Source organism: Lemur catta, chromosome 13 (assembly GCF_020740605.2).
Source record: "Lemur catta isolate mLemCat1 chromosome 13, mLemCat1.pri, whole genome shotgun sequence".
NCBI lineage: Eukaryota > Metazoa > Chordata > Mammalia > Primates > Lemuridae > Lemur > Lemur catta.
This window is the reverse complement of record NC_059140.1, coordinates 78,027,875-78,090,890: the sequence shown is the minus strand read 5'-3', so window position 1 is coordinate 78,090,890 and position 63,016 is coordinate 78,027,875. Positions and strand designations below refer to the sequence as shown.

General features: G+C 45.5%; 1 protein-coding gene across 2 annotated transcripts; it reads left to right on the top strand.

The window, feature by feature from the left end:
• The first annotated feature begins 19,073 nt into the window (after nt 1-19,073).
• AMER2 (APC membrane recruitment protein 2) lies at nt 19,074-22,165 on the top strand. 2 transcript variants are annotated; one of them, XM_045566821.1, is made up of 3 exons: nt 19,074-19,330; nt 19,546-20,420; nt 20,808-22,165. In XM_045566821.1, exons 2-3 carry the CDS (start codon nt 19,586-19,588, stop codon nt 21,674-21,676), a joined length of 1,704 nt encoding a protein of 567 aa, XP_045422777.1. In that variant the 5' UTR covers nt 19,074-19,330; nt 19,546-19,585; the 3' UTR covers nt 21,677-22,165. The 2 variants fall into 2 exon arrangements, with proteins under 2 accessions (XP_045422777.1, XP_045422776.1); XM_045566820.1 differs by lacking the exon at nt 19,074-19,330 and having other exon boundaries at nt 19,646-21,713.
• Nucleotides 22,166-63,016: the final 40,851 nt, after the last annotated feature.

Here is a 63,016-nt window from a genome sequence, read left to right as displayed (position 1 = left end):
TCTGATATTGATGTCATGTTCCTACTGAGAGATTATAGGGAAATTAATTTCATGCTTGTTTTCATAACCGTTCCCACTTCAACCTCAAAATTAAAGTGGAAGTGAAAAACATTATTCTAGTGACACACTTAAACCGAGCTAACACAAATCTTAAATCAGCTTAGGTACTAATACGATTGGGGCATCTGCTGTCTCGAGGAGACCCTGCTATGTGCTAACTGCCCTGGAGCAAGCACGTGTTTGGGGCCCAGCAGCGGCTCTGTCTGCAGTGAAGAGCTGCGGCTGGCCCGGAACTCCAGCCCAGTTTGTCTCTCCAAGCTCAACGGCTCTCTCCTCTTCGCTCCCTGGAATCCCTCTATCGAGGATTTGAAACCTTGAGTGAGAAGCTCCCCATCTGGCCCATTGTGGGTTGTGGTGCACAGCGCACACTGCCTCCCTTTGTCACCGCTCAGCTGATGGCCTCCCTCCTCCACCGCCCGGGCTCTAGCAGCACATCTGCGGGTGACAATGAGGCTCGTTTCCCTCTTTGGCTCCGTCATAGGCTGCATCACGGGGACTGAATACATGACCAAAGGATCGTAAACAGGGGCCTGTTCAACAGCAAACATCAAAAACAAAACAAAACAAACAAAGGCGGTTTGTCTTTGCTCCTTCTGGGTCACTCCTGCACACGCCTTCCCGAAAGCCCTCTGGTTGTGTCCCCTATTGTCCTCCACCTTCAAGGGCTTCTCTGGAGGGAGACGGTGGTGAGTCTGTCTCCCCACTGAGGTTTGTCCAACTGCCCCAATGTGGGACAGCTTGGTACAAGGAGGGTCCCGAATGGCAGGGGAGGCTGAGAGGAGTCCCAGTAGGGCGGTGGTCCCTGTCTCCTGCTGTTGAAGGGGTCAAGGGTCATTGGGGACATCATGGGATGGTGGTGGAGAGTCCAGGGTGGGAGAGAGGAGAGGCTAACGGTGCTCCCAGGGGGCTCCTCCCGGAGCACTCCCACCCGTGTGGGCAGCTCTCTACATACTCTCTCCTGTTCCCACCCACGGTGCTCCAGAGGGTCTTCCTTGAGCCCGTCATGCCCGGAGTTCGTCCCTGTTCACCTGTGGGCCTTAGGAACGCCCAAAGCTCGAGCTGTGAGTCTAGAGCATGTTGTTTAACCAGATGACTCCCTCTGTCTCCGTGTTCACAGGACACACACAGAAAGGCCTGCAAGAGCCGGGCGTTTGCTCAGATAGAGGCCCCACAAACAGGCATGTGTGCACTGCGCTTTCTTTTCCAAATGCACAATGATATGACTTACTTTTCTAGTAATGCTCTTGCCAAGTCCTCCCTGTTTTCCAGGAACTTTCCTGATTTTAAAGCTGAAGTTCTATATCTTGGGAAACTCCTCAGTCTCAGCAAACTGGATGGTTGGTCACCGTGCCCATCAAGGAAATCGTAAAATCTCCGCGTGTTCTCTGAGGGTAGGAGGGTGGGGCCTGTGTTTTGCTGATCTTCCTATTCCCGGGATGGAGCAGCCAGCCTCACGCACGTTAGGTAGGTGCTTGACATCATCTTAAGAGATTTTCCCCCTTCACTAGTGGAGATGGAGTGTGCTAACCGTCTACACGCTTTTAGTGGTCGCTCTGAAATGAAAACCTTGCATTTAGTACTTAGCTGCATTGCAGGTATAATCAGAGGCTGGAGGACAGAGATTTTTCCTGCATAAAAGAATCTGACCTCTGCCTGTAGCTCTAGAGCCAAAGTCCCTGGGCTCAGAGCCTCCCCTGCTTGCAGCCGGGCACTCTGGGTCGGGGGGAGCTGGTCTGTGCCTTGATTTCCTCATTTCTTTTTTTCCTCCATCTGACCTCATGCTTGGATTTCCTCATCTCTAACACTGTCAATCTCTACCTCTTACAATGGTGGGAGGATTAAATGGTAACATATACAAGGCACTTGCATCATGCCTGACACATACATTGTAAGCACTCAGTCAGCATTGCTTATATCATTGTTGTTATTAGCCAACTAGGATTTTTGTAAGTGGTTCCTGTATTTTCTAATAATGTTGAGAAATTACATTACAAGGCAGGGGATGGGGAACACAGCCCTTCAAAGACTGGAAGAGATGACATTTGAAAGTACCCTAATATTTGGATAAATATATCAAAGAGTCAGTAAATGAATCAATAAACTCCAAGGAGGAGAAGAGTGACTTCATTTCAGTCATTTGAAAGGAAGGTAGAAATATTTCATAAAGAACAATCTTGATGGGCTGGAAGAGGGAAGGATTAAACAGAATGATCCCTTCAGTCTCTGGGTTTTACAGGATTTTCCAACGTTATGAGACGTATATGTCTCAGGGAAATAACCTGATATGGTTTAAAGGTTAATTAGTGAATTTTCTTAATTTATGGAATGCAAGGCCAGAGAAGAGAGGCAGGACTTGGTCTGTACTTGACCACCCTCAGTCTGTTTGAGGAGACATCTGTGTGGTAGCATTTATTATTCATAAGTGTTCTTGTTCTCTGAAAACAAGAAATATTTGAGGATCAAATAGGGTCTTTCAGGAATAGGGACTATTGGGCATGACTTGTTAACGGCAGTCGGTAAGAGCTTGTGAAATGGGAGCATGATCGTTTGATTTTAAAGGTGCTACAATTTTGCCTCATTTCAAACACTACATTTGGCTAAGGAGAATCAGTTTCTTTTCCAAGCTTTAAAAAAATTATAGAAAGATGTTGTGTGGCTTACATATCACCAATCAAAAAAAAAGCACACATATGCCACAAAGTCACAATTATCTATTTATTCCAGGATTAGACACAGGGCTGCACCAAGAACAGATTAAAATGATCTGACTTTATTAGTTTAATTAGGGAGCCCCAAATTAGATTTTTGCAGCTAAATTCTTCAGCTGATGAGGGTGAGCAGCTGTTGCCCAGACACGGGCCTCAAAGGTAGAGATCCCGGTGCTGCCCTCTGCCCAGCACCTGCCCCTCCCCCGCTGACCTCAGCCAGCCCCTGAGGGGAACCCCAGGGGGCCACACCCTGCAGTCTGGGCTTGTGCCGGCCTATAGAGCCACTTCAAACATTATTTCCTGGAGAGACCCCACTGACCTTTCCTGTTATTACTCACAGGCATGTTAAGCTCTGCAGCAGGACCAGCTGCATCATTTGTCAGGCCCAGTGCAAAATAAAAATGCAGGGCTCCTTGTCCAAAAAGTATCAAGAATTTCAAAACTCGCCAGCAGGGCATTAGCCCAGCACGGGCCCTGTCCACTGATGTCGCAGGCCACGAAGCCGGCCCTGCTTTGCAGTCTGAGCAGTAGTTACCGTCTAAGCTGTGGTTATTTCTGTCTGTCTGTCCTCCTCTGAGGTTTGACTGCACTCTTCCACACAGAAAGCTGCGGCTGATCCAGAGTACCTGCGTTCTCTGCACAATGCACACGTGGTCGGATTAGTAACCAGGTAAGGGCCTTTTTAGTTATCTTGATGTACATAAATATGCCACGACATATTCCCTTGAAGTGGCTATTCCTGAAAGGATATGCACTATCACCAATCCGAGAATACCAGCCTGGGATTCAAATATCATTGACTGTGTTTGAGACACTCAGCCAGGAAGACATGAATACTATTTATAGAGTTCTGGAAGACTCAAAATGCAGAACTGTGTTCTGATTTAAAAAAAAAAAAAAAACTTGAAGATTAACAAGCTCATAGACCTAATTCTATGACAGAAATTTTCTCAAAGATCTTGCTCAGCAATAGTAAACTCTGTTACTTGGGCATCATAGTGTCCAATGAAGGAGAGACAGAAAACCCAGACAAGCAAGCCAGGGGTCATTTGGAACATTAGCAAGCCAGGTACTATATCAGGGTGGCTTCAAGTTCCAAACAAGTTAAAGGTCTAAGAGCAGAGATGTCCACCAACCCTCTGCTGACTTCTCTGCTTAACCCTCTCCTTGCTCCATAACTGCAGGTTTTCTCCAAGATGAGTCCTTGTTTCCTTTTCCTTCCTTCTTCTCTGCCTTCACTATTCTCTCTTGGCAATTCCATGCACTCCCATTGCTTTGCCTGCTGTCTCCCAGGAGAGGCTCAGAGAGGAATCCCGGCCCTGGTCCTCCTGAGCATTAGCTCCACCTGCTTGCCAGGTAGCTGCTGTGCTAGATGCACCTGAAATTCAATTAGCAGCAAACAGCAACTCTCCTAGTCATTAACCTTCAGCACCCTTTGGTTCCCTCTTCTTTCTTCCCCTTCCCCTTCACCAGACAATGACTATGTGGCTTTGCACCTGCAATGTTTCTAGAATCTTCCTGTCTAGCACCAGACAGGCAACTGATCTCCATGTCCATGTCCCAGTTCGTCCCCTTCGATCCATCTGCATACAAATGATGGTAATTGCTCTTCAACTCCAATACTCTCCTGCCCCAAAATCTTCAATAGTTCCCTCTGCTCACTGAATACACCCTTTATTTTAGCATTATAGCCTTCGTTAAATTAATCTTAATCTCCTTCAAATGTTCCCTTCCAGTAATGACTCCTTGATGTGACTCTTCCCTCCAGCCCAATCACCACTCACACCTTTGGAGCACACTGTGTACTCTCCTGTCCCTACCCTACTCCTGTCCTGTCCCCCAGGCCTCTGCTGTGCTGAGAAAGCTTCCCATCCACACTCACTACTAAGACCCTACTCATCCTTCAATGTTCAACGCAGCAAAGCCTGAACCATCCCAGCCAGTGATCATTGCCCCCATGGGAGTGTCTGAATCCCTCCATGTCGCCTTTCAAATGGCACTTGTCCCATTTGCCCATTGTCATGGGCAAAATTTTCCATTCTAGACTTTGTAAGCTACTTAAGGATAGGACTTGTGTCTTATTTTGTTTTAGTGAGCTTTGAATATTAGTACTAGCTGCAGAAGTAGCCATCATAGATGTCACGTTTGGCTTTACAAGTGGCTCTATCAACTTCGTATTTAATGTTAACTTAGGCAGGATCATCACTAAGATGAAGTCTGATAACTCAGTCCATCAGTACATGTCACCACCTCTCACCGTCTCTGCTGCCGCCATCTTAGTCCAAACCAACACTAACCCTCCTTGGATCACTGAAACAGCCTCCCACCTAGCCTCCCCGTGTCTGCCTTGTCCCCCAAATCCAATCTCCACATGGCAGCCATGTGACATTCTTAAACTGTAAGTCAGTTCTCATCAGCCCCTGTTTAGAACCTTCTAGAATTTCCACAGAGGAAGGGCTCAAAAGTCCTAACCTGGTAGGAAAGAAAGACTAGAAAAATTGTTTTGATGCTGTATTTGCACACCAAGAACACTGCTTTTTTTAGAGTGTATAAAAAGTTTGTGTTGCTTTGAGATTGCTGAGGGAGAAGCTAGAGTATTCCCCAAACCACCCTGGGTGTGGGTACCTGGTTCCCAACTGGAGTGTGTTCATGTGGAAGGAATCAGGAAGGAGACCCCTGCACATCTGGGTCCTGTCTCGGTTTGGAATCTACCAGAGAGTGGGTTCCCTCTCTCTGGATTCTTCCCTCTCCTTCCTTGGCATGGATCCCCTGCAAACCCTCGGATCCTCTGGCCCCAGGGCCTTTCTCCTCCTTTCTCCCGGAGGGCTCAGTGGAGCCTTGGTCCCTTTCTTTCAGAGGAACTTTTGTCAGCCTCTGTAAGGACAGAGAATTCCTGCCTGGCTTCCTTGGGCTTTGTTCCTGCCTGCGAGCATAGAACAGGGAGAGACAGAAACATGCGCTGGGTGTCTGTTGACTCCAGCCATCTATGTGTAAGACGAGGGCACCGGAGGGGTTGTACTCAGCGTGAATGCAATGCTTCACACATGAATGAGAGCAAGTCCATTCAGTTGGAATGACAGAACAATATCGTTTTCACTGTGCTAGAAGAAATTCTTCTCAGCACACAGAGCACCGACCTCTTGCAGTGATTTGAAGAGATGAAAGAACAGTGTCTGCGTACACCACCTACAAGAAATTTCTTGCACAGTATTAACAGGGAATTCCTCTAGTGCTTCATGCTGTTGGAGGAAGGGAAGACAGAAGCTTATTTAAGTGCAACCCACCTACAAGCTGGCTGTCTGTCCTAAGACAAGCTGTGAATAGCTGTTGTGCTTCTGAGGCATCCGAAGCAGTAAGATTTGTGCATGACTCCACGACACGCCTGTGAAAATTCAGGCAAATCGCTTCAGACTGAAATATGAGTACCATTCCCCATCCTCATGAATTCAGGCCTGTCAGCTACAGACGGGCATGTTGTTTACATGCGCGGTGATGCTTTTCGGTTAGTCAGTGGCTACATGTTTGACAGAGGTAGCGAGGACAGGGCTTTCCCTGGTTAGCTCCCTGAGTTTTGCTAGGCTGAGGAAAGAAGGGAACCCATCTGTACCAGACAGCACATCCCGCAAGTACACGCTGCAGGTGAGTCACTGAGCGCGGTGCCCCAATCCTGCAGGTGCGCCCTGCGTGCGCATGCGCAAGCCAGAGGGGTCCCGCCCACCCTCTGGTGCCTTCTGTGTCCTTCTAGAAATCCTGCTGGTGTCGCAGAGGCAGTCTGGCAACGGGATGAGGAGAAGAAAACAAGATCTGCCTTTTAAGAACATTTGAACCGTCAAGCTTCTGCTTTGAGGTTGGTGGTATCAGCGCGAGGCAGGATGATCTATTGCAAATGCTGTCCGCGCCTGGTTCCCACACTGGCTCCCTGCTTCTTGATGTTTTTTTATTTTTCCAAATGGTAATACCACTGTCCAGGTACCTGGCCTCCAAACATTTGCATCATGTCTGGACATTGTTGAATATAGCGATGCACATACAGGAGAACAGAAACCACCCGGCAGCCTATTACCAGAGCACGCCACTGCTGCTAGTTAATAAAATCTCCACTGATGCATATTGTTTTACGCAGTTGAGACTATGTTGGGTATAGTTTTAAGATCGCCTCTTGCTTTTTTCCTGCTTAGCTCATGTTATCATAAGCATTTTCCCATGTCACGAAAAATTCTTCATACAATCATGTCAGGGGGAAATGTATATTATTAGCAACTGATACAAGAATTCCTTTTAGGGAAAAACTTGCCTTTTTTGAGAACAAAGCTCTGGGGAGAAGCAGGGGCAATAATTTGCCAGTCGCTCCCAGGAGTGGAAAGAGAGAGTAAGGGATGGGCAGACAGCACCACCCAGCCCCTTGTGGGGCCCCGACCGCAGTCGATCACCGAAGTCATAACATACTTGAGGGACACAGGGGCTGAATTGGGGCTGCCCGGGGCAGAGCATACCCCAGCAAAAAGCATTTGGAAGGAAGCTCTTGGTGATCTACAAATTAATGGGAAGGATTTGCATTTTCATAAATTGTGGAATGGAGAATGAGGGCATGTTAATTAGACATCTGAGGGACCACAGGAAGGGCCTTTCGGGTCCCTCGGCTGGTAGCAGGCTGATGTTCACAGCCTTTTGACAGTTGCTCTGTGTTCCATTAAACTGCGGTGTCATTTAAATAGCACTTTGAACCACTTTGTGTTTGGATTATTTACTTGAAATCTCCAGGTCAAATGGCACAAGCATTTGAAAGGAGTTTGTTACATTATCAATTGGTCTTCAAAAATGTCTGTGAATTTCTAGACCTGAATTTCTGTGAGAGCCATTTCCTTATATCCTCACCAGCACCCGCCTGCTATTTAGGCTCTACTCTGTGCGGCATTGCCTCCAGGAAGCCTTTTGTGAGCTGCCCACGTAGAAAGAATCTGTCTTATAAACACTCTAGTGTCTCACTTTCGTCCCCCTGCTCCACCCACCAAGGTGGTAATTATATTAATATTGTGTTTTATTGTACCACTGTTAGCGTGTATACCTTCTCCTAGCTGCACCGTGGGCAGCTTGAAGGTAGACTCTGCACCCTCTTAGGCTTGCTGTACCACAAGTAGGGAAGGGAGCAGAAGCCCGTGTTTCTTGAAAAGAGTGGGCAGCCTCTGCTGCTCTGATTTGACGTCTCCTGACCCAGATTCATAAAAGCATTAGGCTCTAAGAGGTGTTGTGACCGGGTGGCTGCACCACTGAAGTTATCTCTGGAGAACTTTGGAGAACAAAGTGCTGCCAATGGGTGAACAGCATTGAGGCAGGAGGTGCATGGGGTGGGGTGAGATCCCAGCATGGAGTGCCAGAGGAATGACTCGGGAAGGGGATGTTTGGTCCCCAGGAGTCAACAGGGGCTCAGCAAGAACATTTAGACTGACCTAATTGTTTTTGTATCCAGGAGCTTGGAGTGGCACCCAGGGAAATGCAGGGAGCAGGAAGGAATCTCTAGAACCTGAGCTCGGTACCGGTGATGGTTCTTGTGATGCTTCTGAGACAAGGTGTGGGTTGGATGCACAGACTGGTTGGTGAATCCAGAACTGTCTGAACAACCCGCTCTATCAGTTTCTGGACTGTCTGAGAGCTGGGTGGGCTGTGAAGGCAGTGGAAAGTGAAATCCTGGAAAAGGAGTGCTAGACCAAATGTCCTAAAGTGGAATTTAACTTGGGTCCCTCAAAACAATTGCACAAGTACAGGGTCGTGAGCATCAGAGTTTCAGGTGACAGAATTTCTATGTGACGGTAAAAAAATCCCTGTTGATTGAGTCTCTGCATCTAGAAGACAGGAGACGATGGGCCTTCTGTTCTGCACCAGCCCAGGCACACCCTGGAGTTTGACATTCAGTTCTGGGGTACATCAGAGGAGAAGCACAGTTGAAGGAAGAAGGCTAACCTGGAAAGCAAAAGACTCAGAGATACTTGAGAGTTAATTTCAAATACCTGGAGAGGTGTCATTTGGAAACGTGCATGAATTTATTTTCTAGAGAGGCAGCTTGGTGCTGTAGTTTCTGGTAAATGGAGTTTCTACATATGGCTGTAATAAATCTCCCATCGCACATGCTCTTTTTTGTTCTCCAATAAAGAGGTGGAATTTAGTTATCCTCCCCTTGAATCTAGGCTGGCCCTGTGACTTATTAATATTTTGCCCAATAGAATTTGGTGGATGTGATGTTGTATAGCTTCCGAGGCTGGGTCTTAACAGACATGCAGCGTTCCCCTTTGCTGACTGGCATGCTTGCTTTGCGGATCCAGCTGTCATGAAAAGAAGCCCAAACCAGTCCTTTGGCCAGAGCCCCATGGCACCTCCCAGCTGTCCTTGCTGTGGTTCAGATCTGTGAGTGAAGCCATGCTGGCCCTCCCACCTGTAGCTGCTATCATACTGCAGCCATGAGAGACCTTACTTGATACCTTGTGGAACAGAAAATCTGCTCAGCTGAACCCTGCCAAAATGTCTGGCCCACAGAATTATGAGCAATCCAGTAGTCATGGTGTTAAGCCACTGAGTTTTGGAGTGGGACGTTAGCAATAGATCATCAAACCAGCGACAGAGAAGGTCCACCGTGGAGCCAGACTGCTTTGCCATTTACCTGCTATCTGATCTCAAGCAAGTCACTTACCTTCTTTGTGCTGGTTTCCTGATCTGCAAAACTCATGTGAACACTGTGGGAATTAAATGAGTGCATTCATGAAAATCACCTGGAACAACTCCTGGCCCATTAAAAACGGATTAATACAGGGGTAGAACTAGGACTAAGGGAGAGAAGCTCTATTAAAAAAAGTCTCCAGTGGAATTATTGTCAGACGTGGAGAAAGCCGCGTCTTGAAGCGAGGGCCCTCCACTGGCAGCATTCCGATTATGAGTGGGTGGCTGCTCATAGGATTTGGGGACCGATGACCCTGCCAAGCTTGAGATTCTATGTTTCTGTGGTACTGGGACCCTGTCTTTCATGGAGTAGGTGCTCAGTGAGCTCTAATTGACTGAAGTTAGGCGTAATATATAGGAAAGAAGTCCTCACCCAGCTAAATCATTACAATCTCAAGATTACCCAGCGTATTTTATTTGGCATAATGTTTTTTCATCAGCCACTAATGTTCCTGAACACATCCTTATGAGGCCCTGAATGCATCCTCTATCTTACGGATAAAAGACTTGAAGTAGAACCGAGTAGCTTATTAATTATTGAGCAGACTGCTTATAGCACTTTTCTGCCTGGGAAGTCAAGGTTGGAACACGAGGCAAAGCCACTCAGCCTGCTTGCCCAGCAAGGTGACACAAAGACTGTCCCAGCCTCTCCTAACGCAGGGGTGAAAAGGCACAAAAACACAGGTCTCACTCCCTCTTCCGCAGCCTCTGAGAACACTTACAAAGAAGCTGCTCTGGTGCAGCCCCTGAACTGCAGAGGTTCAGGAGAGCAGGAGTGCCTATTTCTTCAATAGTTAACAAAGGAAAAGGAAGTCTGGAATTGAAACCTTCCTGTCTGTGATGGTCTCATAAAATGTCCCCAGTCCTGTTCCCAAGGGCCCTGGGAGACAACAGCCCTAAAGTCATTTGTAATTCAGCGGAACATTTCTTACAGGGACAATCTAGGACAGAGCTCGAGATAGGGACAGAGATTCAGAAGGGCAGAGCTTCTGGGCCAGACAGGGGCAGGGCCCCCGCCTGCTTCCTGCGCTATTCAGTTTCTCCACACATGGGCATCAAAGACACTGATCTTCGGGCTCTAAATGAGGACAGACTGACCCAAGAAACAGGGACAGGTGGTCACTTTGCTACTCACTCTGAAACCCCACATGGGGTATTTTAATAGTGTTCTCCATCTGTCCAACCTCAGGGGTTAATCCCTTCCTAATCTGAGCTGTAATAATTGGATAATCAGACAAGACACTCCAAAAAGCCCAGGCCATAGTTTTGCTGTTCTTTCTGGCTAGACTTTTCTTTTATTAGAGCAAGTATAGCTGACCTAGAAATTTCCTGTTTGTGCTTCAGTCTTCCACTAAACAAAAGCAGACACTCCTAAGAAGTGTGCATATTTAGAAAGCACAGCCCTGCTTCTTGGGGGTAATTTCAGTCACTGCTCACTGAACATACAGGCATGAGCACTGCTAGGAGCAGATCACATGATCCTGCTCTTTGCTACAAACTAAAAAAAAAAAAAAAGAAAGAAAGAAAGGGAAAAAAGACCCATAGTTAACTTGGGCTAATGAGCTCACTGGTGTGAGTCCAGGAAACATCCCAGAATGAATGCATCTGCTGAGATTTCAGTCTTTTGAAAAAAGTAACCTTGCTGTGGTGGCTGGCAAATGAAACATAAATGAAAGCCACATGAAACCGGATTGGGGACTTAACCTAAAGTCCACGAAGAAAACCGGTAGGTGGTTAGGATCTAGGACAGAAGCAAGCTTGACTATTTGAGGATTAACCCATCATGGTGGAAAACATGCATTTTTTTTTTTTAAATCAAAGGAGAAAAAACTAACACCCAAGCTGCTGTGGCTTGATCACACTGGCCTAGAACCCAGGAAGGAGCAAAGGTGTTGTCTGTCAGCCTAACAAGCAGGACAGTTTCACGTTGAACCAAGTCTCCTGTCACCATCCAGGGCGGGCATCATGTGTGTTCATGGCAGCACCCAGCACACAGTAAACACTCAATCAATGCTTATAAATTGAATGGACAACATGGAAGCCCTTCCTAAGGTGCTCTGGAGATGGCAATGACCATAGTCAGGTATTTAGTTTAGTCTGTTTCAAACACTTCCTAGAAATATTTGCTTTAACCAAAAATATTCTCTCCTAAGGAGAAGGCTAAGGGTATGAAGAGAGCAGGGAGTGGGCGACAGAGACTGGTACATGGAGGTTTGAGATCTACTACACCATCTTGTGGGAGGAGGAAGCCCGACGGAAAATGAGCCCCGGGAGATGCAATGCTTCCTCTCCCAGCGTAGCTGTTGAGTAGGTTGATTGTGACACATTCTGCCAGCTGTCTGCTCTAATCTATTCTCTCTTCTGTAGTAATAGCAGCATGGCCAGGCACATGGCTAGACCGTATTTCCCACTCTCTCTCATAGCCAGATGTGGCATGTGACTAGTTGTCACCAACAGAACATGAGAGGAAGTGATTGGCACCATGTCTGAGTCAAAGCTTTCAAGAAATGGGCATGTTTTTTGCAGATCTCCTTCCCCTCCACTAGCCAGATGCAGATGGCAGCAAGACCCTGGGAGACACAGAAGGGTAACGCCTGGGACCCTGAATGATCATGACAAAGGGACACCTCCCCCAACTTCAATACCTGCCCAGGACTTGCAGGGGAGTGCTGTGGTGTAAATGTTTGTGTCTTCCCAAAATTTGTATGTTGAATCCTTACCTCCAAGGTGATAGTATCAGGAGGCAGTGTTTTGGGGAGGTGATTAAGTAATGAAGATGGAGCCTCATGAATGAGATTGGTGCCCTTATAAAATAAGGCCGAGGGAGCTCATTCCCCCTCCACCATGGGAAGACGCAGGGAGAAGGCACCACCTGTGAACCATAAAGCAAACTCTCACCAGACAACTAAACTGTTGGTGCCTTGACCTTAAAAACTTGTCAGCCTCCAAAATGGTGAGAAACAAACTTCTATTCTCTGTAAGCCAGTCAGTCCATGGTGTGTGGTTATGACAGTCTCCATGGACCAAAACAGTGAGTAAGAAGTAGACGTCTGTTGGGTCGACTCATCATATTTTGGGGTCTATTTGGTACTGGAGCTAGCACAATCCTAAGGAGCGCATTAGATTACCAAGGGAAGCAATCCACACCCATGGGACTCAAATGGCCCCAGAAGATGAGTCGTCAGCCTGTGATTGAGATGCCTGAGCCACTCAATGGCAGCTTTGCTGGTTGGCTGCTGTGCCTGTCCCAGGGGTGAAGAACTACACTTCTCACTCTCCTCACAAACCCTCTTTCCCTAAAACTCAGAGTCAACTTGTGGGAAATGGGCTCTGGGGCACCATGGTGATCAACACTGTATAGAAAATGGCCCGACCATTGGTGACATATCATGGGAATGTGCTGGGCCTCTGAGAGGCTCAGAAGATCTGGGGTCCCCTCCATTGCATGGGGGATGCATAGGAATTCATTAGCTCCACAGATGGGGCAGTAGCATCCCAGGTGATAGCTGCTCACAAAAGCAGAAGGACAATGGCATATTCGGGGAATATGTTCAGAATTGTTGGAGCAGAGACCATGAGAGCAAGTATGTTTGTGTGTTGTGTGCAGGAGGTTAGAGATAGGGCAGGGCCAGGAAGTTAGGCTGGAATAGGTAGTCAAAAATGCAGGAAAAAAAAGATAAGACTCAGCCTTTGAACTTCACAATATACTTTTGAAGCCTAGGATAATATCTTTGGGGAAAAAAAGAGTCTTTTTGTTTGCAAAAGCTAGGGTCATTTGAACTTCAAGAGCGAAGATCTTGATCTAAGCAACAGTTTAAGCAAATATGTAATTGCTCTGAATGTGGTTTGCTCTGCTGTCCAGAGGAGTTATGACCCTAATGGGAGAAAAGAAGTTGTAGAGGAAGAAAGTGGAGCACAAGTCACTGGATGGCCTTGGAGACCCAGCTTGTCCCCCGCTTTCTTGCTTGTAGTTAAAAGAATAACTGTAGAATGTGCTGGGAACGCACAGTCTGAGATAAGGAGGAACTGGCTGGACCAGCCTCGGCTCTGTTCCCATCCCTCCTGCAACAGGATGTCTGCAAAGCTTTAGTCCAGCAAGTCAAGCTGCTCCTGGGTATGAAACCCAGGGCAGAGTGCACTTTCAGAGACAGGCAGCTGTGGGGGGATGTAGGGCACATGCAAATGAGACTCCGCCTGCCCTGGGCAACTATCCTGAGCCTTGGGGAACTGGCTTGTCATGAACCCTAGGCTTCTATTGTCCCTCCCTGCCTATCTGTGAGGATAAAGTTGCTTCACTTAACTTGCGTGTAAGTGTTCTGCCTCACTGCACTCATGCAAGTGGATTGAACTGGTGCGAGGTCACTGGTGAAATGTTAGAATCCTCTCCTGGGGTTGATACCCAGGCACAGTGAACTTGCTTCACAGAAAGGATGTGAGACCCTGCTGAGGGTCTTTAGGAAGGGGCTCTGCTCCTGCACCCTCCACTTATATTAGCTCCAAAGGAGTGGGGGTGAGACACCCCTTCCCCATGAGCTTGGGGGCCTGAGAGTAGAGAGGACCCTGCTCCTGTCTGGAACCCTCTGCATGTCCCCAGCACCGTCATGGCAGGGGCAGTGGAGGGGATCTTATGACAAGTGGCAGGGGGAGACCCTTGGTGGCATGAGAAACCAAGAGAACTTTCCTGAGTCTCCTTGGTGGAAGTGGAGGTAGCTGGGAAAGGGGTCCAGTGACCCAGAAGCGTCTCAGGTTGTGATGAGGGGATGCCAAGGGCGAAAGCAGCTTGCTCACATGGCTGGAGATGGGGAACGAGGCCCCGAGCAGAAGGCCTGCCTCAGCTGCACAGGCGGCTCCTGCGTGCTGCGTACTGCTGAGCGGCTGGACCAGTGCGATGCTGGCTCCACGTCAAGAGACAGATGCAGAGCAGAGTTTCTTTAAGATGAGCAAAAGTGTGCTCACGGGGCAGGTGCTTGGGCTTTGGCTGGATGTTCCCCTGTGGTGCAGACCGTTTCTGTAGCCTCTGCAGCCTCTCAGTTTCCAATCCACGAGCCTCATCTCCTGGCTGACAACTGTGGGCTGCGTCTTGGACTCTGGTTCTCCTTTGCACCCCGCTAGGATGATTCCTGTGGCTAGTTTGGCCGCATTCTAACGCTGCATCTATCCGTGCCCAAGGCCCTGGCATCCTGTCCATGCACCCTCTGCCATCTGACCCCATTCTGCCGTTTTTGGCTTCACTGCATCCACCTTGGTGCCCACAGCTAAAGAGACCCTGTGTTCTCTGCACTGTGAGATGGAATGTTTTCTAAGCATTGTTCTAGCTGAATGGCAGAGCTGGTAAAAGGGAAATTGTTGGGAGGAGCAAACCAGTGGTTATGGTGGGACATCTTTCTCCAGCTACTCTGGCTTCTGTGCAGGGAAAAGAACAGTAAGAGCCACAGTGTTTCTCTTGTTCCATCCTATCCACCTCGTGGGAACTCTGATACCTCTCTTAGGTTCCTCTTGGATAGTCCTGAGAAACCCCAGAGGCTCACATATGTGCACCAAGATCTACTCTTCTTGGTCAACTCTGTTTTTTTCTTGTTTACTCTGGCTGGCAGTAGTATTGTCCTCCACTCATGGCAACCCTAGAAGTGTCATCCATGGCCCTGAACTCTGCCAAGGGCCCATGTCTGCTGGAGTAGCCCTTGTCCAGTTTAAACATACCCATGCCTGAGTCCAGAGACGGTAGTGTCCCTGCTAAGGGCACTGGTGACTGTGTTGCAGGACGGCAGGTCAGGTGGATACTGTCACCATTGCTGGTGATAATGTTTGTTGTGGGTTGAATTGTGTCCTCCCCAAGATATGTCAAAGTGCTAATCCCTAGTCCCTGGGAGTGTGACCTTATTTGGAAGTAAGGTCCTCGCAAATGCAACTAAGATGTAAGTCAGGATGAGGCTGTACTGGAGTAGGGGGAGCACTTAATCCAATATGACCCCTGTCCTTCTAAGAAGAGAAGAGACATAGGTAGGCACCGGGGACAACACCACGTGAAGACCAAGGCAGAGACCGGAAAGGTGGGTCTTGAAGCCAGGGGATGCCAAGGATTGTGACCAGAAGCTAGGGGAGAGACACGGAGACTGCCCAAATGCCAGCACTGTCTGCTGCCCCACAGCCCGTGCCAGTTGGGGTCCACCAGCATTTCAGGGCATGCCCATTTTGCTTTTACTTGCTCCTTTCTTGTATGCCCTCGCCCTAGCATCCAGGTACAACCCCCCAGGGCACAGGTGGCATCTTATCACTCCCTGAGCTTCTCTGTCACTCCAGGGCCAACGTGGGATTCTCTCTTCTCCTGAGATGAGTTCTTTCCCCCAGAGCCTCAGCTGAGCACCAGGGTTAATGTGGAAAATCATGAGTTGTGCTGGGCATTTATGCTTGTATATTACTAATTAGAAATGAGTTTCTCCTCTCAATAAACATGTACCCTGAACAGCTATTAACCCACAGTGAAAGCTGATGTTCAGGAAAATAAGGACTCAAAATACCCTAAAGAAAACACAAGGACTTCAGTGTAGCTCGGGGCTTACTGCGCTCAGCCCTCTCTGGTCCTCGTACAGCCTACCTGGCCCGGAGCCCCATCTGCCCAGGCCAGGAGGGCACGGGAGGTGCCAGCAGCGTTGGACCCCTGGGCCGACTCCCTGCAAGGAGCACCCGGCACTTCACATGTGGTCTCAGCTTGTATGAGAGGCCCCCAGAGGGCAAGGACAGGCCGCAGGTACATGGACAGAGTGAACAACCAAGAGGATAAAGACCGGCGGAGCTGGGGCTTTTTCTCATTTTCTCATAACATAGACCTTGGGTTGGATGTTTGGGGGTCCCCACTGCATCACAGCTTCTAGATCCCACCTTGAGGGATAATCACAGGTGGGAATGGACCAGAGCAGGGACCTGACATTTCAGCCTGGGCTGGGTCCGGAGTGGGCCATGTGGGCTGCAGATGGGAGGTGTTGGTCTCAGCTCAGGTATCATTTCCAAACCCCATTGATCAAAGGTTACCCTCTCCAAGACCCAGGGGAGGTTTGAGGTAAAGCCAGCGGCCTCCTTAAATGGGAAGTGACACACGGGGAGTCCCCCAGCCGCAGCCACATGACAGCCCACACAGCAGCTCGGCAGCCGGCCCTCTGGCACCCTGTTCTGAGTGGTTCACCTGAGACAAGGGGCCACGTGGTGAGCTTGGGGTGAGGACAGGGGCCAGGCTGGTTTAAAGACACCTGAGAAAGGAAATGACGACGACAACGATGATGATGATGATGATGTGTTTCTCTTATCTTTTTTTCTTATTCTGAGGATACTCCTCCAGAGAAGCTCGCTACCCAGAGAGGAGAGCCCTGATGAAATGACAGACGTCACCTGCTGTGCGAAAAGAAAAGCTCACGAGTGCCTTCACGTGTGCAAAGCATCCTATTGCTTTGGGATAGCTTTTTCCTGAGACTTTTCCCCTCAGTCCTGTTCCCCGTTCCTTTCTACTGCAATTTTCTGTTCATTTTCTAAATTGGGGCACCGTGGAGGGAAATAATGAAAAAAGAAACCATAAACAAAAACAGGGTCACAGTCATGATCTGATCTGGTTTTCAGGGAAAAAGTCACCATTCTGTTCAAATGCAGTCTTTGCTTCCCCTGCTCTTGACTGTGAGGAGCAGTTTTAGGCACAGATCGATCTTTGCAATGGTTCATAACAATGGTCTTTGACCTCAATCTGCCACTGACTGGGACTCCAACATCAAACCACCCCACTCCTCCCCCTGCCCCTGCAGGCTCCCTCCACACCTGTCTGGTTCCTCTGGGGAGTTCCTTGTCAGCTGGGCTGGCCACACCCTCCTTTCTCTGACAGTCTCCATAACAAGGACCTTGGGTAGGAGGACGTTGCAGGGTCCTCACTCACGCCACAGCTTCTAAAGCTCGCCCACTGGATGCCTTCAATGGTTCCAGGAGGCCTTGCCGCCTTCTACCTCAGGGCCAAGGACCCCACCACCAGGGCACCTTCCCAGACTGAGGACAGCTTTGTCCCTTTCTCTTTGTTTGAGTGTCAGTGTCCCAAGGGAATGACATCCATCCCAAAGTCCCCTGCCAGATTTCTCCCAGGGGCCCAAGGATTCTTATGTAAAGTAAAGTCCCATTTGGCCTGTCCTGGTACGGGAATAAGCAACCACCTTCTCCCAACTCTCAGCCTCCAGGATGGGGAAGGGGAGAATTTTTTATAGATGACTTCATTTTTCCCTGATCCCACCCCTAAACTCTTTTAGACTGACACAGTTAAATAGTAACTCACAAATCTGAGCAACTGCATGGAGTGTGTGTGTGTGTGTGTGTTTGTATGTGTGAGAAAAAGAGAGAGAAAAAGAATTTAGAAAGACTTTCAATTGTCCTCCAAAAGGTTGTAAAGAAATAACAAATAGGTTTCTCTTTATAGCTCCTCACACCTGGTTTCTCCAGAAGGTAGAGAGGACTCTGATTCATCATGTCAAGCGGTCGGCTGGAACCAGGAAAAGGCTCTCTCTGGTCTCAGCTTCACTTCCTGTATAGTGAGGGACGCGTGTTACTGGTGGGAGGGAGCTGATAGGATCAGAATTCTGGGAATGAAAACCTCTCCTGAACCTGAACTCACTGATTTCTTAGTTTTACCAAACAATGTTCTTGATAAAAAAAAATAAATAAATGAAAAAGAACAATAATACAGCTAATGACCCTAGGGTCTAAATTTAAACCAACTGTATTTCATGAGTACAGAAGCTACAATGGCCGACATATGTTATTAATAAAACTCCAGCTTAAATGCATGGGGATTGGGATTCTTTGGCATAATGCAAGTAACACATAAAAAATGAGTAGGAAGAAGACTGATATTTGTGTATATATGCAAATGTTACATATATTATTAAATGATATTTAATAAATAATAAATAAAATTAAATAATATATAACACATACACATTATATGTATGTATGTGCTCCAAATTTCTTCTTCTTCTTTTTTTTTTTTTGCTAATAAGCCCCCAACAGGGATCATGAAATCAGAAGCCAAGGTTACAATATTAGCAGTCATCTTTTAAGTCAGAGTGCAGAAGATTCCCAGTCTGAGCTGTTTCTTGGGACAAGGTGTTCCTTTTTCCCAAGACCAGGTGTGTCAGAGAAGCTGCAGAGACCTCTGGGCACTTAGGGATCCCTGCCAGGCTTTTCCTACCCTCTATATAGGGGCAGGGAGCCACAGGTCAGCCCTGGAAGGGTTGCGGGTGGTGGCGACAGGAATATAACACCAGTGTCCTGCTGAATAGAAAAGGAGAGGGCAGAGCCTGGGACTCCAAGGCCCACCTGAGGAGCCGACCTGAGATTCCCAGGCTGTGTTCTCTGTCAGCTGGCCTCCTGTGATCAAATGTGGGCTGGGCAATGCCTTCTGTGACTTCAACTCCTGTTTGCCGGAGTCTGGGATAAAAGCCATGGCTGTCCCAAAGGACCAACCTCCACCCTCACTAACTGTTGTGCTTTCACTGCTGAGAGTTGCTAACTGACTGATGGCCGGTCCTTCTGTAACAAAGATCATAACCACAGTGATAAAGATGCAGCCTTGACCTAGCAATTGTGCTCAGCGCTGGACAAGACACCCATATAGGTGGGCAGACAAGCTTCATGCGCGCTGGGCGTAGCACCCAAATGTTAAGGGCAGACATGAAGGGCTTGGGAAAGGCATGAAGATGAAGCCTAGGATAGATGATAAGAGAAATAAACATTTTGTGTCGGGTTGAATTGCTTTATCCTCTTTGGAGGCATTTCATGGTCCATGATTGGGCTCTGGGAAAGAACACGTCTAGAGGAGGCATCTGAAGGTGGGTGAGATTTGATGGCATTTGAATTCCATAATTATGACTCTAATTTCTGCAATCAGCTCGAGGCTGTGTTGCCTGCTCTTGCCACCAAAAAAAAAAAAAAATACTATGCAGCGCCAAGTCGCATGGAAGTGGGTTAGGGTATTATATAAGCCGTTCGCGGGAGGGGAGATGGTCTTTTATGTGCGTTCCTTTTGCAGCAGCAGCAACAGCAGCAGCGGCGTTGCGAGCGGCTCAGGTTGATTTAGAACACGGATGACAGTGGCCTGGCGCGAGCCCACTGCTGACGAAAGCTGCTTATCCCGCTCGGTTTCCATGGCGACGGGCCGGAGCCGCGGCGGCGGCGGCGGCGAGGCTGTCAGCGAGCGCGGCGGAGCTCGCGCGTCCGCGGGGGTCTGCAGGAGGCAGGAGGAGGCCCGGGCCGGGGCCCTCGCGGCAGACATGGACTTGCACTGTGACTGTGCCGCCGAGACGCCGGCCGCCGAGCAGCCGTCGGGGAAGATTAATAAAGCCGCTTTCAAATTATTCAAGAAGAGGAAATCGGGTGGCACCATGCCCAGCATTTTCGGGGTCAAAAACAAAGGGGATGGGAAAAGCTCAGGTCCGACGGGGATGGTGAGGAGCAGGACCCACGACGGCTTGGCCGAGGTGCTGGTGCTGGAGGGCGGCAGGAAGGAGGAGCCGCGCGGCGGGGGCGACGGCGGCGGGGGGCGGCCGATCCCCGGGCCCCCCCGGGCCGCGGGCCCCGGCGTGGGCCCCCTGGCCAGCAGCTCCGTGGCCAAGTCGCACAGCTTCTTCTCCCTTCTGAAGAAGAACGGGCGGGCGGAGAACGGCAAGGGAGACCCCGCGGACGCGAGCAAGGCCGGCGGCAAACAAAAGAGAGGGCTGAAGGGGCTCTTCAGCAGCATGCGCTGGCACAAGAAGGACAAGCGGGGCCGCGACGAGGAGAAGCGGGCGCGCGCGGCCGGCCCGGGCAGCCTCATCCTGCCCGGCTCGCTCACCGCCAGCCTGGAGTGCGTCAAGGAGGAAACGCCCCGAGCCGCGCGCGAGCCGGAGCGCCCCGGCGAGGACGCCCCGCGAGGCCCAGCAGGTGAGCTCGGAGGGGGAGAGGAGGTGCCCGCCTCCGCCGGCCGCGCCCCAGCGCGGAGCTGCCGAGAGGCCGGGAGCCCCGGGGATCCCGGCGACAAAGCCGCCGGGGCCGAGGACGCCGCCGCGGCGCATCCGCGCGCCGAGAAGCCCCGCGCACCCCCCGAGCCGGGGGCCGGCGAGGCCCGCGCGGCCGCCGAGGACGCTTCCGGGACAGGTGACGTTCCGATAAAGACTGTCCCCCTTGTCGACTCCGAACGTGGCAGCGGCCGGGCGCCCGCCCTCCCTGACCCTTCTTCCTCTGTTGATCCGCCCTCAGACCCATCGGCAGATCGTATTTGTTTGATGTTTTCTGACGTGACTTCACTGAAAAGCTTTGACTCTCTTACAGGCTGTGGAGATATTATTGCAGACCAGGAGGAAGAGGCAGGTCCCAGCTGTGACAAGCATGCCCCCGGGCCAGGCAAGCCAGTTCTCTCTAAAAAGAACCCCAGCGTGGTGGCCTACCAAGGAGGAGGCGAGGAGATGGCCAGCCCGGACGAGGTGGACGACACCTATCTCCAGGAGTTCTGGGACATGCTCTCCCAGACTGAGGGTCAAGGACAAGCGCCCCAGGAGGTAGCGGCCAAGGCAGCCCCTGCGCTGGAGACCAAGGGGCTGCCCGAGACCCCCAAAGACGTCAGGTGTGTGGAAGCGGCCAAGGACGTGTCCTCGGTCAAGCGCAGGAGGCTCAACCGGATTCCCATTGAGCCCCCTCCGAAGGAGGAGCCCAAGCACGTGGAGAAGGAGCAGCAGGAAGGCGTCCCCAACAGTGACGAGGGGTACTGGGATTCGACCACTCCAGGCCCAGAGGAAGACAGCACAGGTGGTGGTAAAAAGCCGAGCATCCCCCGGGACAGCTACAGCGGAGATGCGCTCTACGACCTCTACGCCGACCCGGACGGAAGCCCAGCAGTCCTTCCTGCCAGCGAGGAGACGCCCTGCCTGTCCCGGTTAAAGCCTGTGTCTCCAGGCACCATCACCTGTCCACTGCGAACACCAGGCAGTTTGCTGAAGGACTCTAAAATACCTATCAGCATCAAGCATCTCGCGAACCTTCCATCCAGCCACCCTGTTGTGCACCAGCAACCAGCCAGGAGTGAGATGCCCAGAACAAAAATCCCCGTTTCCAAAGTGCTGGTCCGCAGAGTGAGCAGCCGGGGCTTGGCTGGGACCACCATCAGGGCAGCAGCGTGCCACGACAGTGCCAAAAAGTTGTGAGATCTCCCAGGCCAAGGTGCATGAGCCACATGTCAAGGAATACAACTTTTCCCTGGAAACCACTAAAATTAAGTTTTGCTTCCCCTAAAGAAAGTTTTTTAGGCCCACCCCTGCTGCAGAGCCTCGACGGGGAGGTCTTTGTGCTGTGAGCAGAGGCAGAGTACACCAGAGAGAGGGATGCTACACTTGGGATTCTCCTCTCCAAGATAAGTCCCTGAGAATTATTTTCAAGCACTTTTTTCTTTTTTACCTTTTTAAAAATCTTTTTTTTTTTTTTTCCAATTTTTCCTTTAATGCACTGAACACTTGGAAGTCACCTTTACTTGCCTTTGCAGAAAACAGGACTTAACCAAACCTAAGTGAGAGTCATTCCAGGACATCAGGCCATGCCAGTGTCCAGAAGCCCTGGAGGAACCACTGCAGAACCAGAGCAGCTCCCCTCTTCCGGGACACGTTTCCTTCCTTCTTTCCTTTCCTTTTCTTTTCCAGAAAAAAAAAAAGACCCTTTGCTGTATCACTGTGTGGAAAACACCTACAAAGCTGAAAGCACCAGGTATTTACCTGATGAGCAGAGGGGACCCTTGATTGGCAGAAAACTTCCCTGTGTTCAGTTGCTAGGTATGCAAATAGGTAAATATCTACCATTAGGAAAATAAAGGAGAATTTTGGTTGGTTTAGATTATTTGTTTGGGGAGAAATAAAAGGCTCAGCAAAGCAGATTTTTGCCTTTTTTTTTTACCCCCACCCAGTGAAGAAATCAGGATCAGGGAAAGATTCCACTAAATGCCAGTAGATAGTCTTTTATAAACTGAAACCTTCTAATGTGAAAATAATGCATATTTTACAGTTTATCCAGCTGTTAACATTTTATAATCTGTCAATAACCTAGAATATAAAATCTGGTCTTATAGCTAGATATGATGACTGTCCCCAAACCATTGGTGTTCTTTTATGTACTGTAATGGGAAGCAATTCTGGTTTTGTTTTACATGGGGTGTCCAATTCTCAAAAACAAACAAACAAACAAACAAAAAAGCTATTGTTTTGATGTCCCAGAGGAATGACTCTGCCTTGTCTTGGATGAGAGTCTGTTTTTCCTTCCAAACCCTAGTTTTCAGAGATTTTTACCTTGGTTATAAAATTTTGGATCCAACCATTCTCAAATATGCTGAGTCCAAAATGAGGAACACATAAAGAAAAACAATAGAAAGATATAGTTTTTCATATCATTTGACTTTTGCTTTATAGACTTATGACTGAGACAAGTATGTTCAGAGTATGACATTGGCAAGCTTATGTATTGTGAACACTGTATGCCAAGATTTTTTTTGAAAAGTGGCTTGCTTATATGTATGTTTTCTAATATTTCAGATGAAACATTTATTTCAGAAAGGGTTATTCTATGCCTAGATAGTTTGAATGAGAAATTGAAGCAGTTCCTAGAATGCTATTATTGTCTAATGATTAAATTAATATCGTTTTTGAAATGCACTTCGGTGTATTTAATCAAAAGACCAGAGCTTCTACTAGGAGCTGATTCATCGTATCAGGAAGATTATACGTATTCAAGTGAAACTACACATATGTAAATGACATGAACACTTCTGTATAACTCTCATTTTCCAGAGAGATTGCCTAAGTGATGAACTGTTATGATATGCTTTTTAAGTTTGTTTTCTGTTTTGTAAAGGAAAGAAGAAGGCTAGTTAAATATATGAAAACCTATTTTAATAATATGAAGACAGTAACAAAATAAACGGGCATCAAAGGAAAACAAATTTGAGCCAGTAGCAGAAAACAGGCCATTCCCATTTTAAATTTGCAATGATTCAATTAGAAGAGGTGGCAGAGGTTTGCTGAATTTCTTTATTAGTCAGAAGACTGGCTTTTATTGCATTGTCTCAGATCCTTAATGTTATTTCAAAGTAATGTTTTAATACTTGATTTCCTTATGTGTATAGATGAAGCCCTATATGCAGACATAGCCTTAAGCATTCTGAACACACCACCAGGAATTCATATGAGCATCTCATACTCACACGTGCTCATGCACTCAACTGTGTGCAAACTAACAGACAAAAGACAGCTCCTGTAGATTTGGAAATATTTTAGAGATTATTTCTGTCTTGAGAAAAGGATTTAAATTCGATTTCATTCTCATATTACTATTTAGACTCAAAATACATTCATTCTCCGCCAGTGAATGGAGAGAGAATAAATTTTATTCCTAGCTGTAAAACAAAGGATCTTTATTTCCTTCTTGTGCATTTTCCTGCAAGGGTTATGTGCTCCTTTGCATGAATCCACGGTTCCTCCAGGCCAAGTTATGCTTGTTCATTTGTTCAGTTGTACAGGAAAGTTAAGAGTACCTGAAAAACTGATGAGAATAGTTTGTAAAAGGAAAGGCAATCTACTTCTTAAGCACTAGAAGAAACTATCTTTGCTTTCACAATTTTAGGACTTATTTCTGCACTTACACCATTATGCTGTGTCTTTTCTTTATAAGTAAAGGAAAATGTTAGCAAAGTTTACCTAAATTTCCCCTGACCTACCTGTCAATTAACAAGTTATGAAAAAATTAAAAATACTTTTTAAAATTCTTTTCCCCATATTTTCCATTTTTTAAAACCCTATATCTTTATCAGTTGCACCCACACCAGTCAAATGACAGATTTGAACAATGAAATAAATAACCTCAATCTCTTGGTGGGAAATCACTGGCAGGAAGAGTGGATTGTCAACCTTTTCCAACTGTGAAAAAGGGATCTTGGTTGCTTTCTTGTGCCAAGGGCTACTTTCTCTCATTTGTGTTCATGGAGATTGTTTTTTAGAATTTTGCTAGATTTACATTCTAATTTTTAGCAATGCATTACCTAACGACCTTGTGGGGATTATACAGGCCCATATTTGCTGACTTTTTAGGGGAAGGATTGGATGCGGGCTAATGACATCTTTCCTGTGTATGTATGATTCTAAGATACATAGTTGACTGAGTTTCTTTGATCAAAAAGCTGCCCAAATTAGAGAGGAAAAAGCCAAATCAATTGTTGGACCAGAATTTATCAGTCAGTTTAATAGCTCTGCACAAAGACAGCGTGACTTTAATACCTACATTACTCGCAACGTTACTTGAAACCCTCTGCTTTAGTACTCATGGTGGTTGATGCCTTTACTCTCCCATTAGCACCAGCCGGGAGAAATTTTACTGCAGCATCCTAAATAATCACAAGAGGACATAGATTTTTATTATTTTACCTAATAACAACAATGGAATATAGAACATTAAGGACTTCCTTTAAATACATTTTCCACAAACTATCTGCCTATTTAAATAAAGTCTTTAACATCTGTGATAACCTTAAGGTTATGACTTACTGAGTTTAAAGGCTTTATTTATTAATCTCAGAGGTAGTATTCAGGTATTTGCATTTAAACGAATATGCAAATAGCGCTTTGCTTACACAGTTATCAAAGTAAAAAGACGATATCAGGTGTCAAGATTTCTTTGATCTAAGAGTCCTCATTGTTTACATCTCTGTCAGATTAATTTTCAAAGGAGACTCTTTCCTGTTAGCTTGTGTGAAGAGGTTGATTCATGCAGCTCATCATGTTTGCCAGGTGCCCTCAGACAGCAGTGACGGGGCCCTTCACATGGTGTTAGCATGTTTTGCCCATCTGCATGGTAGAAGCCATTCTCTGCTTTTAGTTATTCTGAATTTCTGTCCTAAATTACAAATATATGGACTTGGCTACTCTGTGCTTGGCTTCTACTGAGAGATGTTCCAGTACACGCACATATGCTTTGCTCCCCTTACTGTTACAAAATTAATTCAAGTATTTCATGCTATTAAACATGAGGAAAAAAGCATCACAATTGCCTCTTCTTGCCACTGAGGATGGCCAGTTACAAGTATCTGGATGAAATAACGAGACAGCCAAATACCTCAGCTAACCCAGTTTCCCTCGCCCCTTCTCTAGGTAGATCCAGAAATAAACAACACAGTTCTTATTTGTGTAAACTCAGCCTTAGAAATTTCCAATTTATTCCACAAAACTATTTATAAAAGAGTTTGGAACCAAAGGGTTAGTATGGCAGGCCAGTACCTTACACAGCCTGGGCGAGGAAGCAGAAAATAAGTGTGTTCTCCGTAAAAGGAAGCAAGCCGTAGCATGGCCAGTGTAACTAACGTGTGAGTGCGGGTCCTCCTCGCGGGCAGCCAGCGACTGCGCCACCTCGTCTGGCTCTGAAGACTTCCTGATGGCTGTCGTGGATTCCTGCTCAAAGAGCCTTTCACTGTGATAGCGGTTTAAAGGAGACAGTTTGTTGCAACAATAGCCACTTAAAAGGAATGTTGATATCTCACTGCAGATAATGTTTTTAAGAGGTGATTCAGAAAGATACTTTCATGATTATGGAAAGGAGTTCCTTCTCAAACTGCAAAACGAAAGATGAAAATAGTCACGAAGCCTCTAGAACTGAAATTGGGTACCTTTAATGATTGATATTTACTTTAATCCAACGCAACACATATTTATGGGGCATATACTGTATCTGATACTAAATAAAAACCATTCAGTTTGGAGCTCACCTATAGCTGTGCTGTAATTGGATTTTCTTAATATTCATTAAAAAACACCTTTATTTTATTTTATCTTTCTTTGTATTTGTATTTGTTGCTCATAGTTTGTGGGGGGGAGCAGAGTGGTGTGAGGTTGAAGGAGGATGGTACGAATTAAACCACATAAATGCCTCTAAAAAATAGTAATTATAACCATAGTTAACATTTGTTGAATACTTACTGTGTGCCAGGTGCTGCTAGGAGCTTTACAAATAATTAGTCCTCTTAACAGCCGTATGGGGTGGGTAATATTGTCTCCCTAGTACGACATCTTCCATTCATTCTTTTTGTTTGTTTTTATCCCTTTCCAGCTCTCTTTCTCCCCTCCCCCTAGTCTCTGGGACAGGGATATAAAGTCTTTAGTGACTTTCAGTAATACAGGAGCTAAGAACCACTTAACGTCATTACCAGCTCACTTTCCATAGAAAGAGCTAACTCATGTCCATGCAGCCGAAAATTATTTTGTGTCTGAGATGATGGTGCTCACAGTCACACGCAGGGAAACCTGCCACTGTTCTGCAGTTAGTAGGCAAACAGTTGGCCTTCCCTCTGAAGTATCCTCTCCTTCCCAGGATTAACATGGAAAGTACAGAAATCTCTTCTGTTGTCATGGTAATACTGCTTCCCTGACAGGATTTCAGTCATTCCAAGCACGTTTGTTTCATTTGTTGTTTTCCTACCTTAAGCCCAGTCTAGGCATGTTGTGGGCGTTCTTTAAATTGTAGTAAGAACACTTAATATGTTCTTAACAAATTTAAAGGTCTACCCTCGTAACAGATTTTTAAGTGTGCAATACAGTGTTGTTAACTATAGGCACGGTGTTGCACAGCAGCTCTCTCGAGCTTATTCATCGCGCACAACTGAAACTTTATGCTTGTTGACAAGCAACTCCCCATTTCCTCACCCCAGGCCCCAGGCAACCACCATTCCACTCTGCTTCTATGAGTTTGACTATTTTAGATGCCTCACATAAGTGGAATATCACGCAGTATCTGTCCTTCTGTAACTGGCTTATTCTGTAACTGAGCATAATGTCCTCCAGGTTCATCCATGTTGTTGCATATCGTAGGATTTTCTTCTTTTTTAAAAGCTGTACATATATACCACATTGTATGTGTATATATATATATATATATATGTGTGTGTGTATATATATATATATATATATATACACTACATTTTTTTATCCATTCATCTGTTGACAGACATTTAGGTTTTTTCCATATCTTGGCTATTATGAATAATGCTACAGTGAACACGGGAGTAAAAATAGCTCTTCAAGATCCTGATTTCAATTCTTCTAAATAAATACCCAAAAGTAGAATTGCTGGGTTATATGGTAATTCTATTTTTAATGTTTTGAGGAACCTCCATACTGTTTTCCAAGTGGTTGCACAATTTTACGTTCTTACCAATGGTGCAGAAGCGTTCCAGTTTCTTCACATCTTCACCAACCCTTGTCATCTGTGTTGTTTATTTAAATGGTAGCTATGTGAGTTATCCTTTGCCTTAATACAGTCCTGAACGCCAGAAATAAGCACATCACTCTTTCAAAAGTAGCTCATCTTATGTTGTGTCTACAGCCATTGAATCTTAGCCTATATTTTCTGATTCATTAATTCATTCAGTAGTTATTGAACACCTTCAATAAGCCAGTCACCATGAATATGAGTATTTTATATTTAATTCTAATAACTAACATATCCTGTATGTTTACTATGGTGCCAGAGACGATGCTCTGTGCTTTATTTTACGTTGTTATCTTTACTGTTCACAAGAACCATGTAAGGTAGGTATTCGTAAACTGGAATAATGTTTGGAAATTATTCAATAATTGGATAGAGTAACCTTATGCTCTGTGTGAAGAGATACATTTTAAATAAAATATAGTCTAGGTTCCTGGTTATTTGAGATGTATTAAATTTTATCAGACACTCTTACACCTGGATCATTTAATAAAGCAGAAATACTAAAAATGTCTGGTCCAATTGTGTAGGGGGATGGGATAGACATGCAGAAAATACTTATTAATATGTCATGAAATGGCTCCAGGTGGCCTGCAGGAATTAATGAACCTCCTCAAATATCTACATTACAATCATCGATCTCCTACCACACGTTTATTTCTAAATAAAGAAGGAGAAATGCTACAAAGTAATTTAACATTTTCATTGCTTCCAGGATAAATTTAACTGAACATGGAGGATCTATTAGCAGTAGATGTATCAAGAAAATCAGGGAAAATGGTTTTGATGTTATAGGCAAAGTAAATTCCTGTCATTTTTACCTGACACCAGCTACCTAGCAGGCTCATTGTGAACTTCAGGTTTTGCCCAAGTTATTTATATGAAGTATCTCAGTGTACTATAGGGAATTGCAGATTATTTGAAAATAATAACGAAGAAAACACAAATGAGAAACTCCATTTCTATAATTAGTTTTCCTGAAAGTCAGGCATGTCTTTGAGGACAAGCTTTTGGCTGTATTATTTTTGTGCACAGGAGGAAAATTGTTAGTAGGTTTATAGATATTATTTTTATAATAGAATGTTAAACCCCTGAAAAACATCAAAAATTGTCTCCTAAAACTATGTTTTAAAAATGGATTCTAAATAGCAATAGGGTCTTTTCTCCTTTCTCCACTCCAATGGTTTAATGGGATAGATGAATCGATGTTTATATTTTTAAACCTGTAAATATTTTATTTTGGGTATTTTGTATATTTGTTGATATAATTCCATCTTGTGAATATGTACCATTGTGCATGTTGCTGTTTTTGATAGTCTCTCTTTTAATGAATGTAAGAAGCTTGGACTAATAGCACTTTTCTTGTTTCGTTCAAACATCTTAAAATGAAAATACAACACTGCCATTTTAACTTTTGTGTTTAATTCAGTCAATAAATTTTGTTGCTTCTTTGCATTTAAAGTGAATTCTGTTGGTGGTTATTTCTGCAGGGCCAATTTTATTTCCAGCCTTTTCAATTTTTAGAAATTATCCTAACGATGGTGATAATGCCAATGAGATGCGTGTGTGTGACCCATGGGACGACCAACGGGCGGCCCACATTTCTTTCCACACTTTGTAAACAAGTGAAAAATTACTGTTTGGTTTGGGCAGCTGCCTTTTGAAAAACTTGTTTGTTCTTCTGACTTTGATCTGATTTCTGAGCCCTTTACCCAGAAAATCGCCATCCCTTATAATCCCTCAGGAGGCCTGCTACTCTTTGTGACTGAGAGGTGGCAGCAACACTAGGCGGCTGGAGTCTTTCTAAAGACTTTCTGTTTGTTTTGGTGTTGGTGACGTTTCTACTTCCTGTGTCTAACAGGTTCAAATTCATGTATGTTGAAACTCAGTTTAAAGAATAATGAGGTTGTGTCATTTTGTAATTGAAAAATAAGAATTAAAGGCTGCATAAATTCTACTTCCCCTAAAATAGGCTTGTTCACACCACAGTGGCTTACATTTCTCTTAAATACCAAGAAAAATTCATATTTATCTGTAGAACATGATGAAGATAAACTTTCAAAGGGGGATCTAACTGGTCACAGTTAACAATCAGGGTAAATATACATTAGTAGAATCAGAAATAGTGAGACGGGAAGTTCACAAAACCTCTACTCCCTCCCCACTCTCTTCCTGCCCCTTCTCTTCTTCTCTTTTCCTAAAATTAACATGGAAGGTACCCCAAGATAACTTAACCCAATCTCCCTTCAATGAGGATGGGAGGAAACTAAAGCTCAGAGATGTTATGAGACTTACCTGAAGTCTTTGAAGATGTGGCAAAAAGAGCCCAAGTTTGGAAATCAAATAGAATCTGGGTTTGAATTCTGGTTTGGACACTTCCCAACTCTGTGAACCAAGGCAAATTCCTTAACCTCTGTGAGCCACAGTTTTCTACCCTATAAAATGAAGATAATGAGATTTAATTTATAGGGTAGTTGTACCAATATTAACTTTCAGAAACATAGGTGTCCAAGACATAGTTTTTCTATATACAGTTTTCTAAAAACATATAGATATATGTTTTTCATATATGTTAACTTAGCTCCTTTTGTTTTAAAAAAAAGGGCATTTATGAAAATTAAAACTTCATGGGTTAGGGTTAAAATATTCTTCAACAGAGAACTTGCTTTGATATAGGGTGGAGATAAATATGGTCTTCTCTGATTGGGCTGGAGTTGTAGAGAGACGAAGTAAGCTTGTGCAAAAACAGGGAAACAAACGGGAGTGGAAGTGGTCTTACATGTGTATTATTCTGAGACACATTACTCTGAAATTAAAAGGCCACCTATGATTAGGAGAGACTGTGGGACTAGAGGCCTAGTCTTTGTAGAAGAAGTCCAGGGTAGTGGCTGAGTTGTCAGGGAGTCAGCAGCTAACAGAGCAATGGCCAGATGCAATGGTGGTCAGCTCGGAGTGGAGCTTACTCCCAGACACAAGAGGGTGGGCTCTAATAGCACAGCCATAAGTAAGTGCAGATAGCTGGGTGGTTTAGTACAGTGGAGATAAATCGTTGGTGCCTTTAACCTGAAAAAATGTAACTATACAGCCTTGAGAAATAGAAAATAATTTGAGAGGGCAATCTCTTCTGCTATTTCAGGCAATGAATGAGCAAGGTCCGTGCTCTGTCAATCTATTACAACATCCCCTTGGTCAGCATCAGCTCCTGCACATGACTCACAGCCTGCCCTGAGTGGGATGTGGATTTGTGGAACTTAATGATGACACCATCTTTATGCTATTAGACATGGTACCACACTCAAGGCAACCTCACCTAGTGCTGGGTCAAAGAAACACCATCTATTCTGAAACTGAGGGAGGTATTTACTCTGGACTCACTGTCAGACAGATGTCAGCCTCCAGCGTGGGCCTTCTCAGGCAAGTCTTAAGGGTGGGGCCGGGCGCGGTGGCTCACGCCTGTAATCCTAGCTCTGGGAGGCCGAGGCGGGTGGATCGCTCGAGGTCAGGAGTTCGAGACCAGCCTGAGCAAGAGTGAGACCCCGTCTCTACTAAAAATAGAAAGAAATTATCTGGCCAACTAAAAATATATATACAAAAAAATTAGCCGGGCATGGTGGCTCATGCCTGTAGTCCCAGCTACTCGGGAGGCTGAGGCAGTAGGATCGCTTAAGCCCAGGAGTCTGAGGTTGCTGTGAGCTAGGCTGTTGCCACAGCACTCACTCTAGCCCGGGCAACAAAGTGAGACTCTGTCTCAAAAAAAAAAAAAAAAAAAAAAGTCTTAAGGGTGTACACAATTTTTGCCTTTTATGCTGTTTTCATTATGTGCAGAGTTTTAACCCTAAAGTTTACAGTCCTGAGGAACAAGAGTTTAATGTCATAAATCTAAACCAAGAGAAAAAAAGCAACAGAAAACTGCCCCTTGAAGTTTTCCCAAACACCCAGGCCTTGTGCCCTCAGACTCCTGCACACTCTAGGATACATTAGGTGCTCATGAACAGCAGGGGTGGGGAAAGGGACAGTCCCAGGGAACGGTAGCATCATGGCAATGAGCAGGGCCTGGGGCTGTAGACAGACCCCTTTCTGCTTGTATTTTTGGGTGGAAGCAGCAAAGTGTGTATTCATGGTCCATTGGGCAGTGGGTTGGGTGTCCCCACTTAAGATCCGCCCTTCTGTGTTTTTCTGGCTCTGGGTCTAGGACTTGAGAGGTCATTTCCTCCCCAGCTCCTAAGATCTTTATATGCCCATGCCCCGGGTAAAAGTGGCTTTTTAGAAGGTCATTGAAAGTCCTGGATATTTTTCTCCACACGAGTATTTTTCTGCCATGGCCTGCCTCTGTTTCAGCGTTGTCAGTGGACTTGACACTTGGTAGAGGACTCCGGATCTCTTGGGTAGCCCAGAGGCAACTCTTATCAGGTACTGGAGTGATCCCAGGCTCAATGTCACATTCTTGTTGCAATTTTACATCTGACAAAACTATTATCTGTCATACGTGACAGTAAATGGGTTCAGCCATTTGGCTGGGAGTTCTCAGTGCATTAGGCTCTGGGCTAGGTGTGGTGGGGCCGGTGAAGTGAGTCACAAGCCCCTCTGCCAAGGCCACTGATGCTTCCCCATGAACTTCCTGTGTGCAAATCTCTGTCTTGATGTCATTTCATAGGGAACCCCAACCTCAGATACTACTATTTCCATTTCCAATGAAAAAGTGAGGCTTAGAGAGCTTAAGTATTTCTGGCAATACAGAAGGTTAGCTAGACTCAAACAATTTTTTGTACAGAACACTTAAAAACCAGACAGAATCCATTTTTATTTCCTTAAACATATAGTTGAGCTGTCAAGGAAGGGAGGCCAGAATCCCCCAGATTTAACTACTGATCCCTGCAGGACTCTGGAGCTTTTGGTTTCATGATCAGAGAATGGGCTGGGAAACACAAGGGGGTGTGGATCAATCCACAACCGGAGGGAAGGATTATTTTTTATATCTTTTTTGGCAACTGACAGGTTAAGCAGGCACAAAATCAGTAAGGATAAAGGAAATTAGAGCAACACATTTGGACATATTCATAACCCTGGACCAAACAGAATTCACATTCTTTTCAAGTACAAATAAAACATTTGTGAAAATTGACTACATTCTAAACCATGAAGTCTTGACACATTTGAAAAAATCAGTTCCACACAGAACATGTTCTCTTACCACAACACAACTACACTATAAATTGCTAATAAAAAGATAACTAGAGTCACTCCATATATTTGGAAATTTTTAAATGCACATTTCAATAACTCATGGATCAAAGAATAAATCAGTATGGATATTAGAATACAATTAAATGTGCCTAATTGTGAAAACAGTATATATTAAGACATGAAAGATAGCTAAAGCTGCACTTAGAAGGAATTTTATGGCTTCTAATGCTTAGATTATAAAAGATACAAAGCTGATGATTAACGAGTGAAGAATTCATTTTAATCAAGTATAAGAAGTTAGAAAAAGAATAACAATAAACCCATAGAAAGGAAAAGTAAGAAATATGAATAAGAGCAAAAAGTAATAAAACAGAAAACAAAGATACCCTAAAGTGGATCAACAAAGATGAAAATTAATTTTTGAAAGACAACTAATAACATTTATTAAGAAAAAAATGGAAAAGATCTAAGTGAGCTTTAGAATGAGATGGGCATAACTATAGTTGCAACAGAGATAAAAATAGAGTGCAAGAATATTATAAATATTATGCCAATAAGTTTTGAAGTTTAGACAGAACATATAAATTCCACAAAAAACCCACATATATATATATTAATAACCCAAAGTGACTTGAGAAGAAATAGATAACCTAAAGAGTCCTAAAACTATTAGAGACATTGACTTGGTAGTTAAACTCTCCCCCTCCAAACAAAACAAAACAGAGCAGTAAAACCAGATGGCAGAACTGATGTCTCAGCAAACACCTAAACATCTAACGATAGGGCAATTACAATCTAACACAATCTTTTTAAGAGAATGGACGAGAGAAAACATTGTTCAATGCACAATCTGAGGTTAGCAAGAAAAGAAAATTACAGACACACCTCTATCATGGACTGCAACATTTTTATGTAAGCTATTAGAAAAAACAGAATCTAGTAGTCTGTAAAGCCAACTGCACATCATGATCCAGGTGGGCTTATTCCAGGAATGCAAACATGGCTCACCACCTAAAAACCCTGTAAATATGATTCGCCACTTTAAGAGATTTAAAGAGAAATGTATATCTCAAAGAGGTAGATTCACACGCCGAAGCAGTTCTTAGGGTCCTTTAATGATTCTAGAACTTGGACACCTAGTTCCCGTTCTATCCCTGAAGCACTTGAGCTCCTTGAGACAGTGGGTTTCTTTACACCATACTTTAAACATTTTGACCGGCAACAATATTTTAAGCAATTTCCCATATTTCATTCAGTCGGAGGTGCTATAGATGCACCCTTCTTTCATGTGTCACGAAGAAAGGAAAAAATGTTGCCAAGACACAATTATAATTGATTGAAAGATGCACCCAACTTCAGAAATGTAAAATTGTGAAAATATACATCTTAGAATGGATGAAATATTGATGTATTTCTTAAAAGTTTTAACAATAATATTCTTCCTCTTCACTTACCACAGAAGTGGAAGTTATTGTGAAGAAGGCAGTTACCTACAGACACCAAATGTCCAGACATTGGGAAGCAATTGCTATGTAGTGAAGAATGTACCATGCAGACCCAATCAAGGTCTCAAACTTTAGGAAAAATTGTATATTCCTTTTTGTATAGAGATACACACTTTTCATGAAATGAACATAAACAAAAACAAAAACAAAAACAAAACCTCACACCTACCCAGGGTTATTTTACAAGCTTCTTACTTTGAAGACAGTGAAGGCCTGCAGGCCTGACATCTCTGCCTCTTGTCTTTCCTCACTGCGCAGGCCCCCACGTTGGCAGGCAAGAATACAATGATCATCGCTTTATCTTTCCCTGTCAGCTGCTAGCACCTCAGTGTTTCCCAGAAGACACCAATGTCTCACAGATCTATGTCTTTTACTACTCTCCAGATGGTAATGTGTTTCTTAACAAGCTTGTAACTCTTTCTTTTGCCCATGAGACTGCATTTCAGGAGACTCGAGTCACATCTTGTTTTCCCAGTCTTGCAGAAGCGCACCAAGCCTAAAGCGTGGCCACGTTCAACAATGTCTGGCTGCCTGGTGACTGTCAGGCGGATTGCTTCCCTTCTAAGTGGAATGCCCCATCGGCCAGCAAGTCCAAGCCCGACATTTGGTTCAGAGAGTGATGGCCTAACAATAGTGGTGTCCCTCAGCCTGTAGGTCTTTAAATAGCAATAGAAGGTGAAACTGTTCTGGGTTCCACCCTTTCCGGTGGTCTACGGTGCCACCAGTCCAAGGACTTGCATCTTTTAATAGATCATTTCTTTTCAGACTTTTGGCTTTAATCTTTCCTTCTCCTTGCCATCTTTATTTTTTCTTCTCATAACAGGTTTTCTTCATACTGACCTTTAGCTCAAAGTTATCTCCTTAATAACTCATTCATTTTCCCTTGGGGGAAAAATTCGTACAATACTTGCATTTTCTGGGAGACTTGTCCTGAGAGTCGTGAATGGTAAACTAGAGTTATTAGGGATGATTGTAGAAAAAAGAATTTGTTTGATCTCTGTTCCTGTGTCCTGGGAGATAACCTCTAAATCTTGGGAAATTCTTGAGTGATAGAATTGTTTTTGTTAGTCATGGGGGCCCTGGACCATACCTGAGTTTATGCTGATGAGAAGATTTGGGCTTGGGGCTGGTCCCACCGGAAAGACCACCATGTGCTTAGAAGGTTGGAGCTTTGAGCCAGGACCTCCTGACCCCTGACTGCCAGGGAGGGGAAGAGGGCTGGAAACTGAGTCTAACTACATGGCCAGCAACTTAAAAAATCATGTCTGCATAATGAAACCCCAATCAAATCCTTGGACTCTGAGGTTTCTCAGGTGAACTTCTTGACTGAAGAACACATCGATGTGCCAAGTGGGCGACATGTCCTAATTCCAGGGAGAGAGAGCAGGAAGCTCTGTGTTTGGGACCCTCCCATGCCTTGCCCAAGTGTCTCTTCATTTGGCTGGTCCCAAGTTGCATCCTTTAAACAACTATGATAGTAAGTATAGCACTTTCCTGAGTTCTCTGAGTCACTCTAGCGAATTATCAAACACGAGGGGGTCACGGGAACCCCTAAACTGGTAGCCAGTTGGTCAGAAGTGTGGGTGTCCCAGGATCCCTGAATATGTGGCTGGCAAATGTGAAATGAGGACAGTCTTGTTGGGGACGGTGACCTCCACCTTGTGGGGGCCTGTGCTAACCTGCAGGGTTAGCACAGAACTGAAGTGTAGTATCAGGGATACGGCAAAAAGAAAGGCTTAATTTTATCAGATCCATATAATACATTTAAAAATTTATTTTTATTACATTATCTGTAATAAAGAAGTAAATACTGATACTATGTTCTCATAGCTTATAGACCCAATTGCTCTGCCAGCTACACTTGTTTTCCAGTTATTTTATGCGGCTTTGTCTCTCTGAAGAGTGACTTTTTTACTCTCTGCTTTTGGCTTTAACTGGACTTTCCTCGGAGGTGTGCCCTAGGGCAGCACAGCCTGGCAGGGCCAGAAGTGGCTGGCCAGCTCGCTGGTTTGGGGATCGCCAGAGACTGGCTTGGGCAGGAGGTGGGGGACCCAACAGCATCCCATGGTGCCCAGAGGCCTGAGGATGGATGCGGGACACCTGGGACTCCCCACAGCACTAGGAAGGGCAAGCGAGGGGATCCAGCACCTGGGGACAGACTCCAGCTGCCTGCTCGGTGGGCAAGGATGTGGAGCAGCCGGGGAATGCGTGTTGCAAATGGGCCGGGGGCAGGTCTCCACAGCGCCAGGTGCAGCCCTGTTTGCCGTGGCGGTGGCCAGGAGGACAGGCCTGTATCTCTGCCTTCCCGTTTGGTGCACTTGCCTGTTTCTGGCCGATGGGCACTTTGAGTGGAGCCACTGTCCTCAAGCACCTGCTCGTGCGAGATGAGCAAGGGAGAGCTGCCTCACTGCAAGATCTCCGGGGCCAAAAAGTGCAATCGGAATCAGAACCCATTTGCCTTATTGTAAGCACTTTCATCATGAAAGAAAAGGAAGGGCTGTTAGACTCTTTAAACCTAATTCCAAGTGTTATAAATGTTTGAAAGGTTTGCAAAATGGTCTTCAATTTTTTATCACCCATTTGCGTGAACACGTTTTCTCCTGGGGGGTGACTGAGGAGTTAGAAAGAGGACATGGAGCCGCTCCCGGCACAAAACCTGAGAGATAAGCTACGTCCAGGACAGAAGCTCACGTTTCTCAGTAAAGTTCTGCAAAAGATTTTGCTGGGAAGTTTTATAGAAAGTCAATATCAAATACTTTCCTTGATTCTTCGTATCTCATTTTTCTTGACATAATTAGATGTATTATGAAGAAAATGTAATGCTGCTTACCAAGTCCCATGTGGCTGTCCCCAGATCCCCTCGTGCTGTGTAAATATTGTCATTTTCTGTGAGTACCACGAGAGGAAAAGCTTGGAGGGTCCCGCTCTTCTCAGTCATGAGGTCCCCAGACCCAGGCGAGAGTCACTCACATGTCAGGGAAACTCCCGACTTCAGTCAGGAATGTCAGTTATTCTCCCTGTTTTACTGTTTTACATCAGAAAAAAATCACTTTATATTGTTTCTTCCCCAAATAGCTATTAAATAATAACAGCAATAGCACCAACATAGTAAATCTCAATGGATGTTAGTGTGGAATGTAATAGCCAACACAGGTAAATAGGGAGGTTTAATGCATTTTATATTTTAAAAATTTAGACAGCAATACATTGTGTTTCTGACGTAACAAGTGATGACATGGTCCCTTGAGTTTAAATGCAATCCTTCAAATGGGAGGTGTCTTAGTCCACTTTCTATCGCTTTTAACAGAATACCTGAAAGTGGGTGATTTATAAAGAAAAGGAATGTGTTTCTGACAGTTATGGAGGCTGACAAGTCCAAGGTGGAGAGGCCATATCTGGGGAGAGCCTTCTTGCTGCTGGGGACTCTCTGCAGGGTCCCGTGGCCGTGCAGGGCATCGCATGGTGATGGGGCCGGGCATGCGCATGTGCCAGCTCCTGTCTCTCTTCGTCTTCCTATAAAGCCACCAGTCCCCCTCTCCCGATAACCCACTCGTCCACTCACTTGTCACTCCATGAACCCGTGAATGATTAATCCACTCACGGGGGCTCTGCCAGTCACCTCTCAGTACTATCACATTGGGCATTAAGTTTCAGCGTGAGTTTTGGAGGACAAATATTCAAACCATAACAGTGGCATCCCAGGTCAGCAAAAATGCGGTTTCAGGGAGCTCTGGAACATGTTTCACACAAAGCCTGTGCCGCCCTGCGGCAAGAGAGCAGGCTCTGGTCCTCCACACGGGGCAGCCGTCAGCTGTGAGGCTGGGCACCTTTTTCTGAAATTACTGGCCATTTGGGTTTCTTTTGTGGCCGCTGTCTACTCACAGCTTCCGTTTGCTTCCGCGTCTTCCTAAAGCCCTGCTCTCAACCTGCCCTGATAACAAACAGGCCAATACAGGTGTTTTTTGAAGCAGGTGTTTCCCTGGTAGACAATCTGGTGCCAGCTTTTAAAACATTTGCTGCACCCTTGCTGCCTAAGTAAAGAAATAAAAGAGAAAGCATTGAGGCGAATGGAAGGCAGCAAAGGAGACTGCACTGCGGGCACCAGAGGAGCCCTGCCCGGTCTCCAGGGAGGCTGTCACATGCTGCATAATAGTGACTTGAGGGAAAGCAGAATATTTCATCCCCAAATGTGTTCTCTGGCATGTTTTGTGGCAGCTGCCCAGCGGGCCTGCAGGCAGGAGTGGCCCTGCAAAGCCGCCTTCGGTGAGAGGGGTTCGCGACGGCACGGGCGCAGCCAGGCTTCCTCTGCCCCCCTCCTGGTCTGGATCCGGGGAGATTGACGGAGAGTGTGACAGGTGAGCACCGCGTGTCCTCACTCACACGTGGAAGCTGAAAACAGCTGATCTCATAGAAGTAAAAAGCAGAACCGAGGGTACTAGAGGCTGGGAAGGGCGGGAGAAGAAAAGGAGAGGGACAGATTTGTTAAAAGATCCCGAATCACAGCTGGGTGGGACCAGTAGGTTCTAGCGTTCCACAGCACTGTAGGATGACTACAGTTAGCAGTAATATGCTACAATGTTTCAGGTAGCTAGAAGGAGGACATCGAATGTTTCCAACACAAAGAAATGATAAATGTTTGAGATGTTGATATGCTAATTACCCTGATCTGATCACTATACATTATTTGTATCCAAACATCACTGTGTACCCCTGAGTATGTACAATTATTGTTTGTCAATTAAAAAAATAAAATAAATGGTAACTCTAAAAAATAAGAATAAAAATGTGAAAGAAACATTTGCCATCCGTTCTCTCTGAGGGCTGCTCCCGTGAGGCTTTGCCTGCAGAGCAAGACCACCTTTGCCAGCCTGGCCTCCTCTCTCCCCCTCCCAGAACCCGTCCTGCAGGATCCAAGCCCCCACTCTTTCTGTAACCTCAAGACGGTATAGGAGCTGGGTAATCACTCTGTGATGGTCCCTGTGTACACATTAATAGATTTTGTAAGCCTTTTCTCCTATTAACCTGTCTTTTGTGAATTGATTTTTCAGTGAAACCTCAGAGGGTGTAGAGGAAGCTTTTCCTTGGCCCCTAACGACTCATCTGTGCAACCGTCTCTCAAGTTCTGCCTTTGGTTTGCCGGAGCTTCCTCTCCAGGTGTGCCTGCATGCTGTCCCCGTCCCTCGTGGTGCCTGGAGAGGGGACACAGAAGCCCTGCTGCCTGGACTGAAGGCAGGTCAGACTTCGAGGGGAAACAGCTGCTCCAGAGCCCCCGTGGGACCAGGCTGCAGATAGGCCTCCCCGGAAGCCGCATCCTTCACCTGCACCTTCCTTCGCTCCGTCCTTCCTTAGGACGCTCCCAGGAGCCCTCCTGCAATCCCACCCTGTGGGTGAGGGAGTCCCACCTCAGCTCTGCCGCCCGGGAAGTTAGCCTGAGACGGGGAGAAGAGGACTCTTCCTGGGACTGAGATTTCCTGAATGAGATTTGAAGTAGGAAGACAAGGAGAGAGGGAGCGGCGAGGCGGGGAGTGCATGTGAGTAAATGGGAACGTGAGAGGGGCGGGCTAGCCGGGCAGAGACAGGGGGGCAAGGCGCACCCTGCGTCTCAGCGACAGGAACAAGACTGCTGAGACACCGTGGGTTGATGGTTTCCCGAGCCCCCGAGTGGTAGGCGAGACCTCTGACGGAGCCCGGGAGTTCGTGGTATGTCCACTGCCTTTGTGGGGCAGCCGTGGTTTTGCCTCCTGGGGACCCGGTTTCTGGATGCTGCATGCCAGGAAGACGTGTCCCCTCATCTGTCCCTGACACTCTGTGGTTCTGGTGCAGTAAGGACATTTTCCTGGCAGTTTTCGTTTCATCTGGGCATCTGGAGCAGGGGATGTGGCTTATCTGGTAACAGGTGGGCCACGTTCTAAGAACTAGTAAGTGATGACAGGCTTCCCTTTTTATGTGAGTTAATTAAATAATGAATGCAAAAGGGTTAACAAAATACCCAGCACACAGTAAGCGCTCAATACATGTTAGCTGTTGTCATACCTTTAGTGCCAGCTAGAAGCAACAATGAAAAATTGGGAGTAATTAATCACATGCCTAAAGATTAAAAACCTAGTAAGTCTGAGGTTTCAAACACGTTCATATGTATTATCTCCTGATTTTCACAGTAGCCCTGTGAGGTGGGTAGGTCAAGGCAGAATTGCTGGAGCTAGAATTCCAGAAGTTTGAGCTGAAAGGGCCATTGGAGACCATGTCCTCCAACTCTTTCATTTTACAAATGGAGACACTCAAGTCCAAGGATGAGAAATGATTTTTGTCAAGATGGCTTGGTGAATAAGGGGGCAGGTGGCAGGTCAGATCCTTGTCTGATTCTTGTTCCCAGGGACAGGTGGGATGGAGGTGGGACTGGAGAGGAGAAACCTATATTCAAGCTTTTCTACAACTTCAGGTGAGATGCCCATAATTCCTGAGAAGGCCTTATTAATTAAGGCAAGTGGAGAGGAGGAGGGGAAAATATAGACTTGAGGGAGATTTAGAAGGTAGATATAAAAATACTTGATGACCAACTGGGTATGACAGAGGGGAGAGAGAGAAATGACAGATGACTCAGAAGTTTCTAATTTGGGTAAAGGATAGATGTTGATTAATGGAAATAGGAAATGTTGAATGAAAAGCAAATGTTGGAAGGAAAATTAATTAATTTGGGGTATTTTGAGTTGTGATGTTTTCAGGACTTTGAGATGAGAATGTGCTATAAAGACAGACAACTCTGTGTCTGGTGGGGACAGTGTTGAGGAGTGTTATAGGACACCACTGGACAACACTAGGACGTGAGTTGTTTTTTCCTGTATCCTAGGGATATGTGTTAATAAACTGGCTTTTAAGGTAGTCAGTCACCCAGACCTGTACGCCTCTTTCCCAGAGGATTTTCTCCAAGGTAATAGAAAATACAGCACCAACAGAATTGCTCAAAATTGCACTTGCTTGGAGCTAACAGAACTGGGATTCAGTGCAACCACGGAGCTGTCCTTACATGAGATGGGAGAGTAATTGAATCATCTCAGTGGAGGATCCCAAGGATCCACAATTCTGTTCATATACATATATATGTATATATTTAATATATATACACACATATATGAGGGCTGTCCAGAAAGTATTCAGCCATTGTTAATATAACGAGAATGGTTACATAGCTGGATACTTTCCGGACAGCCCTTTTATCCTTTTATACACACACACACACACACACACACACACACACATTTCTTTGGTGGACATAACTGTGTCCACCATTTTGACAGCTGGATTATCCAACAGTGAACAATTCCATCTTCAGCAGAAGACTGTGAGTCATTTCAGAATGTTGTTTACCATTATCTTGGGTAAGGAGTAAAAAGGCAGTTCTTTTCTTTCTAAAAATTCCTTTCAACTAGATCATATCTTTAGGTGACCTTAAAATATGCTTCTTAAACTTAGGTCTCTGAATTTTGCATTTACATGCATGTCCTGATACAGTAGATAAAGTAGTAGCTTCCATTCCAGCCCTTTCTAGAGCGCAGAGGTTGGAAAAGTGGGAACTACGTTCCCATCCTTCTTTGAAGCTAGGACTCTGGATGAGATTTAGGTTCTGCCTGTCAGATGAGCTTGTGAGAGACCTTGATTAGGAACCGGCTCACCTGAAGACAGTGAGATTTGGTCTGGGATGGTTACAACAGGAGAGAGAAGAGAGGGGTGCAGGGCGCCCACTTTGCTGGCATAGGTCCTGGTGGAGGCGGATCACTTTTGTGCCAGTGGCTGGGTGACAGCTTTTTATTTGGAAGCTTTCTCACCAGGCAGAGGCAAAGCTGTCCTACTGTATGGTGTTACGTGTCTGAAAGTTTCTTCCTCCCCATCATGTGAACTATCTGTCCTCTTAGTACAGCCCTCTCTGCATAAACTCGCTGGAGTGTACTGTGCAGCTTGTCACTAAGAACCTTGACCAGTGCCATGCAAAGTGCATGTTTCTAGGGAAACAAACCGTGGACTTTGTCAACTTTTCAACAGGTTTTGTAAGCCAAAAAAAGGCTGCACATCATTGGCTCTGGGGATGGAAAGCCGAGGAAGAGCTTCTGAAAGGCGCGTAAGATCTACGAGGGGTGCCTGCCAGGATGCACTGAGGCTGAGTCAGCAGAGCCAACCGTGAAAGGAATGAAGTGCCGAAAGTAGGCCACCGCCTTGGCAGAGTCAGGGCAGTGCAGGGGCTGCATCCTAATTGCGGTGGGCCGAGAGGGGGTGAGTAAGGAGAAAGTACAGTGAGGATAGAAAGTTCCAAACAGAACATGTTCTGAAGCAAAGCAAAGAAGAAGGAAGTTGTTTTTCTCTCTTTCTTCCTCCCTTTCATTCTTCTTTTTCAAATGAGAGGCACATTATCAGTTCATATGCTGAAGATCAAGACTGCGGAGCAGGAGAGATTGAAGCTGAAAGTAAGAGGGAGCCATTGATAAAACTACATCCAGCAGGAGGGCAGGCAGGGGCCAGAGCAGAGGTGGCAGGCTCTCTCTGGACAGGAGGAAGGACACTCTATGCCGCTGCAGCAGTGGCGGAGGTGCAGTGGATAAGGAGTCAGAGGAGAGAAGCTGGGGGCTCTGCCTGATGGTTCTCTTTCCCCGAGTGTGCAGGGACAGGCTGTGAGCACCCGGGTGAAGGACTGCAGAGGCTGCTTTGGAGAACGGGACAGGGCACTGGAAGAGCCAGGACTTCCCTACAGCAGGTCACAGAAAGCCCTGCTCAGACCAACTGGAACGAAAAGCAAAGTCACTGGTTTGTGCAGTGGGAAGTCCCAGTGCAGGGCTAGTTTCAGGTGGGGATGCATCTAGGAGTTCAAACAAAGCCATCAAATCTTAGTGTCTTTCCCTTTCTGTTCTGTTGCCCTCAATTTTCAGGTGCCACTGTTCAGTCCCTGGCAGTGATGGGACTCGTCCTTTCATGATCAATTGCAGCAAAAAAGGAGGGAGGTTTTGTCCTGGAGGTCATGCCCAAGTCTCGGCATTGACCTGGATCACACTGACTTGAGTCTTACGCTCATCCTTGAACCCATCACTGTGGCCAGGGGTTTGAATTACTCTGATTGACCAGCCCCCGGGACATGTGATCACCTCTGATCCAGTCACTGCAGAGTGCTGAAGAGCCAGCCGTGGGTCACCTGTTCCATCCCTAGGCGCTGTGCTGGAGCCACTAAACCCAATTTCCCCAAGCGAAGGAAGATGGGGAAATCGGGCAGAGCAGGAGAGGGCAACAGGTGCGAACTGAACTACAGGCTTGCTTCGGACAGGCAGGGCCTTACATTCTGAAAGTGGAAAGGGAAGCCAGAGTGTGGGAAAGACTTGAGATAACTGTTCCATCGGAAACAGCCCTGTAGGGACTGAGAAGAGACAGTTACCTGTGAATAGAAGATTGTGAGGATGGATTGCACAAATGCATAGTCAAGTCAATTAGCACAGTTTTGAGACTTTTTTTAAAGCAGCACTTGGTAGCCAACCCTGGAGCATGGGGAGAGGAAGCAGAAATGTTAGTAGAAATAGACCCACTACAGACAGAGTTACAGCTGGCATTGACAGTGCTCTGTGTCAGCCACAGTGTACTGATTTGTGGGAAATTCCTGACTACTCTGGAGGCACTTGCTTGAGGAAAACAGAGCATGCGGCAAGTTGCTGCGAAGGGGCAGAGGCGAGGTCTCCAGCTTCTCCTGCAGGCGAATTTCCTCTGGGGGAAGATGCAACGAGCGTGCTTTGGTACGATCCCCAGACAGGCGCAGACACAGCATTGCTATGGGGGGCTGTGAGTTGTGTGCCTTCTTGGATTTGATGTGTTCATGTTAATCACATACAACTAAGCCAGTACTTAAAATAGATGGGTCACCAGAGAATTGGCATGTGATTTGCACAAAATACACTTTCAGTTTTAATTTTGTGTTGCTACCCTTGGGGTAGTCTTAATAGGAACAATAATCTTTCTTGGTTCCTGAACCCCTCCTCACCCTCATTCTCAATTTTTCTTGTTCACGCTCTACAGTAACCACAGTCTTCTCTACCACAAGTCTACAGTTGAGTCAGAGGAAACATTGAGGCTGGTGGTGAGATGGGACAGTGAGGGCTGCAGTAATCCCTGTGGGACAACTTTTGAGAATATGACCTTCAAGTATAGAGATGGAGATAATTGCATATCATGGGAATTACAAAGCAAGAGATTGGCTCATGTATTTTAAGCAAATACGTGTATGTTTCCTAACTAACATAGGTTGTACCATATTTCTTTTTTGTTAGTTTGTTTTTATTTTTGCATTGAGAGAGGTTTATTGTCAGGAGGCCAAAACAAGGAGACAGGAGTCAGACTCAAATCTGTCCCCCAGGTTTCTTATAACAGACATTTCCACAACAACTTCCTAACACATCTCTGTCTCCAATCCTTCTTTGTATCCATTCTGTGCAGCTGTAAGAGCCACCTTTCTATGGGACAACTCCAACAAGGCTACACCTTAATCAAACGCTTTTTCTGTCTAGAGAATAAAGCTCAAATCTTTATGGTCTTCTGGGGATCCTTCAAAATCAGTCCTCAAATGTCTCTTTCATTATTTTAACTTTTTATGTTTCAACATTAAATATTTCAATACCGTGAAAAGTTCAGAGAAGGATATGATAGACATCCAAGTGCCCACAACCAAGGTTAGGCTGTGAGTTGGTTTGCCACGTTTGCTTCAGATTGTTAGTTAAAGAGTCTTACACATACTCTTAGAGATAGAAGAACAAAACAGAAAACAACCAACCATGTCTTCCCTAATGTCCCACACTACTCAACACAATGCTCTGACGTCATACGTATGAGCGTTTTCCCACACACGCTAAGCAGTTCTCCAGCAGACACCAGCCGGGTGTCCCCTAACTCGATTCAATTCTGGCACCATCTCCAGGAGGTAGCATCGGATCCCGCAGGTTAAGGGCTCAGTCCCACAAGACTGTCCCCCACTTCAGATGCCAATCATAACACCCAGGTCGTGACCTGTGCTTCTGACCAGCTAGCTATATATCGGGGTTCCCACGGCCCCCTCCTCAGGTTTGATCAATTTGCTGGAGTGGCTCACAGAACTCAGGGAAAGACTTTACTTACGTTTGCCTGTTTATTATAAAGGATATTACAAAGAACACAGATGGACAGCCAGACGGAAGAGACACTCAGGGCGAGGTGTGGGAAGGGTCGTAGAGCTTCCATGCCCTCCCCGGGCATGCTGCCTTCTAGACCCTCCATGTGCTTGGCTATCTGGAGGCTCTCTGAACCCTATTCTTGTGCGATTTTTATGGAAGTTTCATTACACAGGCATGATTGATTAACTCATTGACCACTGGTGATCAACTTAACCTTCAGCCCCCCTCCTCTCTCTAACCATGCCTTGGTCTTTTCTGTGACCAGCTACCACCCTAAAGCTATTTAGGGGCCCCCAGCCACCAGTCATCTCATTAGCATACAGAAGACACTCATGCTAATTACTGATCTGATCGCTACACACAGGTATTGAAACATCACTATGTACCTCATAAATATGTACAATTATATGTCAATTTTTTAAAAATTAAATAAAATTTTTAAAAAGGTGCTCTTACTCTGAAGATTCTAAGGGTTTGTGGAGTGCAGCATGAATGAATCAATGAGGAAATAAGCAGCCTACTACAGCAAGACTAGACAGGGTAGAATGGGCAGATCAAATAAGCTGTACCCATTACAGAATTTTGCCTTTGAGCTAATTTCTGTCAAGACGTATTTCTCTCTCATAAATAATGCAGTTTATAATTTTATAACTTTGGCATTTTCTACTGAAAACTAAGCTCAACCCCACACTATATAACCATTTCAAAGGTTAGATTGTCACGCTTCCTTGTCTTGATCAGAGTGTTGATATATAAATCAAAAGGACAATTTATGAGCTTGCTAATATTCAGTGGTTAGAGGCACAAATAACAAAAGCTGATAAAACTCTAACATATCTGAAAAAATCCATTAGTCAATGGATACTTCTCTTTGAAAAAAAAAAGAAAGATTAGACTTGTGAACACTCTAATCTGCCTGCACAAAGATTATATGTAAATCATATGCAAATTATCCCCACTGTGCTGACAGTGACTAAAAGCATTTATTGTATCTCACATGTTCAGCTAACAAGAAATGTGGGCAGTAACTAGTTCCTTAATAGTACGGTATTTTAGGATCTAAACCATTCTCTGGCCTCAAATGAATAGGACTTTTAAGCACCTTGCCCTGATGAACCTTTAATGTTATGCATTGGAATCTTTTTCCACCTCATTTTAATTATGTCTTCTGATGTTCGGCCTCTTCATTTGGTTATAACCGTCATTTTTTTCTTTTGTTGTTATGGAAGCTATCCATCCTATAATGTAGAAGGTCTTTAAAGTGTCTACTTTTTCTCCTCGGCCCTACTGTTCTGCTTTGGCTCTGTTTATACACACAGATTGGTTTGGCAATTTTTAATGACTTGGCAAGTCAAACTAATTTCTGGCAAAAAAAAATTTTTTTAAAAAAGGAAAAACCAGTTGAACCAGAATTTTTTTTGTCTCAACTGACCTAATCAGTCATGGCAATTGCTGTCATTTTCCAGTTTAATGAGCAATGAAGTAAAAATTAAGTAAATTACAAACCCCACTTAAATTATTTTCACATGGATAGATTTTCTTATCCCTTGAAATGCTGATTTTGCTTAGTTTGATTCTATCTCATGCATTTTCAAAGTGCGCCAGGAATGGACAAATTGTACCATCAGGTGAACAGAGACAGCTTGAAGGTCATTGACCACGTGCTGCTTTGCTTGTTTAAATTACCAGCTGAATCCTGTGCCAAATCCTAGAATACTTCATTTCTTTTTCTTTATTTTTTGCCCAAATAACGTTATGGGTAGGTTTAAAATACAAAAATAAAAATCATCTGAGATTTTACTCTCCTGATAACAATTCTTATTTTTCTTTTCAGAGGATTTGTCCACAAGCATACTTTTTGTATGGTTGCCTCCAACAACTTTTTCCCTCCACTTAATTAAAAATGCCATTCTCTCCCTGAGCACATTCATTCTGGACACAAAGGAAACCAAATGATCCATTTGGTCTAGTTCAGGGTTTTCCACCTCAGCACCGGCAGCATTTGGGGCTGGATGGTTCTCTGTTGTGGGGGTGCGTCCTGTTCACTGCAGCAGCCTTGGCCCCCACCCGCCAGATGCCAGCAGCAACCCCGACCCCAGCTGTGACAGCCAAAAATGTCTCCAGGCATTGTCAAATGTCCTCTGGGGGCAGGAGGCTTGGGAAAATCGCCCCGGTTAAGGACCACTGGTCTATTTTTCTTATTTGAGGAAAACAAATGATGAGACTGAGATCCCACGGTCCAGGTGGCAGGAAGACGGGGCTCTAAGGGGCAGGGGAGCCTCTGAGGAAGGCACGCCGGCGTCCACTCAGGTGGGCACGGGAACCCCACGCCCAGCTCTGCCAAAACCAGAAACAAACAAACAAAACTCTCCTGGGAATGTGTGTTGTGCCAGGCTCTGGATCTGAACCATAATCCTCTGAGAAAGGTAATAATACTATCTATGATTTACAGAGAGGGTCAGTGACTCGCCGACTAGTAAGTGAGGGAATCCAGGATTCAAATTCTGAGCAGTAGGACGGTAGAGCTTATCTTCCATTAATACCCTTATCACCATGCACAGCAGTGTGAGGGGTGCTCTAGGCCTAAGGTCAGGGGAGAAGGGCATGCTCGAAGGTGAGCTGCCCACCCACTCTCAGGAAGAAAAGGGGCTGGGGGGGTTCTCTTCTGCCAGGAAACCAGGCCTTTTGTCTGGTTCCGAAAAGGATGTCAAGGGCTTTATGCTCCGGTTCACTTTACATCATGACCAATGGAGAAAGTCAATCTGGTCATCTCCGAGATTCTTGTTAAATTTCTCCAAGGCAGAACAGAACAGAAACACCTGTCACCTGCTTAAGGCCCAGGAAAGCGTGAATGGTGGTCTGAAAAGGGTGAGGCTTCGGCGTCAAAGCACCCTAAAGCCCCTGCTGTGCACACTGGAGCAGCCCCAGACAAGCTGCAAATGAGTGCAAATTGTCACTTTTCAACACTGGGGTCGACTTGGCTTTTTCCTTCCCCGAGGACAGGCAGGAGAATCCCAGAGAGGTGATTAGGCCCAGAGGGTGGGGCTTCGGTGCCACCCAGCTGCTGGGGGAGGCAGGCCTTTCCTGACCTGCCCCGCACCCCACAGTGTGGGGACGGAACCAGGGGTGGGGACGGCCCTGCTCAGTGCACCAGCGAGAGCTTTAGATTCTGCACGGTGGTGAGAGAAGGAGAGGACAGGGGTTGACAATAGGCGAGGAAAACTTTGGAAGAAAGAGCTAGGTGCTTAATGGGGAATTTTGTTGTTTCTACTGTGTGTCGGGTGCTGTGAGTCCTCTCTGCCTCACCCTCATGAAATCTCCAATAAAGTATGTATTTCCCATCGTGGCATCATGGCGTTGGGTGGGCCACTGGCGATGGGTCCCAGTGCTGAGGCCAGCTCACAGTGGGCTCAGGGAGTGAACAGAGGCCGCCCACGCGGGGCTGGTCTACCCAGGTCATTTCGATGCTTGCAAGAGTAGGAGCAGAGTCACCAGAGTGCTGCCAAACACCAGACACTCCACACCCACTAAAAACCAGTTCTCGTCACAACTTGTGAAGTAGGCGATTGCTTCTATCATTTGACAGTTCCAGGAACTGAAGCTCAGAGAAGTTGCGCAACTTTCCCAAGATCAAACAGGTGGTAAGTAGCAGAGCAAAGGTGGAAATGCCTCCGTGCTAGGCTGCAAGCCAGGGCTCTTACCTACTCCATCAAACTGCCAACTGAGGGAACTGAGTAGGACTCGCAAATTTCTCTGTTCCTCTTTGCTGGATAGAAGTAAATAGTCTATTGAGGTGGAGGAATGTGTGTCCTTACAGCGGGTCCAGACCAGCCGGGCCCTGTCAGCCTCATGCTGTGGGAGACAGGGCAGGTGCTGGGAGAGACTAGCACCTCCATCAGCCCGTGTCCTGGGCAGTTCCATGATTTAATTTCTACGGCGCTTCTCGGCTGCTCCACTGTGGAATCCGAGAAAACACACCATTGTGCTGAAGCCTGTTAATCTCAGGAAGGGATGTAATTCTATAAATGAGAAGAAAGCAGGGTTTAATGACTGCTATCTCTGACTTCGGGTGACATCTCTTTGGGAGCTACCATGTCAGCAAGCCCATCGCTTTAGCCAGTCCTCAGCGTTTTGGCCAGTCTGGCGTCTGCTGCCCGTGCCTTGGTGTGCAGAGGGCCTCACCCAGCAGCTGACTGTTCCCTGGGAGCTGTTGGTTGCATGTGGTTGAACACCAGCCATTGGCACCAAGGAAAAGGATCCTGTTATGCTTGGGAGAGACCAGGAGTCAGTTATGTCATTGTTAGCTACTATTTGGAGGTCAAAGAAGTATATCAAGGGAAGCAAAGAAGAATCAAGGGCTTTTTCCAGCTGGGGTTGGAGACACAAGATCTGGGGCAGTTGGGAGACTGAGGCAGAAGGATGGCTTGGGCCCAAGAGTTTGAGACCAGCCTGGGCAAATATTGAGACCTCGTCTCTATAAAAAATACAAAAATTAGCTGGGCATGATGGTGCACACCTATCATCCCAGCTACACGGGAGGCCCAGGTGGGAGGATTGCTTGAGCCGAGGACTTCGATGATGCCATTGCACTCCAGCCTGGGTGATGGAGCAAAAAAAATCTGGGGTAGAGGCAGAAGCAGCAGTGCATAGGGCCAGCCGTGAACCCGGTAGACCAGAGTCAAACTGGAGAAGCCAAGGTCAAGAATCTGGGAGCACTCACCAGTGTCAGGGAGGCTAAGGATGCGGAGAATTATGGCACACTTTTACATCCTTTGCAGACAGCTGGTAAGTGTGGACCTCGAAAAAAGAAACTCACAAAGAAGATCAAAACCTTATTGAATTCTAAGGAGGGAGAGAGCCTTCATATGCATTCAAATGTGTGTATTGGAAGAGTATATAGATATTAGAAGACTATATCTGCATATAATCTATGTGCTAGTGCTTTTCTGGGTGCTTAGGATCAAACAACAAACAGTATAAACAAAAAAGGTCCTTGCTCATGTGAAGATTACATTATATCTATATTTCTATGTATATATGAGTGTATATATGTATGTATTTATCAAATCACATCCACTTGAACCTATGCTATGGCTAAAAAGGTATTGCCAAACTGCTATTCCTTTTTGAAGAACAAATGATGAACATGAAATCTGGAATATTTTCATTGGCTTTACAAATTATGTCGCAAAACACAAAAGCACTTTGTTCTTGTAATTAGATTAGACATTCTCTACTATTATCTTGTTTATACCACTAATTGATTTAACAATCTTTTTATGAAGAGATTATGCTGCAGAAGGTAAACATCAACCCATTGTTTGTTCAAATGATCATGACTTGGAAATTAGAGAGTTTCGAATAACAGGTTTCAGTGTGGTCATTTTCAGCTGGATTTGCTGAGTTTGAATTAGAGTTTATGAAAGCAGCATGGATTTCCTCGAGATATTGGCATTCTTTAAATAGAATATATTAAGAATATGTATGGAAACGACTCCCCCACTCAGTAAAAACTTTCTCATGGGTATTAATCTATTTTCCTATTTTAAAACTTGGGAAATAATCCACTGCACTTGAGACTAAAAACTGTGTGTCATCTGACAACAAAACTTGCTTTCCTTGAACTCTTTATTCCTATCTTGTTCCCAAGAAGTAATAGCCCTGGACGGTGGTAATATATTACTATAACATACTGCATTTTCCAAGCCCCTTTGCAAGGCTGGCTGTGGGTTTAATGAACCAGAACTTGATCATGCAAATATTGCCAATCAGCTAGGTCTGGCTCTAACACTGTCTGTGGGACAGGGAACAACCTGTGCAGAAATGTGTGCTGGGGCGGGGAGGGCCTTCAGCTCACTCCCTGAGCACGAGGGCTGCTTTTTTGCCCTCGGCAAGACTTGCTGGTGCAGCAGTGGTGCCTCCCCTGTTTTTATGCCCAGAAATCAGCATTGTGCCAGAGCAGCCTCTGTGCTGTTGGCAATTTTCACCAATTGTTTACAGTGCTCTAATTTTTACACTCTCTTTAAAGGATCTTTGTGTATGCTGATTGCAGAAGGTAATATTTCTGGCATCAGTAACCATGGTAATGAATCATTCTCCTCTCGGAATTGGTGCCAGCTGCACTAGTGTCTAGATAGTAGCACCCCGGTGTTTTGCTAATGAGCGACTTTTCATTTGCTGTAGGAGGACATTTCCACTTCTTCACATCTTTGCTTGTGTTTTGTTAAAGGCTGTTCCCTGGGAACAACATTTGAGAAAATAAGTCCCATTTGGTTAAACCTTGATCTCCAAAGGAAAACGTTCCTAGCTGCAGAAAGTGGAGCACGCAGAATGCACTCCTTTGAAGGTTCCGTGGGGCGGCCACGCCCCTGCCTGCTGCTCCCCACCCCCCGCATCGGCCGTGTCTGAGTCACGTGCAGGGAGCCTGCCATCAGCATTCTCCTTTGACTACTAGAGAAAGGAGTTCCAATATTTCAAAGATTTATGTTATGAATAATTTAAGAGAAATAAAGAAAGCTTCTAAATTCTCTTTGAATTATGTAATGGAAGCTTTGAACTATGGTAGCATTTTGCCTTATCAGAGTGAAATTTTTTTTGTGGGAAGGTGAAGTGGCAATGTAAGCCACTGTTGCCCTTTGTCCCCTGATAATGATGAGACCGGGAGAGACAGAGTTTCTTAGCCTCCCAGGAGATAAGCCCTGCAGTGATGGGTGCTCTTTCCATCCACATGCAAATTGCTGACCCAGTAACCTCCCCAGCTCTGTAAACACTTGAATCCCAAACCACTGCTACTTCTAGCGTGGGTGGCGTTTTGAAGGGGGGAGGGAAGCTGATATCCAGCATCACTGCACAGTTTTTTTCTCTCCTAGTCATTTAGATACGCGCCACTGTCACCCCTGCCACAGTTATAGGATCTTCTGGCGCGGCCACTGACTTTCAGAACCCTTGTTGACAGTCACCCAGTGCCTGGTGAGAGGCAGCACACTGCATGCACAGGAAAGCGAATGTGCAGTGTTTCCATGCTGGTCCACGTGCTTCACGTGTGTTCACTGGTTTTATCTTTATGATGACTGTACGATGTAGCTATCGATAATATTATTTCCATTTTACAGATGAGAAAACTGAGGCCCAGAGAAGTTAAGTAACTGGCCCAAGGTTTCCTTCCTCATGAAATGGAAATACCAGCACCTGCTTCACAGGGCACTTGGGAGGATTCGATGAGATAAAGCACAATGAGATGAAGCCACTTAGAAACTCTAGAGAGCCAACTCTAGAGAGCAACACTAAAATTGACTTTGTAAGGGAATATAGTGTGCTCTCTTAAAGGACAATATCCATAAAACTGGCTGACTGTGATTGACATTGGGAAAACCAAAGCCTCCATATTTTCCACTAGTCAATTTGATTCCGGAATACAGTTATGACAAAGAAAGATTTAACGTTTTTGGCTACTAGTAGCTAAGTTCAAAAAACAAATCTCCATTTAATGCAAGTGATTATTTTAGTTCACTTGAGAACTAAATGTGTGTGTGTGAAGATGACAACAGTGATGAAGATGAACTGAAAAGGCCGAGTAATAACACACAAAAAACCCACATCCCTAAGGAATACTAAAATAAGTGATTATGACGTTATTCAAATTTCTCACAATTGTGGGCTTAACAACTCACATATTTCAAATTATTGTTCCTGTTGACTTAGCTTATAAATTTAAAACCATGGTTCCAGAACAAGTCTGAGATACATGGAAAACAGGGCTTGTGCTGTCATTGTTACTGTTTGAAAATATCCCTCCTTTTCAAAGGAATTAGCATAATATGCCACTTAAGGAGACAAACAATAAATTCCTTTACACATCCACTTAAACAACTCAGAGTAAGAGCAAGAAAATACCGGTCACCAAGGTGAGGCTCTCAATGGGAGCTAGTGACGGCAGGAACAGTGGCGATTAAGTCATTGGCATAAAGATGACACTGAGAAGTTATCGCATAGCCACAGCAGAGGGACTTTGAAAAGGATAAAACCAAACGGCATAAATGTTACCAAATACAAAGCTTAGAGCTTAGCAACATATATTTGAGAGAAAAAGGAAAGAGTGAGAGAAGAGCAGGAAGGAGAACGAGAGAGAAATGAGAGAATTTCACCTTTGTGTTTAAGGCTCAGTGAAGATCTTCGTGTTTAAAAACAGGAGGTTCACTTTTCTCATCCCAGAAATGATACCCTGACTCTAATTTTCCCCTTGGATATTTTCCCAGGAGATAAAAGAGTTGCAAGAGTATAAAATGTACTTACACGGTTTTCTCAAGTGAACTAAAATAATCACTTGCATTAAATGGAGATTTGTTTTTTGAACTTAGCTACTAGTAGCCAAAAACGTTAAATCTTTCTTTGTCATAACTGTACTCCAGAATCAAATTGACTAGTGGAAAATATGGAGGCTTTGGTTTTCCCAATATCAATCACAGTCAGCCAGTTTTATGGATATTGTCCTTTAAGAGAGCACACTATATTCCCTTACAAAGTCAATTTTAGTGTTGCATCAGTGAGTGGCAAATGCTTACGCTTCTGAGAAGCAGAGAACAGGGAAGAACCTCTTTATTGGCACTGGTGAGGGTGGGGAACAGAACAGTCTTCCTGGCAAGGGAGAATTTTTGCCTGCATTTATCCCATGTCAGAACCTGTGAATGCCTTGGAAGGGATCCATTAATATGTACTCAAGAGGACAGATGGTGAGTGAACGCGAGAGAATGCTACAGGAGAAAAGGAGATGAATTAGCTTATTAAGAAATCAGCAACTTGATGTAACATGGCAAGTGTCCATGAAATACTACATGGGGTTTGAGTCAAAGAGGAGAGGGATTTCCCAACAGCTTGCTCTGAAGTAAGGATTCGTCTTTGGATCATTGTGAATCACAGTGATTTTACAAAAGCCTCACTCAGCAAGTCTGAAGTTCTCATGTAGGTTCCCCTGATCTCACTTTGGCAGCCATCCCTCTGGGGCATTGCTGTGCACTGCCCTGCATTTTGCATCTACTCGAGAATGCACAATGTGATAACCATGGGTCAGCAGTCAAGCAGATCGTTCCAGGCACAGTGCTGGGCTCAGAGGACATGGATGACTAAAAGAAGCGTGCATTCTCATGGAGCTCATGGTTTATAGGAGGAGACAAATGGAGGGAAAGATGTCATTTTGTGATGGAGGCAGACCGTGCACAAATGTAGCCACCAGAAATAAGACCTCAAGAAGTGGTGGGTACTGTGGCAAGCTGGAGAGTGCAAATGCGAATGTATAGATTTTTGTGTAAAAATTTCTGATTTTTAAAACACTTATGGTGAAGCAAAACTTGTTGAAGGCTGAATTCAGTCCCTGGGCTGCCAGTTTGCATGCTCCTGTGAAACGTGGGAGGGCAGGAGGCCAGAGAGGGGATGGCCCAGGTCACGCCTGTCCCTTCCCCTTGTTTCCCTCTAGGACTGTAGAGTTGGGATGGTAATATCAACAAGCAAACCTAATCAGACAGTCCAAGTGTCTTAGCCCATTTGTGCTGCTACAACAGAATGCCATAGACTGGGTAATTTATAAAGAAAGGAAATTTATTTGGTGCTATAGTTTGAATGCGTTCTCTAGAGTCCATGTGTTGGAAACTTAATCCCCAATGCGGCGGTGTTGAGAGGTGGGAACTTTAAGAGGTAATTAGACCATGAGGCCCCTGCCCTGATGAGTGGATTAATGCTGCTATCTTGGGAATGGGTTAGTTATCTCTCGAGTGGATTCCTGATAAAAGGATGAGTTTGGTCTCCTTTTCTCTCTCTCTTGCCCTCGCTCACCCTCTTGCCTTCTACCATGGGATGATGCAGCACAAAGGCCCTCACCAGATGTGGGCCCCCAAACTTGGACTTCAGAGTTGAGAGAAATAAATCTATTTTCTTTATAAATTACCTAGTCTGTGATAATTGATGATTCTGTTATAGCAACACAAAGCAGACTAAGACATTTGGCACATGATTCTGGAGGCTGGAAGGTCCAAGGGCATGATGCTTGTGTCTGCTCGTCATGTGTTGAGGGCCTTCTTGCTGCATCATAACATGATGGAAGGCACCACATGACAGTGAACTTGCAGCCTCAAGCCCTTTTATAATTGGCATTAATCCATTCACAAGGGTGGAGCCCTCCTGACCTAAACACCTCCCAGGTCCCACCTCCACCATGGCTACATTGGGGATTAAGTTTCCAACACATAATTTTTTGGTAACACATATAAACCATAGCATCATGGAAAACAAAAGGAACAAAAAGCAAGGCACAAGAGCACAGTGGTAAAGACCACAGAGTGAGGAATGCCATTGCCTGGGTTTAAATCCTGGTTCTGGCCCTTGCTAGCTGTGTGGGCTTAGGGGAAGTCACATTGGTGCCTCAGTTTTCTCTTCTATGGAATGGAGAGAATATTATTAACCACCTTATGGGTAGCTGTGAGGATTGAATAAGTTGATACAGGTGAAAATGCTTGGAAGAGTGTCTGTCACCACAGAAGTGTTAAGACAGATGATTCCAGACTGTGAGGAAGGATCCCAGGGAAAGCAGTGAGCAGGTTCTCTTGGCACCAGGTGTGCTCCTTCTCCGGGCCATCCTCTGTAGCAGCAGCTCCCTGGGCTTCTCTGCACTGTGCCCACACTCCTTCTCCCCCAACTCTTGTCTCCACCCTAGGCTGTATGTTCTTTGCAGATCTAGACCAGCACTGCTGAAACTCTTCTGTGCACATGAATCCCCTGGAGATCTTCCTGAATGCATATTCTAGTTTTGCAAATCCAGGGTGGAACCTGAGATTTGGCACTTCTAAGAAGCTCTCAGGTTTTGCCAACTTGGAGGAGCAGGAGCTAAAGAGCATGCTGCCTCAGTGTCCTTTTCCAAGCAAATTCTACAGCAAGCCTTCCTTTTTAAGATCTTCAGTCTCCTTCAGCAGCCGAGGTCCAGTGCATATAAGGCCCCCTCCCGCTCATAGCTCACTTGCACGGCAGTGAGGAGGGACGGACCTGGCACCCATAGAAGATTCCAGCTCCTGTTGTCAGCTCCATCTGCTTCCTCACGTTCTCCATGACTCACGTACACCCGTGGGAGTGTCCTAGTAAGTGTCTGATATGAATAGAGTTTTCAAAATCAAACGCTTTCCAATCTCATGACATCATAGATACACTTCAAGGGGAGTAATTTTTTTCCCAGAATAAACACAATAAAACAGAACCTTCTGTTACAGGCTGTCGTACTTGCCTATTGACAGCTTTGTCTTTCTTTTGAAAGAATAATCTCACACAGACAAGGGTGTCTTGCTCACTGTTACACTCCCTGCGTACAGTCAATCCTCAGTAAGTGTGCGAGGACGACATGAGTGCGTTTCCACGTGGCACGAGTGATTTGGCCACATTCCACATCTTTGTTCCAAGATGCCCAAGCCACAGATATCCCATTAATATGTGAGGATGTCACAGTTCTCTTGGCTCAAAACCTGGGAAAATGGAACTGATGGGCCCCTCTGTGTGCTGGCACCAAGCAACCAGCTTGCCAGCATCCCAGCTACAAATTGCAGAAGAAAGTATTCTTAGAGAAAGAATAATCTAAAAGTGGAAAAATGACAACAACTTAAAGCACAGTAGTAGTAATGTTACACAGTCTTTCAAAGTTGCTGCGTGCGTCCCCAGCGCCATTTATACTTTGTCACAGGGTCCAGGGCGCCCTGGGAGAGTTTTCTCCATTGCCACCCTTCCCCACAACCCCAGGAATCAGTTGTCACATCAGTGACTCTCACCTTCGATCTGTGTCACTTATACGTTGACTCGCACCACTGCAACCTGTCCTCTGGCTGCCACGGGAGCAGAAGGAGCGGTACAGTCTAGTCAAGTTAGAACAAGAGGATGAGACGAGAATTAATTAAGCACAGATGCTGTTTGTGTCGGGTGTTGGGGAGACTGGGAAGGACAGAAATGAGCACTACATAAGCCCCACGCCCCAGCCAGGCAGGGAAGCCCCTCATTGTGTGTTGAGAGATGCTAATGGTGGGTGTCAACCAAGGGCCGGGGACAGCTCTGGGCAGTGAGTGCAGGAGCAGTGAAGCCAGGAATAAAAGCAGTGCCAGCCAAAGCTGGAACGAGTCCCAGGGCCGGGGTAAAGTCCCATAAGGTCTCTGTATGGCTGCGATGTCCCAAATCTGTTGCAAACCTCTGCTACTGGCAGCTCTGCCCCTCTGAGTGGTGCTGAACTTGACAGTGTCAGGGCCCACAGAGAATCTGTTGCAAGTGAAATACAACTGGATTGAGATCCACAAACCCCACATAGAACCCGAAACTCAAGGAACCCTCGGGCTTTGGGGAAAAAAATGGGGAGAGAGAGACAAAAAAACACATAAAGAAGCTGGTGAAAATTAGAGCGCAGAGTGTGACATAGGAATTGTAAAAGATGCCGCAGCCAAATACTCTATTCACCTAGCAAGGAATCCAGACTGTTTTAGTGGAAGATACAAAAGGTTTTATGGGGAGTAATAGAAATTTTATTCACAGAACGATCCTGCAGTTGTATAGTATATCCGATTTACAGTGTGGTTTTATATAGATTGCTTCTTTTCCTACCCACTCAGGCCGGGAAGGAACATAGAGAAGGAATTATTTTAGGTTCACACATGAGAAATCAGTCGCAGTTTCTCTCACCTTATGGCCCGTAGGTCGTGTACATCAGAAGCATGCAGGGAATTCTTACTTAAAAATCGGGTTCCTGATCTCTGCTCCTGACCCACGGAATCAGGATCTCTAGGGCAAAGCTCAGAAATTTACTCTTTTCAAAATCTGACCCTTTATTTTTCATCTTTATTAAAGTGTAATTGACAAATGAAACCTGTGTATTTTTAAGGTGCACAGTCTAATGTTTTGATATACATTTACATGGTGAAATAATAGCCACAAAGGAATTTGCATTTTTAACAAGCTGTCCAGGTGGTTTATAAAGACACTTAAGTTTGAGAACTGTGGACTGGAGAGGTCAAGGGTTTGCCCATGCTCACGCCCCCCACACGCCACACACCCTCACTCACACTCACTCACACCGGGTGTGGAGCCACAGCTGGACTCAGCTCTTCCAGTTGAGCATCCTTCCCGCCAAACCCCCGTGTCCCTCACTAAGTCACAGGGCACCCATCACCACCCAGCCTGCACCATGGAGTTTCCAAGATGCTTATCAGGCACCCAAGTCCTGTCCTTTTCTTTAGGGAGCAGATGATGTTTCACTCATGTGGAAAAGGTGAGTGTCTCCTAAGAGCTTTCCGCTTGGTCAGAACGGCCCCTCTGGTCCTTGTCACTTGATGCCTCCACACCTGCTCCTCCATTGGCTTTCAGCACAGAGTCAAGGGTTGGCCCAGCATAGACGTTAAGCTGTAAATTTGTGGCAAAACTCTTTTGTCCTTATGAAACCTGTGTATCTATTCCACGTCGGGGTGAGGGTCCTTCTCACTTGGGATGTTCCATCCTGTGTGGAGCAAGCACCTCAGTGTCAGCTCGACACTCACTCGATTCCCAGTAGGCTGATGGGGAGCAGCAGCCCACCCTCTCTCCTTCCTGCCTTGACAGGTGGCTCCCAGGCGAAGGAGCACGTTCCTCAGGGCTTCTCCACGCTGCAGGCTTCACGAGGGCCAGCCCTACCTGGACAGGGTGGGCACGGCTCTCTCCTTCTGGGTCGGGCAGAAGGAAATCCACTTTCCACAGGCGTAGGCCACATTCTCCAGTACATAATGGCTTCTCCTACAGTCAGGGTAACATTCTGGTATCCCATTGGCCTTACTCTCTCTGTTTAAATTAGGTTACATCTATTTAATTGAATTTCTCTTCCTTTCCACTAAAAATTTTCCAGAACTCAGTGAAACAAAAGCTTGACACATTGAGCTATTTGAAAGGACCCCAAATGCATATCCGTTTTAATGGGTATAATTAAACAAGGAACTGCTTTAGCTGGACAAGACTTGTTCTCCAACATTATTTGCTGTCATTGAAGCAGCAAACTTGTGGCAGCCTAGAGCCTCCTTCCTGTTTGCAAAACATCCAGCAACAAACAGCCCTTGTGAAAAGTATTAGTAAGTCCAAGAATTCAGGCCAAGATGGCAGCCACAGTTTTGGCTATTCTTGCAGAGGGTTTTGTGTGCGGTGGCCTGAGAGCCTCTCCCTCCCCTTCTCTTCCTTTCCTTGACCTCCCTAACAAACTCAGGACATTCTAGTGTCATTAGGTTGGAGTATACAAAGAATGTCTGAGTCACTAACCACCCCCACAATCCCAGGCAGGTTGTGTGTTCTGATTTCCCAAGCGCAAGACATCCTTGAATGGCTTCCCTGGCTCTGCAGTTTTTGGTCATGCTCAGTCTGAAGCCTCAGTGGGAGGTCAGAGGCTTTACAAACACACTGCTTGTGAGTTATCTGATTGGCAAAGAGTGCCTGGTCCTGCCTTTGACCACAGAACTCAGAGGCTCCTGCCTGTCCAGATCTGACCCATGTCAGACGGTTGCAACTACCATCATACACCGATGACTCCAAAGTCACTATCTCAAGCTCTGCTACTAAGCCAGGCTGCAGTCCCATTTCTGTGCGTATTCGTTCTGGGTGCTCCCGGGCATTTCAACTCTAATGTGTAGAAGTGGAAAGCATTTTCTTCTCCCTAAATATGCTCCTAATTCCTTTCTTCTTTCACCTTCCTTATACAACTTGTTCCAAATTATGTCAGTAGTGCCTGTATATCTCAGATTTGTTTGCAAAATTGATTCCACCTCATTATCCTGTGCCATGACCTGACCGCCTCCCACCAGGAGGGCAGCCCTTTAACTAGACTCGCTGCTGTGGCATCCTGCTCTCGCCTTTACATCGCTACTCAAACAAGTTTCCTAAAAATAAATCCTAATTGTGCCCTTTTCTTTAAAAACCTTAGTTGACGTCTAGCTTTTATAGAAAAAGTCCAGATTTGTCACTAAAAACTTAACCTATTCAATATCACCTTCCACTCCTCCCCGTCCCATATCTACGTCCTTGTTATGGCAAACTTCTCACCAAGGTGTCGACTGGCCCTCTCAGCAGCTCTCGGCCCTACACGCCCTGTTCCTGTTGCCTGAATGCCTGTCCTGCCGTATTCTTCTGCCATCTCTCTTCTAGGAAGCCTTCTTGAACCAGGTTGCAAATCATTACTCTCACCTCTGGGACGGGACCCCTAGTGCTTCAAAGACATTCCCATTTGTTAAATTTGGCAGTGTTTTTAATCTGTGACAAATGCTCCCTTAATCTTTTACCCACAGATCTTTACTGAGGAGCTACAGCATGCAAGTAGTGCCTGTGTTTTGATTACAAACCCTTCCTTGAAAATAAAGTGGTTATCACCTCAACTCCACGCAAGCAGAACACTCTGTAGCCACTTGCTGTGGTGCAGAACCAGGACCCCAGGTGCGGTGCTCTGATCCCACTGGCCTTGCTTCCCCTCCTCTGCCTGGCCATGCCCCCCTGACCACCACCTTCATCTCGCAGCCCACGGAACTGGGGAAAGACGGTTCAGGACCCAGGGAGTCCTGCTCCCTCTCCTGTTCATCTTTTGGAGATGACATTCTTCATATACATCGGCTGGGGGAAGGACAGCGTGTTTGGATGGCAGCTCCCTCCAGAGGCGTCCTGGCCCTGTGCCTCCTCCACTTCCAAACACGTCCTCTGAGTGCTACCTCAGGGCAGTGGTGGTGACATGCTGGGCTCAAGGGGCTGTCTCCTTGATCTGCCAGGAATGCTGGAACCATGGCTTCGAGAGACATGGAGGCTCAAGGGGTGTCGTCAGGGGACTTCGATCACAAACAGTTCCCTGGCCGAGCATGTCAGGGCTTAGAGAGGAGGCCAGTCTCTCACCTGCGGGTGCAGAACAAGAGCCACCCAGTGTGTGAACCGAGTTCCAGGAGTCTGACCGGGCTCTGCAGGGATCCTCACAGGTGAGCCACACTGTCTGCTGTCTAATGGTGGCCAAGCTTTTTATTTATATATTTTTTGAAGAAACTTGCTCTGATTTAGCTTTTTCTTTCCTTGTTGCTTTTTTAATCCATTCAGCCACTCTGTGTCTTTTAGTTGGAGAATTTAGTTCATTGACATTCAATGCCACTGTTGGTAGGTAAGGACTTACCACTGCCATCTTGTTGAGTGTTTTGTGAAGGCTTTACAACTCCTCTCTTCCTTTCTTACCATCTTCCTTTGTAGTTAAGTGATTTTTTTTCTGGTATGTTTTAATTCTTTGCATTTTATTTTTAGTCTATTTATTATAAGTTTTTGCTTTGTGATTACCAGGAGGCTTACAAAAACATCTTAGAGTTATAAATAGTTTCATTAAACTGATGACAACTTTGATTGCAGAGAAAAGAAACAAACAAGCAAATAAAAACTAAAAAAACTCTACACTTTAACTCTACATCCTTCCCTCCAACATACACCCACATTTTGGTCATATATTGTCTCAATTTACATCTTCTTATATTTCCAATCTCTAAACAAATTGTAGTTATTATTATTTTTGATAGACTTGTATTTTAGTCTTCACATTAATGATATGAGCAGACTAGGCACCACAACTACAGTATTCTGAGTTTCTGCTTACTTACATTTGCCAGTGAGTTTTATACTGTTAGATGTTTTCTTCTTGCACTGTGGCATCCCTTTCTTTCGGATCAAAGAACTTCCTTTAGCATTTTTTGTAAGATGGGTCTGGTGGTGATGAATTCCCTCAGCTTTGGGTTGTCAGGAAAGTCTTTTTCATCTCTCCTTTATGTTTGAAGTGTAGCTTAGCTGGGCACAGTGTTCTTGGTTGGCATAGTTTTTTCCCTTCAGCCCTTTGACTATGTTATTCCACTCCCTTGTGCACTGTAAGGCTGTCACTGAGAAGTCTGCTGCCAGATGGATTGGAGCTCCTTTCTACGCTATTTGCTTCTTTTCCTTTGTTGCTTTTGGATTTTCTCTTTGTCCTTCACCTTTGAGGGTTTGATTATTATATGCCTTGGGGTAGTCTTATTTGGGTTAATTATGCTTAGTGATCTTTGACCTTCCAGTACCTCGATATTCATATCTTTCTCTAGGTTTGGAAAGTTCTCTGTTATTATTTCTTTGAATAAACTTCTTACCCTTCTTTAGGAGCCAAAGACTCTTAGATTTGCTCCTTTGAGGCTATTCTCTAGATATCACAGGTGCTCTTTGTTCCTTTTTATCCTTTTTCTTTTTTCTCATCTGACGGTGTATTTTCAAATAACCTGTGTTTGAGCTCACTGATTCTTTCTTCTGCTTGATCAATTCTGCTCTTGAGATACTCTGATGCATTTTTTAGTTCTTCAATTATTTTTTTCCAACTCCAGGCTTTCTGTTT

Excerpts from the sequence above, each read along its gene's own strand:
- AMER2 (XM_045566820.1), top strand. The coding sequence starts at position 19,646 with ATGGCGACGGGCCGGAGCCGCGGCGGCGGCGGCGGCGAGGCTGTCAGC.